The following is a 53166-nucleotide window of genomic DNA, read 5'->3' as shown; positions in this document are numbered from 1 at the left end:
ATAATATAAAAACAATTAAAAATAATTTAGAAATGAAAAATTTTGAGAAATTTAAAAATAAATGAAAAAAAACTACATTTTTGTCATGTCTTATAAAGTCGAACATACTTTCAGAAGTTTAATTTGAACTATACGGATTTTAAGGGTATTTTGGTTATTTCACTAATAATCATTTTTATCAAGAAAATATATTATAATTGGTTGTTTATAATTTTTATCTAAAAGCAGAAATCAAAATCCAAAGGTGAGGAGAGAAATTTTCTGTAATTTTTTTTTTTTTTTTTTTTAAAAAAGAAGTGATATTGATAAAAAACAAGTGATTTAGCCGCAAACTTGAGTTAAGAAAAGGACAGCCCTCCGATTTTTGACCTTTTCGCAATTAGTCAGACACAGATTTGCGATTCAGATTCAAACCCAACTCTCCCCCAACTCTCGAATGGAGCGTGCTTTGCACCTTCTATTACTGTTCACTTATTTCCGTCGCCAATGGCCACGCGCCTCGATTTGTCGGGCTAGTTATGAAGTGAAGGTGGACCCCGCGACAAAGACTAGGTGGCTTTTGAGATTGCCACGTGGCTTCCCTCACAATCATATTTATTTTTTAATGAAATAATTTTGTTTTATTGAAGTAAGTTTAAATTTTAAAATTTGGTAAGTGAAGTGCTAATGATGAGTGAAATGTAGGAACAATGAGAGTTTAGGTGACACGGGCGCACGTGTCATCGTTTTTCTCACCACATTCCCATCTACTTTCTCCACCACCAAACAGACCCAGCTCACTGACACTGACACTAGCTCTCTCCACGTTCTGTGTCTAAAAAAATTCATACTTCAGAGAGGGAAGAGCGAGAGAATCTGGATCACCAAGGAAGGGTTTCTCTCTTTCTCTCTTTCTCTAATGGCGATAGCCACCTTTTCAAACTTCTCCTCACGCGCTCTCTCCTTCCCAACCCCCACGCCCCACCTCTCCCCTCCAATTCTCAGCGTCACCACTCGCCGCATCACCGCTGCTTCCGTCCTCACTCCTCCTCAACGAATCTTCGACTCCCGCCGTTATCGGCTGCCGACCGTGGTTCTCGCCGTAGGTGATGGAGGCTCCGGCGGAGTACCAGGCGGAGGCGGAGGCGGAGGTGGAGGTGGAGGTGGTGGAGGTGAGGACGGAGATGCCGAGGAGAGGAACAGGACGGAGGCGATTCTGGCTTTGGCGGAGATGGGGAGATCTCTGGACAGTCTTCCGAAGGATCTGGCAGCGGCGGTCCAAGCCGGGAGGATACCGGGAGCGATAGTGAGCAGGTACTTTGAGCTGGAGAAGTCTGCGGTGTTCCGGTGGTTGCTTCAGTTCGGAGGATTCAAGGAGCGGTTGCTTGCGGATGATCTATTTTTGGCTAAGGTCGCAATGGAGTGTGGTGTTGGGATCTTCACTAAGGTTTGCGCTTTTTGAATTCAGAATCAGATCATAATCTATGTAAAAGTTATTGTTCTTAGATTCAATTGCTTTTTTGGAGTTTGCATTTCAAGAAGCTTTTCTTCAGAAATTGAAAAAGATAGTCTGTTGTGCAGGAAGTAAAAAAAGTTGGGTGATTGATTGAAATAGAACCTTTGCTTCACTGTTTTTCCATATATCTCTTTTTTTGGGTCAATTTTGTTTCTGGAGAAAATGAGGAATTTTTCATTTTCCGTCACATTTTTTAATAGAAAATGAGGAGTTTGAAAATTATGAATTTTCAGAATATTCTTCGTTTTTTTTTTTTTTTTTTTTTCTGTTTTCATTTTACAATGCGTCCAAACAAGAATTTTTTTCCCCTGTTTTTCCTTGTTTCTGACATCGAAATGGAATCTTAAAAAGATTAATAGAAAGCAAAGCTGGGAGAATTGTTTGAAAAACAGAGGAGAAGAGAATCTTCCTTGAAGGGGATGAGAATAGGGAACAGAGTTTCTGAGAGAATTGCTTAATAAACTTAACTTTCATCCCACAAAAACTTTTCTTCTTAGAAATGCATATCATTTTTTTATTTTTACGTAGAATGCATTGGAACTTAGGGTGATTACTGTCAGGATGCATAAGACTTTGGGCTCTTGAATGCACTTAAACTCTATGGTTATTTTGAATCTCATTTTTGGAAACAAAAATAAGAAACATGTCAATTTTTAGGTAGTTTACTATTGAAAAACCACAAATTTTGAAATATGGAAAACAAAAGGTTTCTCATTGTTTACCATAGTTAAACAACACAAAGTTTGACTACTTTAATGACTCAGAACTTCTTAAGCCATTCACAACCATGAGCAGAGTTTTGTACTGTTTTGAGTATTCATGTAGCACAAAATTTGTTGCTTTCCTTGTATTTTATGATGAATGTGTTACTCATGGATATAATTTTACTTTCTAGACTGCTGCAGAGTTGGAACGGCGAAGAGAAAAGTTTAGTAAGGAGCTGGATTTTGTTTTTGCTGATGTGGTATGGCTGTTTTTTTTATGAAATCTCATTTAAATATTAGATTTGATGTTGATGAAAAAACAATACAATTTGTATTTTTACATAAGTACAATGATTTTCTTGGGCTTAAAACAGAATTTAAGATCACAGTATTTGTAAGCTATACCGTACAAAATACATGTGAATAGAGAATTCCAGCTACATAAATCAACCAAGGAATACTGTAAATTTGGAAAAGTAGAGAGAGAGTGAGTGTGTGTATATATCAGATATAGTATTCCTAAACTTGAGGCTGCTGGCATTTAAGGCCTCTGGATCACTTTTAGCTTACTGGCTAAATGTTAGGATCATATCTTGTCTTGACTAGGGCATGATCTCAGTCTGATCACACTAGTTCATCCTTGCCTTATTCAACTACTATGTTTCTCAATCTCTCACCAATAGTCAAGCCTAGAGAAAACAAATTGTTAGTCTTCATTGTCGTAGTCATATTTCTAGTTTATTGAAGTTACCTTCCATAGATCCTGTTTAGGTTCTTCATATAATAAACCATTATGAATCCAAAGTATATCTCAACGATTAAATGCAAAAGTTTCTACCTATTTGGGTTCATCAATTAAGATACATGCATATGCATCAATCTGTCGTTCGTCCGAATTTTATGCATCAATCTATCCTTGGTCCAAATTTACTAGCAATTAATCACCCATGGTATAAATACAGACTGGAATATTATATATCAAATATAGCATTGTAACACCACTATGATTTAAAGTCTATGCATGGGATCTCCACATTTAGGTTTGTAAATTGACTTCATTTTATCAATTTGCTACATATTCTATGAGATCAAATCTTAATGAATGCAAATGTGTCAATTTCATACAAGGAAGAAGCTGTACCTTTTCAAAAAGTTATCAGAATACTTAGGAGTCATGCTCTGGTCCCTCAGTGTGATTTAATTTGCAACATTTAACTTGAGACAATCCTTCCTCTACTTCGATGAACTACAATGGTCATACTTATTGAATATCTCTAGTGATTTTGTCCATAACTTAAGAAGAAAGGTAAAGGCTTAATGGGAATTCCTGATGAAGCCTCTCACAACTGGAAATTGATGTGCCCCTCCACCTCTTTTCAGACCAATCACTGCTTCATCATACATGTCCCTAGTCACACTAATATATTTGAATGGTGCTTTCTTTTTATTTTTCATTTTTTATTTTTAATGATAAAATATACCACTTCCTTTTTCTAAAATCCACCACATTATCTCTGTTGAAACTTTATGCTTTTTCTAGGAGATCAAACTAATGCTAAATTCCCTCTTCACTAGTTTCCGAATCTTTCTTTTTTGTAAATCTTTCCATTAGTCACTTGAGCAAATGTGATTCTAAAATGCACAAGTGGAAAAAAGGGAATGTCTAGTGGGCTCCAAGTAGTTGGGATGTAAGGTTATATAAGTTGAGAAATATAGAGATTTCTGCACTTTAATTATGCATATGTATCCTTGTCAAATTGTCTGATATATATACATCAAGTAATTTTATTTTAGGCAGAAGTGATGTTTATTGCACTTCTGTTTGTGGTCTTGTTTTTTATCCTGTTTCTGACTTGATACTACTTTCCCTATGAATTAGCATATTCTGCTTGTCTAATCCATTAGTTAATTCCTTTTTCTAATTGAGCCTCTATCTTAGGTAATGGCCATTATAGCAGATTTCATGCTTGTCTGGCTCCCTGCTCCTACAGTTTCTCTTAAACCACCTCTTGCAGTCAGTGCTGGGGCTCTTGCCAAGTTTTTCTACAGATGTCCTGATAATGCATTTCAGGTTATTGCTTTTATATATAAATTTCAATAAAAATATACTGTATCAGTCATTTACTCAAATTCTTAAATCCCATCTGCAGGTGGCTTTGGCTGGTACATCTTATTCATTTTTACAGAGAATAGGTGCAATAGTGGTATGTATTTAAACATATGGCCAAATTGAAGCTGGTATTTTCACATCAAATTAATGAGGATTTCTATCCATTATGCAGCGTAATGGGGCCAAGCTATTTGCAGTTGGAACTGGTGCATCTCTGGTATGTCAATACCTTGTCTGTTTTTGAGCTTCATTCACCTTTAGCCTTCTGTAGACTTAGGTGTTTTCCTTTTGGAAATTGTCCTCCATCACCTGTTGTATGGTCCATTGGAGGAGAATGTCACGCTAGTTTGCACTTTTTACAATTCTTGTGTTTCTGTAACTGGAATAGTCTTGTTGATTCTCTCCTAGGCAGGTCTTTTATTTGACTATTAATTATCTGTTCATGTTTTGGAAGATAATTTTTGCAGCATGCAACATCCATGTACCCTCTGTCTGTGCATATGCATGTGTGTTTTCACACATTCCAATGGCCCAACCCCCAAAGAAATTTCACAATTTAGAGTGCGTTTGGTAGTGTTTCTACTCGAAGTGTTTTCTCTGGAAGTGTTTTTCCAAAAAACACTCCGAGTGATTGTTCTAACACTATAAGTGATTTTCAGATTTTTAAAGTGTTTCCTAAATTTTGCCAAATACCTAACTTTTTTCAAAAACACTTTTTAGGTTAAAAGTACTTCCTAGAATCACTACCAAATGGGCTCTTAATAATCCAAACATTCAGGTTGGAAACTGGTGACATGAGGCATTGTAAGAAGTTGCTGATGCTGTTTGTCTGTATTGATGGATCCAAGGTTTTGGTTATAAACATTAAGTGGGAGTAACTCTGATGGATCTTATAGTTCTCATTCATGGTGTAATTAGTGCAAAAGATTAAGAATCACTTGGGTAGGGCGGGATTCATGAAATACTGATGATGAGTATTGCTTGAGCATTGTAGCAACATTTCAAAAGGTTTAAAAATCAGATTAACTATTGTAGATGCTTGATATTTTTTGTTTTTAAACAGCTAGGATTTTCTGGCCTTGGGTGGGAAATCATAATGCAGTTGTAGACAATCTAATAGTCATTTTAATTGAGACTTATACTAGAAACGCAGTTATTATTTTTTACATTGAATAGTTAATAGACATGAGCAATTTTGTCATTGTTGAATTGAATGATCATTCTGGTTTTTTTGTATTCCATTATTATATTGTTTTTTATGTTAAAATAATCTAGTGAAGGTATGTAGTAATTTAGTGCATCACTTACTAGTAATTTTTTAGCACTAACTAGTCATTCCTGTCGCACATGCTCATGTTTATTATATCGTGAGCCTTGGATGTCTGGTTTTGTGGTATCTGTTTATAATCATCGCTTTATTTGGCCGCTTTAAGATCACAATTTCCATTTCAATATATATTTGGTGTGTGTGTGTGTGAGTGTGAGAGAGAGAGAGAGAGAGAGGGAGAGAGTTGTACTTGCGGTCCTATGTGGCTGTAGTAGTTGTTTTGCCAATTTAAATTCCATGAGTTATATGATGAGCTACCACTTTCAACTCCTATCTGTTGATTGTTTAACAATTTTGCATGTGCATGCTCCTCATGTTTATGGTAAATACAGTTGGTGAATAAAAAACGTATATGGATAGAAATCATCCATTTCACCACCACCTGTTGATATGTTGTTTGGTAACTGCTATATGAACATTTTCCATTTGGTGACATTCAGGTTGGTACTGGTATAACAAATGCATTGATTAACGCACGGAAGGCTTTTGATAAATCTTTTGCTGCCGAAGCAGAGGATGTGCCCATTATTTCAACTAGTGTTGCTTATGGAGTCTATATGGCAGTTTCTAGCAATCTTAGGTAACTTCACTTCATTGATTTTTGTATCTGCATTCAACTTTGATTCCTCTTCAAGTTCTGGAAGTATTGTCTTCTCTCCTGTCTCTGAGACCCTCCATCAATGACAGGATTGTTATATGTAGTGTCTCTGACCTAACTCGAGTTGCTTAGATAAACACATTAATCAAGTCTTAATTCTAATAATTTTTGCATAGAATCACATGATGATTCATCCAAGTGATTATTCACTCTAGTTGGATGAGAAGGTTTAGATACCGGCCCTACCTTTGTCCTTGTCCACATTCTGGACTTCATAGCCTAGACAAGTTCCTATTTGAAGATCACAAAGCCACAAATTACGCTAAACGCAATGTTCCTAACATCAGACTAGAAATTATTGGAGGCATCTCACTGTGCCACTATGGAACATAACCCTTGTGGATGGTTAGTTTTCATGGACTGTTTGTCTCATGCCTGGATATGTGCTTGCACCTTTATCCATTCATTTTCCAAACAGATACCAAGTATTGGCTGGGGTCATTGAGCAAAGGATTCTAGAACCATTGCTGCACCAACACAAGCTTATGCTGAGTGCAGTCTGCTTTGCTGTTCGAACTGGCAACACGTTCTTGGGATCATTAATGTGAGTTATTTTTTCTAAGCTCTCTTCAGAACATCATTATGCTAAGTCCTTGTATAACTTGAATGTTTTAGTTGTTGACAATTCTCAAACTTCATACTTGTTTTTTGAACAGGTGGGTGGACTATGCACGATGGATTGGAATCCAAAAGATTCGAGAATAGAATGTTGGGTGGACTAATTTTACCTTCATGTGGATGCTGATTCTTATGGGGTTTCGGGGAATAATGATAGATCATGCTGATTCTTGAGAAATAAAAGGGGAACCATGGTTGCAAATTCATTGTAATGGTTGTTGTGAAAATGGGAATTGCTCTCAGACCTCAAGAAGGAAAATTGTATATTTGTACGAGGCATATCCTCTGGTTTTACATAATGTATTTGGACGTTTCTTTCAGGCACATCTGAAGATTTTTTTACATAATTTGCTTTGATGCCAGTATTGCTCATGGTTGACACCAAACAGAACCCAGAAAATAGATTTGTGTTTACATTTCATTCAAAGTTTTTCACTGTATTTTCAGGGAGGTGATACAAAGAGCCAACAACTTCCATCTAGTGCTTTATTTATTTGCCATGAATATGGTGGAAACAGTGGAAACAAAGCTAGAAACCCCAAGGGAGTATGATCAGAGGCAAGATAAAGAAGAACCAGTGGAAAGAACTCCGGCCAGATGGATAAACTCCCCTCGGGTATAACTGCATCTCGAGAAATTGTCATTTCAGATGCTGCATTGCTGGATTCCCCATGAAATAGAATTTGTGGCAATCTGAAAAAAAGAAAAAAGAACAGTCTCATCAGCACCACGCAAATGGAAAAAGGAAGATCCATGGACTCGTATACTGGAGATGATCAGGGGGAGAATACGATAAAACTGGAAAATGATGGATGAACAAACAGCAAAACAAAGGGTGAGAATACTTTTTTTGAGGCAATGAACTCACTGTCTAAAAATCTGCAGCATGAATCAGCTTTTCTAAATGATTGAGAAACTAGCCAGCCAGAAGAAATTTGCAGTCAACTAGTAAATCATTGAACTTCTGCATTAGATTTTCTAAAAAGCAAGAGAAAAGATTCCCCAAGCTAATGAAAGGTGAATTAATTGCCTCGATTGTGGTAGTAAACAATTTCTAATTGCAATACAGGAACAGCAATTAATAGTTTAGGGGAAGACAACAAACCTCCCTATGCTTCTTTCCCACTTGGAGGTTAGTTGTAGAAGCTCAATCAGATATGGTCTGTTATGAGAACTACAAAACCATTCAGCATGTATTCCAGAACTTCCTTGCTTAAGCCTCTGGTAGGTAACGAAGCTACAAGAAAAATTGTAAAACATAGAATGATTACCAGAAATTAGTTTCTCCTTACAAAAAGAATTGGGTCTAGTTTTTCTTTACCGAGCTGAATTCTGTCATGCCATAGAATGGTCTACATCTCAAAGAAACAAGTTTCTTAGACTGATGCCTGAATTTTCCATTCAGCAAATATATTCCAGAACTTCCTTGCTCAAGCCTTTGGAATCTAAGAATTACGTGGAAAATTGTGAGAAATTAGAAATATATAATGATTATGGAAGATTAATTCTTCTATACAAAAAGAATTGGGTGCAGTTTTTCTTTACCAGGCTGAATACTGTTGTGCCATGTGAGGACCACATCTCAAAGAAACAGGAGTTTCTTCACATTGATTTCTGAAAACTTGCCATCTTTTAGCTTCAAGATAATTATCCAAGATGACTGAAAGAGACAACACCAGGTAACTCCATGTCAAAGTTGAACTAGCTTAAATACCTGAAAACCCACCAGATCTAGAATCAGAATCATGTAAAACAGTGTGAAGCCAACAAATCTATAAACTAAATTTGAGATATTGCATGGGAGTTTTTATTAGATAAGCACAAAAATTCCCAGTACATACCTGCATGCCATATAACAGGTTCAGCACCCAAGTTGCTAGGTTGCTAGATCATAGCTAGTTATCTGTCATCTTCAGCCTGGATACCATATTTCAGCAGTAATTGCTGCAGCTTAAAGGCTGCTCTTTCAACAGGATTCTCAACACACTTCTTTTCATATCCAAGGACAAGTGCATGATGAGTAATATTGTTTGGCATGATGCCATGTTCGATCATCATACTCACCAAATGGCATGCATCATCAATGTTTCCTAAACTACAAAATCCATGAATAAGACTATTGTACAATATCACATCAGCTTTCAGCCCAGCATCAAGCATCTTATGGAATAGAACATTAGCTTCTGCCATACAACGTGTCCTGCAGTACCCATTAAGAAGAGCACTGCATGTCACGACATCAGGTTCCAAATGGTGTTCACTCATGTAGAAGAACAAAAGAAATGCTTCCTCAAAGTTCCCCTTATTCGAGAACCCACCTATTATATTAGTGAATGTCACAACATCAGGAGAAAAACCCCTTCTCGTGAGCTCATCTAGAATATCTTTTGCTTCATTCACTAATCCTCTCTTGATAAGACCATGAATGAGAATGTTGTAGGTTACCAAATCTGGAGAGACACCAGCTGATCTCATCATACTTAAAAGCTCAAAAGCCTTTTGCAGGTGGCCCTTCTTTCCATAGCCATTCATTAATGTATTGTATGAAACAACATCAGGTACCAAACCCTCTGTTATCATCCTTTGAAACAAATATTCTGCCATTTCCATGTTTCCAGGCTTGCAACAACTATCTATAAGCAAAGTGTATGTAGCAACAGATGGTCTAATTCCCCTCTTCAACATTTTTCCTAAATATTTGAGAGCATTGCTTATGTCCTTAACTTTACAGTATCCTGCCATCATAGTGGTGTAACTAAAACAATCAGGAATCAAGCCCATCTCACACATATCCTGGAAGACTTTAGCAGCCTTTAACATGTTACCATCTGTGCATAATTTGGAAATAAAGCTATTGAATACAAAAATATTGGGGGAAAGATTAAATACCTCCAAAACATCCATTGCTTCCTCTGATTTTCCAACTTTGCAGTAACCATCAACAACTGAACTAACCGAAACTGAATCCAGAAATACACCCATCTGAGTCATTTTGAACAGTATAGAAGTGGCTTCTTTTAAAAGGGACATTTTGCATAGGGAGTCAATCACAATTGTATATGCAACAACATCTGGTTTGATTCCAAGATATTTCATTTCCATAAGCAATTTCCAACCGGTGTCAATGTTACCTTGGCTACAGTATCCACTGATAAATAAGCTAATAATAGAAGCATTTAAACCTAGCCCTTGGCTCTTCATTTCTTTCAAAAAATCCCAAGCCAAATTCAACTGCTCTGATTCCAACAATGCCTTGAGAAGTGAATTACAAACCCCTATCAAGGGAAAGATGTTAAGATGTCTCATTTTACATATTAATTTAAGAGCCACTTGTGTCATGTTTTCCTTGACATAACAGTTGACAAGCATGCCATATACAGTTTCTAGGACCCTTCTTTTGGTATGGGTTTCATGGATTTTCAGAAATATATTATGCCATCCCTCTTCTCCACTGTTATAACTAATGAGATGTAGAAGTAGATCCATTGCTTTATGATTCATGTTTCCAGAGACCAGAATATGTATCATTGTACACACTGATTCAACTGTATGCTTTGATCCCATGCAGTACTCTGACCACCTGAAGAAGTAAAGAGCAAGGGCAGCATCTGTACTCTCTTCAAACAGATCATTCAAAATCTTCATTACGTTAAACTGACTCAGATCAATCCTATAACCATTTTGAGAACCTAAATTCCATCCGCGGTTTGTGAGTATCACCTTTATTATTTCCATTTCATCATCAACTGCTTTCTCATTTTCGGAAATCAGGGAATCCTTGTCTACATATGCAAAGATATCGTTCTCACCAGAAGAAAGCCCATTCCATTCCATATATTCGACTGGAATGCATTTGATATTTGGCAATAGATCATCATCCACACAGCAGGAATTATTGTGGTTAAATACTTCATCTACCATAAGAGTTGGAGAAGATAATGCTAAATTTGCAGATGAAAATTTTTTTGGTATTCTATTTCTCATAACTATCGCCTTTAAGCCAGAAGAGAAAGCATTGATAATTGGAACCAAAGCCTTCATCAACAACCAGGAACTAGCATGAAAAGGCTGCAGTAAACAGGAAAATTACATGTTTAAAATTCCATTTGCCACATTTCCTCATGACAAAAACAGATAATGTTTTAGTAGCCAAAGAAAAGCAGAAAATAAATGAATGGGAAGTTAAGAAGCTAAATCAGTGCAGCAATGTTCTCTACTTGCAAATCACTTACTTTTCCAACTGTTCTAAGAACTATTTATGGAAATGAAAAATCATAACATGATCAAATGGATACTTAACACTTCAAGCATCCAGATGCTATTGAATCACAGACTTTTATAGAACTGGAATTCAAAGAATTCCACATTTTCACAAATTTAGGTTTCCTTAATGCAATTCATTGAATACCATAAATCAGAAAAACATCAAGGGAGCTCTCTGTGCTGTATAATTTTGAAAGCAGTACATGCTTTTCTTCAACAAAAAAATAAAATAGATGTATTGAAAAGCACATAACAATACATATGCCAGCAACAAATAAATAGACTTCAAAAGGGGTCAAGCATTAATGAATTCCATCAGAAGATACCATGGTTCTAATAGGCTCAAGTCTTACTAATTGTTCAATGGCTGGTTATATGCAATAGATGGCTCAAAAAGAAAAATTATAATGTGTGTTTATGCAGTTTCCTACATCTTTTTTTTTTTTTCTCTCCCTATCTAAACTAAACTGAAATTCAAATATTACAGTTTTTTTTTTGGTTGCCTAGAACCACGACAAAATTTTTCCATGGAATTCTCTTCTACCACACATTAATGAGGCTACTGACTATTGCCTTTCTTTCTATATCACAAAACAGATATATCAGCACTTTTGTGTTTTCAGTTAATTCACCTCAAGTTCCTACTGCATTGCCCAACTCATTAAAGGGATTTGTAGTCTATTGCCGCTTTGTAGCGTATAGCAGTGGTGTATTACAAAATGGTGGATATGGGATATAAAAGGAAGCATGTTACATTTAAATTGAACCCTGAACTATTAATGATTTTGTAAAACATTTATGCAGGGAATAAACATGTCAATGAACTGCATAAAATCAATGAGAAGTTTCATCATCACAAGGGAGGCAGTCAGGGGGATGGGCTGCAGGTCATTTGCTGCTGGGGGTTGGTAAAGAAAAGACGAGCTCTAAAGGGGGGTGGGACCAGAGATGCTCCAACGGCACCAACTCTCAGCAAAGCAGACAATTTCTTTTCCAGGGAAAAATTAATTAAGACACTAACCATCAAAAACACTCTGTAAATCACTTGGAATGTCAACAAATAATACCATTACCAACCTCCACTTGGATTAGATTTTAACAGGAACAACAACCCATTAAAAACAATAACTTCATCACAATCCAATTATAAAAATCCATACAATGCCCAATTCCCAATTTTTCTAGCAATCTAGTGCTTCAATCTACAATTGACAATCAAATTTTTTTCGGGGGTTACATAGTTCAAAACATATAAACAAGTAAATCCATATTATCTAGCCAAAAAAAAAAAAAAAAAACTTTTCTGAAATACCTGGTGAAAGATTTCTGAAACTCATGTATCATTTTGAAGAGAACAACACAGAGTGCGCCGCCATTATTAAAAAAAACCGAAGTGGGTCACCCTATGCCCTCTCCACCACCACCACCACCACCGACTCGCCGGAAACGCTGGAAGATTGAAGTCAGCACCACCACTGCCGCCTATGTTCATCGATGTTAGTTGCCACCCAACACCCAAACCGCAATTGAAGAACTTCCCTTGAGGTCTATAAAAAAGGGAAGCTTGCTCCCATTCACAGCATCTCTCTCAGCTGTGGGAGCAGTGGTAGCCTGGCAGGAAGCAATAGAGAAGAAGGCGGCTTGGGGTAGGCAGCTTTTGGGAAGGGTCTGAAGCCAAGGGCTGTTGATGGGCTGTTGGACGCAAATAAGTAAACTAGGGTTCATTGGGCTTGTTGGGCTTAGTGTAATAACTGTGTTCTACTATAGGCTGTTGGTTTTGGGCTTTCTGTATTTCATATCAAATATTTGTAAGTTGTAACCACATCTATAATAATTTTGTGTGAAATATTTTTGAAGCTCAATCTGTAATAGTTTGTTGATGAATTACAGAGAAAGGATGCCTCAGATCTCTGCAATTTTTATTTATTTTTATATAAAAATTAAATAATTTAAAAATATATAAACATATTTTTCATTATAAATTATTTTTCTTAATATTTCTTCTCTATTTCTCAGTACTTTCCAGGTAAAGCATAGTTGATTCAGCTGCTTCTCTTGGCACCATTTTAGAACTGCATGGATTTTCCAGTGTCTTTCTGCCATTTTTTGAGCTCCGTTTGGACTTGCTCTTGGTGTGCAAACTTCCACAAATCAGAGGAACCCAGCTTGCCAAACAGCACTTGAAAGGAACCAGAAAGAACAACCTCAACAACTTGCATGGTTTCTTAGGAGAAAGAGAGTGGGAATCTAAAGGATGCTGTAAAAAGGCGAAGCAGAAAGAATTAATGGTTTGCTGTGTGTGAAAGCTGAGTAAGCAACTTGAGATGAAGTGAAAGTTAGAGACATGGGACTCCAATGGCTGTCAATGGTGGTTTATCTGGCTACTGAAGTTCATGCATTAGCATAATCAATTTCACTTCCACACCTTGTATTGATTATAAAACCAGAAAGTACCATTCATATTTGGAGGGAAGAATATCTGGACATGCATTTCTTAACGATAAAAGGTACCCTTGTTCGGTCACTTGAGATGAATACAATGAACAACATATTCAGGAACCATGATCTCAACTACCCTACTATGAAAATTTATCAACATTAACCTGTGTAAACAAAACTTGCTTGTGTCTTACATTCAGAATTCAATGAATGATCCTCAATACTCCAGCAATGCCTTGAGTCTGAAATCTTGAAACATCATCGGAAAAGTAACGTTTCACTTGTGGAGTGTGGTTGATATGCGCTTCCCAGAAGTTCTACAGGTGATCTGGTCCTCAAGTTTTTTGAACTTCATTCAAGTCCATCAAAACTTCTATTGATGCTCTCTTCCATTTTCATTGTCAGCAATGATCTTCCTCTGGACTAATGGATCATTTGTTGGCCAATTGAACTGGCAGGATGTAAACCATACATGTGAAAACCCTGTCCATATTTCTTTGTAATTAGCTTTCCACCCATTTGATAGAACTCTAGGATAGGCATATCTTATAACAAACTGTTCAGGAGTTCACAGATGATACATACAGATGAAGCACTCAAAATTTCGGGTTTGAGGAGCTTCCAAAAGCATCAGCTACAAGACAAGATTGAAATCTGAACCTTTCTGAGTTTAGGGGAAAACACAACCTTTGTTTAGCTTTAGCGACAGGGATGTATCTACGGGAAGCAAGCCAGCATTCAGTGATTTACATTTTCATTATCCATGAACAGAAACATATATATAGGCAAAATTCTAATCAGATAAACTTCTGTACACTGTCACTTGCTTCACAAAGTGTAAAAAATTTGGGGGGAAGCATAAAATGGCACCAAACAAGCAGAGCATACCAAAATCATACTCCTCCTCTCACCCAATATAAGCCATAGATTGGGGGCTCCAAGGAATAAAGGTACTTCCACTGAGTTTTAAAAACGCAACAAGTCCATTATACACACAACACTCAAAATAAGACTACTTTAGTAGCAAATAGAAGATCATTTTAAGGCTACAAGAAATGAAAGAATTTCATTTTTTTACCATCATATACCAAGATAGACCCTTTTTTTGATTGCCACAATCCGGGGTATGAACATGTTCCCTTAGAGGTAGTTTTAAGGCATGCCAAGATATTTTAGAATGAACATATTGGCAAACTCAGATAAAAAGGAAAGGAAACAACTTAAGAATGAATCACAAATACGCTCAAACAAAGATGAATGGGGGAATAAAAAAATCCTTAACTCCATCCCAAAGAGCAAGCTGTCACAATCCACTTCCATCACACAATATTTAGTTTAGGATATATTGACGAGTTGACAAACCTTACATAATTTTTTATGCTGTTGCTTGGTGAAATAGGGCAGATTCAAGTCTCCATTCATCATCTTCAGTAAAAAATGCTTAAGTTCAGGTCCATCCATCCTTCACAAGCCCCAGAACGTAACCTGCCATGAGTAATGGCTTTCACTTCTTGGCATAAGCCACATGTAGAGATTGATAAAAAATCTTAGTCTAACATGATCACCATGAAAAGCAGGGTACTGTGTATTTATTACTATGAGTATAGCCTCTGAATCTACTCTAAATCAAATGAAACTAGAAAAAGAAATCATCTGAACCATTGAGTGATTGATCTCCAAATCTACCCCAAATTGGTTCTTTGGCCTTCATCAGCCTATCCAATTTCCAGCATTCATCTGTAAATGTTTGAGATGGTACATTGGGTTCAAGGATTTAAAGAGAAATCCTAATATTAGGGGTCTGCAAAACACTAATTAAAGATCCATAACTTCACATAAAAGAGGATTTGACAATTTTTTCAAATGAAACCATGCAACAACTTGAGTTAAAATCTTCCTAGAAGTAATAGATTGAGGGGAAAAAATAGGTTCTCCAATAATATGCTGGAGAATGAGTCAAAAAGTGTATCAAATTAATAGGGAAAATCACCATTCCCCAGGAATTCTATAACCAGCTTCCAAAAGCATTTTGTGTTACAACAAGGGAATGCTCCTCAGAAGTTGAAGTTCAATTCTGAAGCCAATGGTAACTATTTTGACCCCTGAATCTACTTAAAAATTTAAAATAAAATGAAATGAATACATAAATATTGAAATGCCATCAGAATATGCTTTACAAATAAAAAGGTTTTGAATATGTAAGAATTAGCATAGCTCACTGTATTTCAACGTGCGGATTTCCTTTCTCCTGAGTCCACATGAGATGGTAATTTGTGGGCCAGGACTTCTGCAGCTTTGACTTGAATAAGTATGTTATACAATTCGAGCTAGAAAATTATTTACAAAGACAACAAAGATGTAGAAATAGTGATGATTACATTGACTGTGAAGGAGACCAAAATGAAGAATCGATATTTTAGAGCAAAAGCCAATCCTGAATTATTGTAAAAGGAAATGTAGTTAAAATCAGAGATATTCCTAGAAAATGAAGCATTTCAATCGGAGATATTATTTATTACTGACTTGAAAAGCCTGTAAGTTGAATAAAGATCATGTTGACAAATGAAAAATTATAAAAACATGATCCAATACTGTGATGGAGAAACATGAAATCATAGGTTGATAAATCATAGGTCTATAAAGCCTTAAGAACATGGCCTAAGTTAATAGATGCATATCTATGAATATTTAGGGGAAAAAATGGAGAACTTTATTTAGAGATATGTCAGATAAGAATGCTACTTGAGGACAATGCAATTGAAATGCAAGGAGTCAAAAAAGATCATTAATGAAATAAAGTATACTCACTTTAACTGGCTGACCCTGTGGTTAGAGAATTGGATTCCATTTGCATTATTTTCACCTTCATATCCTACATGCATGAAAAGAAATTCCTTTAAGATGAAAATTTTGAAACGAATTCCGAACAAGGAAAAAATTATCTACAATGACTAGGCATGCTTGATTTTAAAAGAAAGGGAATGGATAGCCTATGCATATTGTGTGGATATGCAATCTAATGACACACATGAGATGAGGCCCCTGATAAAGTTGACTCATACAGATGTGAGAGCCTCCAGTAAGTTTTATCTGCAAATCTTTTGCTTAAGTCGACTCCAGTTTCTGCAATTGGAGTGACTACTAAGAAAGGTCAAGAAACTAAAGGCCCCTTCTAGCAGGTATCTATAAAACATAACAAGCATGAAAGTAGAAAACTTTAGAAAAATGATCATCAAAACCAGGAAAATAAAATAAATCAGTTGAAGTATTTAACAACTAAACAAAAGTGAGACAAATTGTCGAAAACTGAAAAAATCAAAATAATTGAGTTATAAAAAGAAAAAAAAGGTTAGTATTCAAATTCAACAAAATGGCACAATTAAAGAAACTTACAAGTGAAGATGAAATTGCCAAATCTACATATTTATCACATCTCCATAACCTAATAAACAGAATAGAAGGTAACTCTCAATAACAGAGATGAAACCATTAACTTGAGTACAGGAATGCATCACAAAATAAATGTGGGACAATAAAACAAATGACACTTACAACGAATAGTGGCACATAAGGAGAGGATATAGTGGAATGGTCTCTGCATTCATTTTGCTGCAATCTCAACTTTTTATTGCTCAAAGATCAATTGGCCATCTATTTTCACATAGGGGATGTGGGCAATCTTAGGCCAATCTTCCCCTTTCTCTTTTAAGCACCTTTGAATCAGGAGTGGGCAACCATTTATAGATAGTTCTGAAAGCGTGTCAGACAGCCCTTCCGTTGGCAAAAACGACTGGAGATTAGGACATCGGGAGATACATAGACTTTTAAGAGAGGTGAGCCTTTGGAGAGATAGGAAGGCCAAGGAGTCCAGATTCTTGAAGCTTGAAATGCAAAGCTCAACTACAGTAGTAGGAAGAAGGAATGGGTGGTGGTGGTGGTGGTGGTGGTGATAATCAGAAATGATGAGAGTTTTAAGGGAGGTCAATCTGGCAAGGCCCCATTCTGATAAGGGTGTCTTGATATTCTCACAATTAATGATCTCGAGTGTTGCAAGAGAAGTGAGGCTTTGCAATTGATGAGGCTGCAACTCCAGATTCTCACATTTATAGATCCGAAGATCTCTGAGGTTGTAGAAGCAATCTGGTATGGTCTTGATATTCTCACAATCAGTCATCTCAAGTGATGTGAGAGAAGTGAGGCTTTGCAATTGACAAGGCTGCAACTCCAGATTCTCACATTTTCTGATCTGAAGATGTTTGAGGTTGTAGAGGCAATCTGGTATAGTTTTGAGATTGGGATATCCCCAGATGGACAAAACTTCAAGTGCATTATTATTGCGGTGAAACATCTCCTCCAAAATTGGCTGCAGCTGTGCACAATCACAAATCCTTATAGATTTAAGGGTAGAGAGAAATCTGCCTCTAGGGAAGGATGTGAGAGATGGACATTTCGAGATATCCAAGAATTGAAGACCACAATTGGTTGTGTGGTTGGAATGGTGATGCATTATTCCCTCTGGTAAAGACTCTAGCTTTTTACACCCTCCTATCGTGAGATTCTTGAGAGTTGATGGTAGCTTTCCTTTTGGAAAACCAATGAGAGACGAACACCACCTTATATCTATGTGTTCAAGGGCACAAACCTCGATGTCTTCTGGAAGAGACTTCAGATTTTTACAAACGGATACATACAGTTCCTTAAGGGTGGTGGGTAACTGCCCTTTTGGAAAGCAAATGAGAGAAGGACACTCCTCTATTTTCAAGTATTCAAGGGCACACACGCTGCTGCAGCAATTACTGCTATCAGGTAGGCTACTTAGACTCTGACAATTAGAAATAGTAAGACGTCTAAGCATGAGCGGGAAACCCTTGTCTGGAAATGACACCAATTTTGAACAATCCTTGATAATCAACTCTGTAAGAGATGCATAGCTTTGTAATCCATGTGGAAGCTTCTCCAAGTTATCACACTTACATATCTCCAAATATTGAATATTGCAAGGCAGCCCTTGCACTTCCTCCTCTCCCAAGGATACAAGTTGGTTACAACCCGATACTCGAAGACTAGCAAGGTTTCCTAATCCCAACCCATTTTCCCACAAACATTCCAGAGCACCAGAATTGTCAATTTCCAGAAGTTGAAGCCTTGGCAAAGACCGCAAAAACTTTTGCTCGAGTCTAGAAAGCCCTGACATTCCATTAATTCTTAAATAAATACCTGAGGTGATGTCAGTTGCACTTCTACTCCCTCTCTTCACTGATATAAAAGGGTCAAATGCAAAAGAGGACCATAGAGGCATCATTTTTGGGCAATAATAAATATTGAGCTCTTTAAGAGAAGGCAGATGTGTTGGAAGTGGAACCATCGTTTCTGGGCAATTGTTAATTTCAAGTCTTACTAGAGAAGTTAGGTGAGTGGGTAATTTCTTACTCAGTCTTGGACAATCTTTTATCTCCAACTGGAGGAGGCGAGAGAATGACTCTCTTGACCATGACCACTCTTTCCATTCCTTCATATTTTCAAAACATAAAGACTCCAAGCATTGGAAAGGCTTAGCATAAAGAGAAACCTGCCCCTCAAACTCCAGCCCCACTCTTCTCACTCCATCCATTCCTTCGATGAACAACCTCTTTAGGAAGGGTAGTTGCCCAACTGAAGGCAGTGATGTGCACCTTATACAACCATAGAGACTTAACTCCGCCAATTTAGAGTAAGAGGGATCACATATCCAGTTGGGGAATTGCCGACCACCGAAGCCTTCAATATTGAGTTTCTTCAAACTAGTATGAGGTTGTAGAGAGAGGAGGACTTCCATTTTGGTGTCTTCATTTCGCAAATCATCGAACTCTTTACTCCAATGCATAATCAACTCTTCAACATTGAGCTTAGTCCTTAGATTGGCATCTATGGCATCTTGAATATTCACCACATTTTTCAATTGTGAAATACGAATCTTCCCTCGGAGATGTGATAAATGCTTCAACTCCTTTATTCCCAAAAATCCACTTTTGCCCACAATAAAATCAGACAATGTTTGCAGGTTCTTTAATTTGCCTATTTGTTGTGGCATCTCTTGCAATGAACATCCAACAACACTGAGATGTCGAAGATTAATTAAGTTTCCAATGTTGGGAGGTAACCTCGTAAGATGCATACAAAAGGATAACATCAATGTTTGTAAATTATAGAGATTGCCCACTGAGTCAGGCAAAGATCTTATTTTGGTGTAGGACAGATTCAAATAGCGTAGATGTTTCAATTCACAAATAGAATCTGGTAGCTCAAAAATATTGTATTGACTCAGAGAGAGAACTCTTAGTCGTTGAAATTTTGGCACTAGATGATTACACACCAAACTAGTTACATAAGATTTTGTAGACGCCCAATGAATATTTAAAGCAACAAATGTCCGTAAATGCTTTACCTCTTGAAAAGCTTCAAATTTTTTTAGCACATCCCCATCTCTACGAACAAATGATGAATGACGAGTCTCTTTGGAAATTGTGGATTGCCGGTTACACTCCAACTCATCTTCCAAACAAAAACATATTTCTCCAGCAACACCTTGAGCTAGGTCATGAATAAGATCATGCATCACAAAATGTGATTCATGATTACTCGATGATTGAAAGAATGATCTTGACAATAACTCGCAAAAATAGTCATCGCCTAAATCTTCCATTGTATGTCTACCACCTTTTGGTTGTTGAATCAAACCTTCGGCCATCCACAGAAGGACCAAATTTTTGGAGTCGAACTCATAGTCCTTGGGGAACATTGCACAGTAAGCAAAACACCTCTTCAAATGTGAAGGGAGATAGTGATAACTCAATCGCAACGCAGGGAGAATCTCAGGTTCTGTGCCTGACCATCCCCATATTTTACTACTTAATATTTTTTCCCATTCATCTTCCCTTCGTTTAGAGCGTAAAAGGCCACCAAGCGTTGTTGCCGCCAGTGGCAATCCGCCACACTTGTTGACAATTTTCCTACCAATAGACACCAGGTTTGGATGTTCATCGATATTTCTATGTTCAAACGCATGCTTCTCAAACACTGACCAGCAGGCATCTTCTGATAAAGTTTTTAGTTCATAAACATTCTTCTCAGCTCCCATCATCAATGCAACTCCTTTATTGCGTGTTGTGACCATGACTTTGCTTCCTTTTGCCCCTACACTAAAAGGGGCGCGCAAGCTGTTCCAATTACCAGAATCTTCGTTCCACACATCGTCTAGAATGAGTAAAAACTTTTTCCCTGTCAATGCGTCTGCTAATTTCTTTTGAACTTGTTGGAAGTCCAACGAGCCACTTGCATCAGAACTTTCCACCGAATTGAGAATTGCTTTTGTTATATTCTCCACATCGAACACATCAGATACACAAACCCACGCTTTTAGATCAAAATTTTTGGCCATTTCATCATTGTAAACCAGCCGTGCAAGCGTTGTCTTGCCCAGCCAGCCCATGCCAACAATGGAAATGACGCCAACATTGGTTTCATTGGGCTCAACCTTGTGCAGCAAATCAAGAAGCACTTTTTTATCTTCATCCCTGCCATAAACCCCAGGTTCGTATGCTATAGGTGTAGTGGGTGGTGGCCTTTGCCAAGCAGAAGTAGCTCCTCCTGCCGCCTTTTCCAGTCCAAGTCCAGCTTTTCTAGCTGAAATATGTTGTAATCTGCTGGTGATCTCTCTAATCTTGGACCCCAACTTAACATCACGCACAACATGAGTTGGACTGAAACTAGTAGAGAAGGTAGGAATGAACTTGCGTTTCTTGCTTGTGCTGGCTTCATCAGCTTCAGCCCCCATCAGCTTTGTCCTCATCAATTCGTAAGCAAACTCGTCCAAGATGTCATCCATATCATACGCCAAAACCCTCAGATCGAACAGCCATGATTTGACAGCCTCCTGTGTGATCTGCTTCTCCTCCGCGTCGTTGACCTCTTGCCGGATGCTCTGCAACTCCTTCTCCCATTTCTCGAGCTCGGTGTGGACATCCTCCTGCCGTGCGAACTTAATCAGATCAGAGGAACCCAACTTGTCAAACAACGAGCCAAAGGCAGCGGAAAGAAGAGCCTCTCCAACAACTTCCATGGTGTTCAGCAAAGGCAAACAAAGAGCTGAGAGTAGAGAAGGGAAGATGGAAACAAGTGAAAGTGGTTGTGTGGTGCGAAGACTTCAGCAATCAGAGAGTCAAAGGGGTCAACGCGTAGGATTCCAATGGCCGTCATGGCCACGGCTGAAGAAAAAGCAGAGCATGGCATCCATGACAGCCTTTCACAATTATTGCAGCTCCGCACTAAGGTGCCGTTTGGATGGTTTTAAACATAAATATGTATTTTAAAAAAAAATTTATAAATATTAAACACATTTAACTTTTATTTTAAAATTTTGTTTTAAAGTATTTAAAATAAAAAGCTAAATAACCCTTTTAATATATTTTCTATTTAAAAAAAATTGGAGTAACAAACTTTTCAGATTTTAAATTTTTGAAGAGTATTATAATTTTTATGGAGAAAATTTGTTAATCAAGAAATAATTAATTCTTGAAATGACCCTCTTATATATTAATAACACAAATTAACAACTTTTTTTACCCTAAGAACTTATTTAAGATTAATAAAAAAAGAAAATTTTAAAATTAAAAATACAATTAAAGTTAAAAATATAAAATTAAAATATTAACATTCACTTAATCAAAACACTTTGATAGAAAATATAAATATCAAGAGTTGAAAATCTAATAAAAGTAAATCTTTTCGTTTTTAATTTTTAAGGTGTGTTTGTATTTAATTTTTATGCATTTTAGTTTTAAATGTATTTTTAATTTTTAAAATTTCTTATTTTATTATTCATATCAACTAACAAAATTTTTATTCAATTTTATTAAATAAAATGAGAAGATGAGAGAATTTATATAATACATGATATAAAATCGTTATTAACTAAAAAATTGTAAAGATTTTATTTATCACTTGAGTATCCTAGAAATCTTTTTTATAATAATTTGTATCTTATATTATATAATAAAAATTTTATAATATATTTATTTGTAAAACACTTTTATTAAATTAAAATAATAACTAATTTTGGATAATTTTATCTAATATCATCAAGTAAAAGGGTATTTCAAGAAATAACTATTTGAGTTATGAAAAAATGTACATATTTTAAAATATTTTTAAATTAATGAAAATAAAACTGGTTTATAAAAGTTGAAATTGTTTTTTCTATATTTTTCAAATTAAGAAATCAAAACCCATTTTCTCTCAAATTTCATCTCTTATTAAGAATGTGTTTCACATCAAAGTGTTTTTAATACTTGAATGATGAAAATTTTGAAGTGTTATAAATGCTAAAATAACATTTACTTGAATGACTATCAAAGGCATTCTAAATACATACATATAACTAATCTATAAAATTGCTTTTCAATAAAGCTAAGAATTATTATTTTTGGAAGCATCAATTTTGTTGTTTTACACCTGTACGACTATCATACTACTCTTAAGTGCTAACATCACCTCCATGGCTCCAACACTACCATCTGCGCCACTTCCACAATGCTCGCATCGATTCTTAATTTGTATTTATACAATTCAACTTGGAATACCAGAATATCGGCCACGCCAACACAAAGTTATAGAGCACAAGATTCTCAAAACCAGACGCTGGTTGTTGCAGGGCGGTCAGTATTATGATATTTGGGTCTCCAACAAGAGTTCTAAGGACTTGACGATAGAAAATTCCTCGCTACTAAAAAAACAAAATGAATTTCCGATTAAAAGTAAATGATTAGTTGACAATAAAAGGTAGCTTTGTGATAAATAAAATGAACAACAAATCCAATGATATAGGCAAAACTTGCTTGTGTTTTACTTTAAGAATTCAATGAATGACCCTCAATACTCCAGCAATGTCTCAAGTCAACATCATCAGACAAATAATATTTCACCTGTTTTGAGTGTGGTTTGATATGCCCTTTTCTCAGGTTCTACAGGTAATCTGGTCCTCAAAGTTTTTGAACTTCAAATTTTCTATAAATTCTCTCTTCCATATTCATTCTCAGCAACCACCTTCCACTGGACTATTGGATCACTACTTGTCTGATAGAACAGCAGGTTGTAACCCATATACATATGAAAGCCCTGTTTTTATACTTCTTCATGATTGGCATTCCACCCATCTGATAGAACTCTAGGATAGGCATACAATATACAATGACCTGTTTGGGAATTGGGATTTCACCGGGGACATATATAGATGAAGCACTCCAGCTTTTGGGTTGTGACTAGCTTCCAAAACCATGATCCACAAGACAACTGAAATGTGAACCTTTTTAACCATCAAGTAAGAATCCTAGATGCTACTGAGAAATGATTGACACTAAAATGTACATGCATAGGACAGATATTACTTCTTGACATTATGCGGTATTACATTGTGATCCTTCCAAATTTACCAGAAAACATGTATCTGTGTGCAGCAAGCCAGCACTCAGTGATTTACATTACTTCAACCGTGAACTGAATATATATATATATATATGACAAGACACAAAAGATTAGATTAAACAAAAGAGGAAGGAGACATTCTAATCAGATAAATTTCTTTACACTGTCAGTTTCAGCTTCAAAAAAGTGTAAAAAACAGAGGGAAGCATAAAATGGCTCCAAGCAGGCAGAACATTTTGAAATCATTACCCCTCCTCTCATCCACTATAAACCTCATCTTTAAGAAAACTTAGGGTTTGATTGAGGGATCCATGGAATGAAGGTCCTTCATCTTTGTTCTAAAAACTGAAACAAGCCCATTTTACTCACAATGTTCAAAATGAGGCAACTTTAGTTGCAAATACAAGATTATTTTAGGGATATAAGATCTGACATGGTTTCATTTAAAAAAATTTTTACAATCATATGCCAAGATGACCTAGTTTTTTTAATCATCCACAACCCAGGGTATGAACATGTTCCCTAGAAGGGTCTAACATATTGGTAAACTCAGGTAAAAGGGGAAGAGAATCATTCAAGAATGAATCACAAATACACTCAAACAAATATGAATGAGGGAATTAAAAAAAATCCTCAACTCCAATCCAGCACATCAGTTTTGTTGGCAGAAAAAAAGAACAAGTAGTAATCTACTTTCATCACAAAATATTTCGTTTAGGAAGGTAGACCAACACCACAGATTTTTTATGCCATTGCTTGAAAAATGTTACCTTCTCAGGTTGTCAAAAATGGAAGTAGATTCCAGTCTTGATTCATCATCTTCAGTCAAAAATGCTCAAGTTCAGGTCTATCCATCCTTCACAGAAACCCCAAAAAGGAACCTGCCCTGATTAATGACTTTTACTTCTCAGCATAAGCCACCCGTAGAAGTCAATGAAAAAATCTTAGTCTAACATGGTTGCTATGGAAAGCAGGGTACCATTTATTTATTTATTTCTGTAAATGCTCAGCTTCCTGAAGGCTAGCAACAGTGACTGAAGGAGGGAATGTTCCTGGATTATGTTTTGTTTCACTAAAGGATCACTTAAGCTTTAGGTCAGAAGAATTTGCTACCATAAGGATACCTCTTAATCTACCCTAAATTGGAAGAAACTAGAAAAAGAAATCATCTGAACCTTTCAGTGATTGATCTCCAAACCAACACCGAAGTGGTTCCTTGGCCTTCATCACCCTATCATATTTCCAGCATATATCTGTAAAGAAAAAGAAATGTTTAGGATATTGGTACACTGGGTTCAAGGATTTAAAGAGAAAATCATGTATGCCAACATAAACCACCATATTCCTAATATTAGGGGTCTGCAGAACACTAAAGATCCATAATTTCACATAGAAAAGGATTTGAAATTTTTTTCAAATGAAATTGCACAATACTTTTAGTTAAAATCTTTCTAAAAACAAAATATTGAGGAAAAAGAAAAAAGATAAAGGTTCTCCAATGATATGCAAGAGATCAAGTCTGAAAGTGTACCAAATTGACAGGAGAAATCACCGTTCACCAGGAATGCTACAACCAGCTTCCCAAATGCTACAACAAGGAAATGCTTCTGACCCCTGCATCAGAAGCCAGGTCAGGTTACTAGCGCTTCAATGGATTTTGTGAGAGATCAAGGACAACCAGTTTAGACAGCACTAAGAGCTCCAATGGGATTTGGCCGGAGAATCTGGAAGACAAGTGGTTTAGACTTCTTAGACTCAAAAGCTGGACAACTCCAGATAGGATCTTAAAGTAACTGAAATCATTATCAGAGAGATCAAGCCTGTGAAGATGCACAAGGTGGAAGAGGGCGCTCCTGGAGTTGGTAGAACCATAGAGGCAGGTGCTGCCAAGGTTAAGGCCGATCACATGGCCAGTGTCCCTGTCACACTCTACAACATCCCATGAGCAGCAATCACTACCTTCACATTCACATTTCCAAGCTGCAACTTTTGGAGAAGCAGAAGGATCATCAGAAGCATGCTGATCAATCAGAAAGCTCTGCTTGAACTGAAGCAAGACAGAGCTCAGCTTATTATCACATAATGGCTGCATAGAAGAGGAAGAGTTGGTCACCATCAGATGAAAACACGAGAGTGAAATCAGTGAGTGCATCAGCACGAAGAGATACAAAGATGAGACGTAATCTCGAATTACCTACTGTAGAATTCTTGGATAAGAAAGAACTTGTGAGTGGTGAGGTTTCATAGCCAGAATTCATCTTTTGCATGGAGTTGGCTTAATTTGATTCAAGCTCTCCCTCCCACGTCTTCCACAAATCGAAGAACATGCCAAGAAAAGGACAAAGAATTAGATGCATCTTAACAACCATGAAGTTTCTATTGATAGTAAAGAACTATTTATGCTTTCATTATTCTGCAATGAAGTACCCCTCTTTCAACACCAAACACCATTGTAGAGTTTTAAGTGCCAAACGTCAAGACACATGCAAAAGAATTTTTACCCCTGAATCTACTTGAAATAAAATGAAATGCAAAGATAGTTATTACGGAAGTCATAAAATCTTCCTCATGTATATGTAATGAGAAAAAGGAAATGCCATCAGAACATATGATACAAATGAAGGGGGATTTAGTTATGTAAGAATGATCATAGCTCATTGAATCCCAAGTTGCATATTTTCTTTCTTTGGAATCCACATAAGATTGTAAATTGTGATCCAGCAAGATTTCTGCAACTTTGATTTATTTAAGTGTGGTTTACAATTCAACCAGAAAATTATCTACAGATTTAACAAAGACGTACAAATTTGATGCTTACATTAACTGAGGAGAAGACCAAGAAGAAGAAAAATTATTTTTGAGAAAAGGCCAATCCTGAATTATTGTAAGAAGGAATGTAATTAACAAGAAAAACAAGTTACAAAGAGAAATATCCAATTCCAAATAAAGATGCAGTGCAATCAAGAGGACAAAGAAAAAAGTGATATCTAAGCATTTGTATTCTTTGTCACTCACTTGAAAAACCTGTAAGTTGAACAAAGATCATATTGATAAATGGAAAATTATAAAGACATGGAAGAATCCCGTGATGGAAAAATGTGAAATCATAGGTTTAAAAGCATTAAGAACACGGCCTATGTTGATAAATGTACATCTATGAATACGTAAGAAAAAAAAAAGGCAGAACTTTATATAGAGATGTATGGGAAAAGAAAGCTTCTTGAGGACAATGCAATTGAAATGCACAAAGTAAAAAAAGATCATGAATGAAATAGAGTATACTCACTTTAACTGGCTGACCCTGTGATTAGAGAATTGGATTCCATTTGCATTATTTTCTCCTTCACACCCTACATGCACGAAATGGAATTCCTTTAAAATGAACATTTTGAAAATAATTCTTAAGAAGAAAAAAGTTACGTATAATGAATGGGCATACTTGATTCCAATAGAAAGGGAATTGATAGCCTATGCGTGTTGCATAGATATGCAATCCAACGACAGGCATGTCATGAGGCTCCAGATAAAGTTCTGACTCAAACAACTACAAAAGCTTTCAAGTAAGTTTTATCTGCAATTTTTTTGCAAACATTGACTCCAGTTTCTGCAACAAAAAATCATAATGTGATTAAGGGTGATGGATCACTCATATCTATGATAGGGTGATTAAGGCAGAGCATATAGTCTTGTTACCATTAGTGTCTTCATGAATTGGTCCCTTATCTGGAGCATATAGATTTGTAGAACTTCACATGTGTATCTGCTTAAGCAAACTTCACATGTGCATCTTCTTAAGCAAGGTGTCCAGCTTACATTTTTGGATAGCAGAGTAGAGCAGGGGATCCCAAGCCCTCCAATTGTAAATACAGATTAAATCTGTTCTTCTTCTTCTTCTTCTTCTTCTTCTTCTTCTTCTTCTGTCAATGAGATACTGATTTTTTAGCCTTCATTACCATCAAGCATGAGACTTTATAGCATGGATGGCAAACCAGTGATTGGTGAAGGAGAGTTTTTTCCGTTGGATGAGTTTCAACTGTGCAAGACATGTGAGACAATTCAATTAAACAAATAAATTTGGAACAATAATTAAACAAATGACACAATGAATTATGGCAGATTGAAGAAAAATACCAAGCACACATATATATAGTGGTGGTCTCTGCATTCATTTTGCTGCCATCTCAACTTCTTATTGCTCAAGTATCAATTTGTCATCTATTTTCACACAGGGGATGTGGGCAATCTTTGGCCAATCTTCCCCTTTCTCTTTTGAGCACCTTTGAATTAGGAGTGGGCAGTCTCTTATATACAGTTCTGAAAGCATGTCAGGCAGCCCTTCCCTTGGCATAAAAGACTGGAGCTTAGGACATCGGAAGACATCTAGCTTTCTAAGAGAGGTGAGCGTTTGGAGAGACAGGAAGGCCAAGGATTCCAGATTCTGGAAACGTGAAATGCAAAGCTCAACTAGAGTAGTAGGAAGAAGAAACAAGTGGTGGTGGTGATTAGAAAAGGAGGTGGCTTCTGGAAATATGCCACCAATGGTAAGAGTTCTAAGAGAGGTCAATCTGGCAAGGCCCCATTCTGATAAGGGCACTTTGATATTCTCACAATTAGTGATCTGAAGTGATGCAAGAGAAGTGAGGTTTCGCAATAGATGAGGCTGCAAGTCCAGATTCTCACATTTTTCAATCCGAAGATCTTTGAGATTGTAGAGGCAATCTGGTATGGTTTTGAGATTAGGGTGTCTCGAGATGGACAACTTTTCAAGTTCATTATTATTACAGTGAAACATCTCCTCCGAAATTGGCTGCAACTGTGCACAATTATCGATCGTAATAGATTTAAGGGTAGAGGGAAACTTGCCAGTAGGAAAGGATGCGAGAGATGAACATTGTGAGATATCCAAGATTTGAAGACCACAATTGGCTGTGTTGTTGGAATGGTGATGCATTATTCCCTCTGGTAGAGACTCTAGCTTTTCACACCCCCGTATATAAAGCTTCTTGAGAGTGGGGGGTAGCTTACCTTTTGGAAAACCAATGAGAGATGGACACCTCTCTATAATTAACTGTTCAAGGGCACACACATGGATGTCTTCTGGAAGAGACACTAGATTTTCACAATTGGATATGAATAGTCGCCTAAGGGTGGTGGGTAACCGCCCTTTTGGGAAGCAAATAAGAGATGGACACTCCTCTATCTCCAAGTATTCAAGGTGACACACGTTGTTGCTGCTGTTTCTCATCATCATCCTATCAGGTAGACTACTTAGACTTTCACAATTACAAATAGAAAGACCTCTAAGCATGAGCGGGAAACCCTTCTCTGGAAATGACACCAGTTTTGGGCAATCCTCAATGATCAACTCTGCAAGAGATGTATAGATTTGTAATCCACGTGGAAGCTTCTCCAACTTATCACACTTAGATATTTCCAAACGCTGAAGATTGTAAGGCAGCCCTTGCTCTTCCTCCTCTCCCAAGGATACAAGTTGGTTACAACCCAATATTCGAAGAAGAGAGAGGTTCCCTAATCCCAACCCATCCAGCCACAAACATTGCAACTGACCAGAATTGTCAATTTCTAGAAGTTCAAGCCTCGGCAGGGACTGCATAAACTCCGGCTGAAGTCTGGAAAGTCCTGATATTCCACTAACTTCCAAATAAATATGTGAGGTGATGTCAATTGCGCTTCTACTCGCTCCCCTCTGTGGCATAATGAGAAATTCATGGTTGTCAAATTGTGGTGTCATTTCTGGGCAATAATAAATATTGAGCTCTTCAAGAGAAGGCAAGTCTGTTGGAAGTGGAACCATCATTTCTGGGCAATTCTCAATATTGAGCTTTACTAGAGAAGTTAGGTGTGTGGGTAATTTCTTAATCAATCTTGGACAATTTTTTATCTCCAACTGACGGAGGCGAGAAAATGACTTTGTTGACCAACACCACTCTTCCCATCCCTTCATATCCTCAAACCACAAAGACTCTAAGCATTGGAAAGGCGTAGCATGAAGAGAAACTTGACCCTCAAACTCCAGTCCCACACTTTTCACTCCATCCATTTTTTTGATGACTAACTTCTTGAGGAGGGGTAGTTGCCCAACGGAAGGTAGTGATATGCATCTTATACAACCAATAAGACTTAACGCAACCAATTTAGTGTAAGAGGGATCACACATCCAGTTTGGGAATTTTCGACCACCATAATATTCAATCCTGAGTTCCTTCAGATTGGTATGAGGTTGTAGAGAGAGGAGGACTTCCATTTCAGTGTCTTCATTATGTGAATCAACCAATTCTTTACTCCAAATCATACTCAAGTTTTCAACATTGAGCTTAGTGTTTAGATTGGCATCTCTAGCATCTTGAACATCCACAACATTTTCCAATTTTGAAATGCATATCTTCCCCCGCAGATTTGACAAATCCTTCAACTCCTTTATTCCCAAAAATCCTCGTTTGGCCACAATAAAATCTGACAAGGTTTGCAATTTCTTTAATTTGCCTATTTGCTGTGGCATCTCTTGCAATGAACATCCAACAACATCGAGATGTCTAAGGCTAATTAAATTTCCAATGTTGGAAGGCAACCTTGTAAGATGCTTGCAATTGGATAGTATCAATGTTTGTAAATTATAGAGATTGGTCACTGAATCTGGCAATAATTTGATTTGGGTGAAAGACAAATTCAAATAACGTAGATGTTTTAATCCACCAATAGAATCTGGTAGCTCAAATATCACATATTCACTCAAAGAGAGGACTCTTAACTGTTGAAATTTTGGCACCAAATGATCACACACCAAACTAGTTACAAAAGATTCTGTAAACGTACCATGAATTGGTAAAGCCACAAATGTTCGTAAATGTTCTAACTCTTGAAAGGCTTCAAATTTCTTTAACACATCGAATTTTCCACGAATGAATGATAAATGACGAGTCTCTTTGGAAATTGTGGATTGTCGATTACTTTCCAAGTTATCTTCCAAACAAAAGCATATTTCACCAGAAGCAACTCGAGCTAGATCACAGATAAGATCATGCATCACAAAACGGAATTCATCGATACCTGATGATTGAAAAAATGACCTTGACAATAATTCACAAAAATTGTCGTCTCCTAGATCTTCCATTGTGCGGTTGTCAGCGATTGGTTGCTGAATTAAACCTTCAGCCATCCACAGGAGGACCAAAGTTTTTGAGTCAAACTCATAGTCGTTGCGGAACATGGCACAGTATGCAAAACACCTCTTCAAATATGACGGGAGATAGTGATAGCTCAACCGCAACGCAGGAAGAATCTCACATTCCGTGCTTGAAAAATCCCAAATTTTGCTATTCGATACTCTTTCCCATTCTTCTTCCCTCTGTTTAGAGCGTAAGAGACCACCAAGGGCTTTTGCTGCTAGGGGCAATCCCCCACACTTGCCAACAATTTTCCTCCCAATGGACACCAAGTTTGGATGATCTTCCATATTTATATGTTCAAATGCGTGCTTCTCAAACACAGACCAACAAGCGTCTTCTGACAAGGGGTTTAGTTCATGAAGATTCTCGGCAGCTCCCATCATCAAAGCAACATTTTTATTGCGTGTTGTAACTATGACTTTGCTTCCTTTTGCCCCTACACTCAAAGGGGCACGCAATCGATCCCAATTATCAGAATCTTCGTTCCACACATCGTCTAGAATGAGTAAAAACTTTTTCCCTGTCAACTCGTCTGTCAATTTCTTTTGAACTTGTTGGAAGTCCAACGAGCCGCTTGCATCAGAACTTTCCACCGAATTGAGAATTGCTTTTGTTATATTCTCCACATCAAACACGTCAGACACACAAACCCACGCTTTTAGGTCAAAATTTTTGGCCATTTCATCGTTGTAAACCAGTCGTGCAAGTGTTGTCTTGCCCAGACCGCCCATGCCAACAATGGAAATGACGCCAACACTGTTTTCCTTGGGCCCAACCTTGCGCAGCAAATCAAGAATCGCTTTTTTATCTTCATCCCTGCCATAAACGCCAGGTTCGTATGCTATAGGTGTAGTGGGTGGTGGCCTTTGCCAAGCGGAAGTAGCTCCTCCTGCCGCCTTTTCCAGGCCAAGTCCAGCTTTTCTAGCTGAAATGTCTTGCAATCTGCTTGTGATCCCTCTAATCTTAGACCCCATCTTGACATTACGCACAACATGAGTTGGACTGAAACTAGTGCAGCACGTAGGAATGAACTTGCGTACCATGCTTGTGCTGGCTTCATCAACTTCCGCCCCCATCAGCTTTCTTCTCATCAATTCGTAAGCAAACTCGTCCAAGACATCCTCCATATCATACGCCAAAACCCTCAGATCAAACAGCCATAATTTGACAGCCTCATCTGTGATCTGCTTCTCCTCCGCGTCGTTGAGCTCTTGCCGGATGCTCTGCAACTCCTTCTCCCATTTCTTGAGTTCGGTGTGGACATCCTCCTGCCGGGCGAACTTAATAAGATCAGAGGAAGCCAACTTGTCAAACAGCAAGCCGAGGGCAGTGGAAAGAAGAGCCTCTCCAACAACTTCCATGGTGTTCTGGAAGGGCAAATCAAATCGTGTAGGCTTCAGCAATCAAACAGGGAGTTTTGGGGCAAAAAATAACCCTTTTATAAAATGAAATGTCACTTATAACCCCCACCTACCCCTTCATTGCCACGGAGCCATGTCATAAAAGTTTTTATTTTTTATTTTTTAATTTAAGTTGAAACCTTAATCGAAAACTTTATTTTTAAATTAAATCGAAATTTACAATGAGAGTTCATTTTTAAGCTAAGCCTCGATTGTGTTTTAATTAATTCTTATTTTTCTTTAAATTTTAATTAAAAATATTAAATTACAGATTATTATTGAAATTAAAAAAATATATTTTAATAATAAAAAATTATATATTTAAATTTAAAAATTTTATATTATTTTATAAATTGATAAATATAATAATAAATAAATATTATATATAAATAAAATATAAAATTATATAATTTATTAATTTAAGTTATTTAATTTCTAGAATTAAAAAAACCCTCTTTTTTTTTCTATAAAAGGAACCTATACTTTTTTCTATTAAAGGTAGGATTCCAATTGCGGTCATGGCCCACGACTGAAGAAAAAGCAGAGCAACCCTATTTTTTTCCATAAACGGTAGGATTTTGCCGTCATGGGCCCTGAGGAAAAAGCAGAGCATGGCAGCCGTGGCAGCCTTTCACAATTATCGGAGCTCCGCACTAAGGTGCCGTTTTGATGGTTTTAAACATAAATATTTTTTAAAAGTATTTAAAATAAAAGGCTACGTAACCCTTTTAGTATATTTTCTATTTTAAAAAAATTATAAATATCTATATAAAAGTAGAAACACCTTATAAAAAACATATACATAAATTTCTCTTATATTTTTTTAAATTACTTTAAAAAAATATTAAAATATGAAAAAAGAAAAAGAAAAAAATATGCATTAAATTTTTAAACAGTTTTTAAGGCAATTAATTTTTTAATTTAATTTTCTAAAAATTCTTGTATATATTATATAAAAACTTTTATTCTTTTTAATTTAAAATAAAAAAAATAAGAGATGCATCTAAACAACTCTAAATTATTCCTATATTTTTTTTTAGTTTTATATCAAAATTTTAAAATAAATCTAAAAACAAATTTAAGCGCAACCAAACAATATGAGATTTTCTTTCAAATCCTTCTTTTTAACTTAAAAGAGTTATACTCAAGCTTGCCTTTTTCCCTTAAGTTGATTGGGGTCTAATAAAAGGAATGTAAATTAAATTCGTCCACTTTTTTTTGAAATTTTTTTTGAAAAATAAGTCTTTTTCATAAATGAGCTTTATATTTATATTTATATTTTATTTTATTTTATTATTATTATTATTATTATTATTATTATTATTATGCTGGTCCAACGATATGCAAGAGAACAAGTCTGAAAGTGTACCAAGTTGACAGAGCAAAACACCATTCACCAGGAATGCTACAACCAGCTTCCCAAAAGCATTTTGTATTACAAGGAGGAAATGCTTCTCACCCCTGAATCTGAAGCAAGGTCAGGTTACTGGTGCTTCAATGGATTTTGTGAGAGATCAAGGACAATCAGTTTGGACAGTGCAAAGAAATCCAATGGGATTTGGCCGGAGAATCCAGGAGAGGTGTCATTTAGACTTCTTAAGACTCAAAAGCTGGACAACTCCTGATGGGATCATAGAGTAATTGAAATCATTATTAGAGAGATCATGCCCTTGAAGATGCACAAGGTGGAAGAAGGCGCTGCTGAAGTTGATAGAACCATAGGGACAGCTGCTGCCAAGGTTAAGGCGGATCACATGGCCAGTGTCCTTGTCACACTCTTAAGACATCCCATGAGCAGCAGTCACTACCATCTCCTTCAGATTTCCAAGCTGCAACTTTCGGATAAGCAGAAGGATCATCAGAAGCATGCTGACCAATCAGAAAGCTCTGCTTGAACTCAAGCAAGACAGAGAGGTCTGATTATTATCACATAATGGCGTGTAGAAGAGGAAGAGTTGGTCACCATCAGATGAAAACACGAGTGAAATCAGTGAGTGCACCAGCATGAAGAAATAGAAAGATGAGACATAATCTCGAATTACCTGCTGTAGAATTCTTGGATAAGAAAGAACTTGCGAGTGGTGAGGTTTCTTAGCAAGAATTCGTCTTTTGCAAGGAGTTGGCTTAATTTGATTCAAGCTCTCCTCCCACATCTTCCACAAATTGAACAACATGTCAAGAAAAGGACAAGGAATTAGATGGATCTTAACAACCATGAAGCCTTTTTTGATGGTAAAGAACTATTTACACTTTCATTATTCTGCAATGAAGTACCCCTTTTTCAACACCAAACACCATTGTAGAGTTTTAAGCGCCAAATGTCAAGACAAATGCAAAAGAATTTTCACCCCTGAATCTCCTTGAAATAAAAAGAAATGCAAACATAGTTATTGAAAACTTATAATGGAAGTCAAAAAATCTTCCTCATGTATATGTAATGAGAAAAAGGAAGACATATATAACAAAGAGATAGAAATTTGATGCTTACATTAACTGAAGAGGAGACTAAGAAGAAGAACAATTATTTTTGAGAAAAGGTCAATCCTGAATTATTGTAAGAAGGAATGCAATTAAAAATGTAACGAAAAATAAGTTACAAACAGAAGAATCCAATTCCAAATAGAGAAGCATGGCAATCAAGAGGACAAAGAAAAAAGTGATATCTAACCATTTGTAGTCTTTATTACTCACTTGAAAAACCTTTGAGTTGAACAAAGATGATGATTAATGGAAAATTATAAAGATATGGTCCAATCCTGTGATGGGAAAATGTGAAATCATAGGTTTAAAAGCATTAAGAACATGGCCTAAGTTGATAAATGCATATCTATGAACACGTAAGGAAAAAAAATGCGGAACTTTATATAGAGATATATGAGAAAAGAATGCTTCTTGAGGACAACGCAATTGAAATGCATAAAGTCAAAAAAGATATGAATGAAATAGAGTATACTCAATTTGATTGGCTGAACCTCTGGTTAGAGAATTGGATTCCATTTGCATTATTTTCTCCTTCACATCCAATGTGCACAAAAAGGAATTGTGGCACACTGAAGAAAAAATACCAAGCATATATATATATATATATATATATATATATATATATATATAGTGGAATGGTCTCTGCGTACATTTTGCTGCAATCTCAACTCCTTATTGCTAAAGGATCAATCTGTCATCTATTTTCACATAGGGGATGTGGGCAATCTTGGGCCAATCTTCCCGTTTCTCTTTTGAGCACCTTTGAATTAGGAGTGGTCAATATGTTATAAATAGTTCTGAAAGCATGTTAAACAGCCCTGGAGATTAGGACAACTGGAGATGCATAGCCTTTTAAGAGAGGTGAGCCTTTGGAGAGACAGGAAAGCCAAGGATTACAGATTCTTGAAGCTTGAAATGAAAAGCTCAGCTAGAGTAGTAGGAAGAAGCAATGAGTGGTGGTGGTGATAATCAGAAATGGTGAGAGTTTTAAGAGAGGTCGACCTGGCAAGGCCCCATTCTGATAAGGGCATCTTGATATTCTCACAATTAGTGATCTTGAGTGAAGTAAGATAAGTGAGGCCTTGCAATTGATGAGGCTGCAGCTCCAGATTCTCACATTTTCCGATCTGAAGATCTTTGAGGTTGTAGAGGCAATCTGGTATGATTCTGAGATTGGGATACCCCAAGATGTTCAAATCTTCAAGAGCATTATTATTGTGGTGAAACATCTCCTCTGAAATTCGCTGCAGCTGTGCACAATCACCAACCCTAATAGATTTAAGGGACAGACAAATCTGCCTCTAGGGAAGGATGCGATAGATGAACATTGCAAGATATGCTAGATTTGAAGACCACAATTGGTTGTGTTGTTGGAATGGTGATGCACTGGTAGAGAGACTACTGCTTGAGTCCCTACTGCTTTGCCCAACTCATTAAAGGGATTTGTAGTCTATTGCCGCATTGTAGAGTATAGCAGTGGCGTATTACAAAGTGGTGGATATGGGGTATTAAAGGAAGCATGTTACGTTGAAATTGAACCTTGAACTATTGATGATTTTGTAAAATATTTTTGCAGGGAAAAGACATGGCAATGAACTGCATAAAATCAATGAGAAGTTTCATCATCACAGGGGAGGCAGTCAGGGTGCTGGGCTGCAGGACATTTGCTGCTGGGGGTGGTAAAGAAAAGAAGGGCTCTAAAGCGGGTGAGACCAGAGATGCTCCAAAGGCATCAACTCTCAGCAAAGCAGACAATTTCTTTTCCAAGGAAAAATCAATTAAGACACCAACCATCAAAAACACTCTGTAAATCACTGGGAATGTCAACAAATAATACCATTAGCCAACTCCACTTGGATTAGATTTTAACAGGAACAGCACCCTATGCCCTCTCCACCACCACCACCGCCTCGCCGGAAACGCTGGAAGATTGAAGTCAGCACCACCACTGCCGCCTATGTTCACCAATGTTAGTTGCCATCCAACTCCCAAACCGCAATTGAAGAACTTCCCTTGAGGTCTATAAAAAAGGGAAGCTTGCTCCCATTCATAGCATCTCTCTCAGCTATGTGGGAGCAGTGGTAGCCTGGCAGGAAGCAAGAGAGAAGAAGGCGGCTTGGGACAGGCAGCGTTTGGGAAGGGTCTGAAGCTAAGGGTAGTTGGTGTGCTGTTGATGGTAAATAAATAAACCAGGGTTCATTGGGCTTGTTGGGCTTAGTGTTATGGGCCTAATCTGTGTTGTACTATAGGCTGTTAGTTTTGGGCCTTCTGTATTTCATATCAAATATTTGTAAGTTGTAACCACATCTATAATAATTTTGTGTGAGATATTTTTGAAGCTAAATATGTAATAGTTTGTTGATGAATTACAGAGAAAGGATGTCGCAGATCTCTGCAATTGGTTCTTCTTCTGTATAAAAATTCTATAATTTAAAAATATATAAACATATTTTTCAATATAAATAAACTATTTTTCTTAATATTTTTTTTCTTTTTTCTTGGCACCATTTTAGAACTGCAAGGATTTTCCGCAAGGATTCTCTTGATAAAGTTTGACTCTATGTCCTTAAGACGAATTTGTCCCGTTTAGGTGCTTATGGTTTATTGACAATAGTCTCCAAGAATATAACAATCACTTTCTTATGATAATAACACTTCAAATCACAAGAAACAATGAATCATTTGGTTATTTTACTCTCTTAAATACCAAATATTTGGTAGAAAGAGAAATAACTAGACTTGAAGCTAAGGACTTGAATGACAAGAAAGGAGAAAAAGTAGAGAGAATGGATGAATGAATGAATAAGAAATGTCATGGGTCCCTTTTATAAATATGTTGGTGACTTATTAGAAGAGATGTGTCTTTAAAATACTAGACATATCATTTAAAGGATTGTGTCTTAAAGACACCAAACACATCATTTGGAAGAGGTTGTGTCTTTTAAATACAAGACACATCCTTCAAAACAAGTTGTGTCTAATCCTAATTTTCATTCACCTTGATAAAACAAAGACTATGAATAATTAAGGAAAATACCCAAAAGGGGGGGTGAATTAGGTTTTTCAAAATCTTTTTCCACGCAATAATATATGCACAAAATAAATAAAGGAAAGAGATAAAGTTAGAGAATTTAAACTTGGGTTTATAGTCGTTCGGCACTCCCTTGCCTACGTCCACTCTCCTCAATCTCCTAACCAAGTGAGAGTTCCACTAACTTGAAGCTTCAATCAAGCTTTCAATCTTCTTACACTTGGATTCCGGCTCCAATGGGCTCTTACACAATCTCTTCAAGATTTGAACCACTTGAAGGCTTTCACACTCAGTTTACACAAAGATGAAACTCTCAACCTAGCTTAAGAATGACTCAAGTACAAGAGAAAGCTAGGATGATTTACAAGAGTGCACTAAGAGTATGCAAGTGATGGTTTGATGCACTAAAAAAGAAATGAGAGCTTTTTGATCGAGAACAGGTAGGTAGGCTTTGAATGCAATTGTTCTCTTATCAATAAATGAAGAGGAGCTCTCAATTTATAGGTTTCTAAGCTCAGGAGTCAAAAACAACAAAAGGAAACCTCGTCCGGTCGAGCTAGGGGTCGATCGGTTCACTAGCCGTTGGAGCATTTAATGCATGACAGGTTATCGTTGCCTCAACTGGACCTCGATCGGTCCTCGACCGGACCTCGACCGGACCTCGACCGGACCTCGACCGGTAAAGGAATCACTTCGACCGGGAAGAGATGGCTATTGGGAGAGAGAGAAGGTTTTTAACCTTCCTCGACCGGTCCTCGACTGGACGACCTCAGCCGGTTGACCGGTTCCTCAACCGATTGACTGGTTGGCCTTAGCCTCGATTGGTTGAGCCTTTTTGGCCCCGAAAAACCTATTTTTTTATTCCTTTCTTTTCTAACACTTAGGCAAGGTCTATAGGTGAGTTAATATGTCAATTTTGAATCAATTTGCCTAAGGTATATTTGATAAAACTCGGGTTTTAAAGAAAATCAACTTTTAAATAATAAACCGAGTTTTCTAATATGCATGAAAAGGTATGAACATCCTAAGTGCACTCATGCTATCATCTTACATTCATTTCCTATGATCTCAAGTCTTCCAAGCGTCTCGATCTTGTATCCATTTGGTCCTTTGATGAATTTTCGAGTTTATACCTGAGATTCTTAAACATTAAACCAATTAGTTACTTAACCATGGTTTGTTATCATCAAAACCCGATTAGGAGAACCCTTGGACTAACACACCTATATAAATTCCAACACTCCCCCACATGAATGGAAATTGTCTTAAAAAATGAAAATGACAAGCTAATCATTCAAGAGAGTACAACTTGGAAAGTAATTGTGTCAGGATAGGTAGCTTGTGACTTTGAACCTTCCTTAGTGAAATATTATCGAATTTACGAGCTAATCAATGAACATGATGTCTTGAATTGTTTAACCGTTGGTGTAAATCAAGACAATATTATCCACACAATTCCCTTCCGAATCACCATTGATTCTCATGGTTGTGTTCATTTTGGTCCTACAAAGATCTTGGTTTCATGAGTGCTATAGAGAATTTCATCCTTAAAAAATATCATGGGAACGACTCCCTTCCACACTCACATAAGTAATTCTTATTAAGAGCGTCTTGTCATACCCCACTTGTTTTCCAAGTTATAAGACTCATTAAAGGCAAAGCTTAACCTTGTTCACGGGCATAAAACACTATTTCATAATAGGAATAGATAAGAGAGATTATCTTTTTAATATTTCTCTTAGTCATTCATAACTTAGTTGTCCCTTTGAGCCTAGATCTTGGGATCTCTAGTCAACTAGGTTGGGTTACCATTATGAAGACTTTTTGGTTATAGACTTTAATTTCATTCCACTTGATAAGTAGTTAACTTGATCTTTGGCAAACCTTTAGTAAGCGGATTCGCAAGGTTATCCTTTGATTTGATATAATCAATGGAAATCACTCCATTTGAAAATAATTGTCTTATTGTATTATGTCTTCGACGTATATGTCGAGACTTACCATTATACATGTTATTCTGTGTTCTTCCAATAGTCAATTGATTATCACAAGCCAACATCCTTTGTCTTGTATTTTTTTTTCTCTAAGGACTCCCGAAGTTCCTTAGTAGTTCTTATTGGACTATACATATTGTACAATGTGTTGTCCAAACTATTGAGGATGTAATTCTTGCATAGGAAGTTAGAATAATTCCAAGCTTCCATTTGTTTATCAGTTTCACCCTTCTTTAATATAGGGGCATCCTCATATAGGACCCAATCAAGATTCACAGTTGTAAGGTAGGAATGGCAATTTCACATGTCAATCGAGTCACCCGCCCCTATTGGAACGGGTATGGGATAAATTAATCGGGTATGAGAAAGTTTTGTGAAACCCGAATCGGGTTCGGGGCGGGTATGGGTTTGTAGTTACCCGCCTCGCCCCGAAATTTTAATTACCAACATACATAGAGACTCTGGATTTGAATCTGATTCTAATATGATCTAGTGGGTAAGAAGAGAAATGGGGTTTAGGGAAGATGAAGAGTCAGTGGTGGGGTTGCCTAACAAATCCATTTTTAGATACAATTCCCCACTAGTTCAGGTCTGTTTGATTGGCTTGGTATACTTCTGATGTCCAAGCATGTTCAATGCCCTTTCCGGGATGGGGGGAGGTGGGCAGGTGGATGCCACCGCCGCCAATAATTCTAACATCGCCCTTTACACCACCTTCGCCATCTTCGGCATCTTGGGTGGTGGCATCTACAACATCCTCGGCCCCTACTTCACCCTCTTCACTGGTTGCTCAACCTACGTCTTCTACGCCGGCTCTTTCCTTTACTACAACCACTACCAGCACCAGGGCTTCGCCATTGTCATTGGCGCCATCCTCGGAATCAGAGCAGGATTGCTCTGGGTGGGGTAGGGAGCTATCATGACGTTGTACCCCCTGCCGGGGAGAAAGGGTTCATACATATCGCTGTTCTAGAGCATCTTCAATATGAGGGGCGTCATTGGCGGGCTCATCCCCTTCATTCTGACTTACAAATGGAGCGAGGTTGCATTCGTGAACAAAGATACTTACATTGGGTTCATGTGCTTCATGTGCTTCATGTCCGTCGACACCGTCCTCAAGCTGGCGATCTTGCACCCGAGCCACGTGGTTCGGGATGACGACAGCCACTGTACCAACATCAAGTACTCCAATGTGTCAACGGAGGCCGTCGAGATTCTGAAGTTGTTCCGAAATTGGAAGATGTTGCTGATGGTCCCGATGGCATGGGCCAGCACCCGACGCCGCCCCGCCCCGAAAACACATTTGGTACGGGGATGGGATTATCAACTCTTTTGTAAATGGTAATGGGAGACATTAACCCGTCCCACCCCGGGTATGGGATAGGGATGGGAAAGGGATTTATATAATTGGGACAGGAATGGGGTAGGGGTGGCCCCGCCCAAATCCGCCCCGTTGCCAATCCTATTGTAAGGTAGAACAACATTTTTTGGTCCCACCTCTTGAAGTCTGTCCCAGTGAACTTCTCAGGTTTCTCACCATGTGCAATAGTAGGAGGTATGATAGAAGATGCAGAAACCATCTTCACTAAAAGATCAATTGTAATAAAATTAGAAATAAAAGCAACTTCGTCTTAAGATTGTTGTCCAAATCATTGAATATATGGATAATAAGTGTGTATAATAAATATACAAATAAAATGAAGTAGAAAATTGAAACTCACAAATAAGGTTGATTGAGACTAAAGTTTGACTCTATGTCCTTAAGATGAATTTGTTCCGCTCAAGTACTTATGGTTTGTTGACAGTCGTCTCTCAGGATACAATGATCACTTTATTGTGATAGTAACACTTCAAATTACAAGAAACTAAAAATCACTTAGTGATTTGTACTCTCTTGAACACCAAATATTTAATAAAAACGAAAAATGACTAGACTTAAAGTTAAGGAGGACTTGAATGACAAGAAATGAGAAAGTGTGAAGAGAATAGATGAATGAATGAATAAGAAATATCATCCCTATTTATAGATTTGTTGGTGACTTATTAGAAGAGATGTATCTTTAAAATACTAGACACATCCTTTGAAGGGTTGTCTTAAAACACCAAACACATCCTTTGTACGAGGTTGTGTCTTTTAAATACAAGACACATCCTTTAAAACAAGTTGTGTCTAATCCTAATTTCCATTCACCCATATAAATTCCAACATTTTCTGCCATTTCTTGAGCTGGGTTTGGACTTGCTCCAGGCATGCAAACTTCCGCAAATCAGAGGAAACCAGCTTGCCAAACAGCACTTGAGGGGAAACAGAAAGGGCAACCTCAACAATTTGCCTGGTTTCTTAAGAGAGAAAGAGTGGGAATCTAAAGGATGCTGTAAAGAGGGGAAGCAGAAAGAATTAATGGTTTGCTGTGTGTGAAAGCTTGGTTAGCAACTACAGATGAAGGGAATGTTAGAGACATGGGATTCCAAAGAAGTTCATGCATAAACATAATCAATTGCACTTCCACACCTTGTATTGATTGTAGCAGAATTATAAAACCAGAATTTCTTAAGAATAAAAGGTAGCCTTGTTCAGTCATTTCTGATAACTACAATGAACAACAAATCCACAAACCATGATCTCAACCATACCATACTAACCAAAACTTCATCAACATTAATACATATAAACAAAATTTTCTCCTGTATTACATTCAGAATTCAATACTCCAGCAATGTCTTAAGTCTGGAATCTGCAACGATGCTCTCTCATTAATGGTCCTCAGAGGTCCATTTGGCTGCTGGGAGTTGTACAGGTAATCTGGTCCTCGAGTTGTTTTAACTTTGTTCAGGTCCATCAAAACTTCTATTGATGCTCTCATCAATATTCATTGTCAGCAAGGACCTTCCTCTGGACTATTGGATGTTGGCCAACTGAATTGATATGATATAACCACATATGAGAAAGCCCTGTCCATATTTCTTTGTAATTGGCTTTCCACCCATCTGATAGAACTCAAGGATATACAGATGAAGCACTCCAGCTTTCGGGTTGTGAGGAGCTTCCAAAAGCATGATCTACAAGACAGAACTGAAATGTGAACCTTTTTAAATATCAAGCAAGAATCCCAGAAACGATTAACACTAAAATGTACATGCAGAGGACAGACATTAATTACTTTTTGACATTATGAGGTATTACTACATCATGAGCTTCCAAGTTTAAGAGAAAACGCAACCTTCATTTTTAGCTTTAGTGACATGGATGTATCTGTGGGGAAGCAAGCCAGCATTCAGTGATTTAAATTTCATCATGCATGAACATATATATATATATATGTGAAGGCAAAATTCCAATTAGATAAACTTTGGTACACTGTCACTTGCTTCACAAAGTGTAAAAAGATTGCGGGGAAGCATAAAATGGCACCCAACAAGCAGAGCATACTAAAATCATATTCCCCCTCTCACCCAATATAAGCCATATCTTTAAGAAAATTTAGGGTATGTTTGGTTCCCGGAAAATGCGAGAGAAAGAAAATTGGGAGGAAAAATGGAATGAAAGAAAAAGCTAAGGAAAGGAAAATAAAATTTTTCACTTGTTTGGTAATCCATGGAAAATTCAAAGGAAAAAAAAAATTCATTTTCTTTTATTTGGTTAACCATGAAAAAAAATAAAGGAAAAATGAAAGGAAAATAAAATCATAAATTCATGTTAGATGGTTATCAATTTGTTGAATAATAAAAAAATTTCAGGAAAATAAAAATTGAACTCTTGGAATAAATTGGTAGAAAGATATCAGTCTCATTCAAAGATTAATCCATTTGCTTTTGCAAACGATACCAGTTCCTCTGATTGTCTTCTTGATGCAACATGACCAGTTGGATTATTTGGAGATATATTTAATACAAAACTAAAAGAAAAAAGTCACTCTATGAAATGCTTGCCTGAGACTTCACTTCTCCATTTTCAAGGTTGAAGATATATTTAAGAAGTCCTTTTCCAGTAAATAGGTTAAATGTTACAATCAACGCAATCTCTTCAGGGATGATATACCATCGCCTCCGAAACCAGTAAGTACCATCCACTTCTTTCCACATATTGCACATCTCCAACATAAAAAAAATGATCCATAGTCCACACAATTACTACTACAATAAAAGAATAAGAATTCATATCATTTTCTCTTTTTTCTTGTCCCTCAGAAGCACCAGAAAAGAAAAGAAAAGAAAACAGAATTTCAAGTCCCATGTTTTTGGTCATTTTGCTCCTTAGAAATTAAAAACTCAAATCAATCAATCCAAATAGTTATGTCAAACTCACTTTATAATGAACGACATAGCATTCAAGTTTCAAATTGATTCGCTTCCTTTTCCCACATTTTATCAGTAATCAAACAGACAATTTAGTAAAAGGAGATAAAGGACTATACTTTTCAATATGAGCCGCCCATAAATCACTGGAAAGAAGCTTCTCCATTGCAGTTCTCTTTTGTTTCTTCCCTTTGGGTGGCTTTGGAAGCACAACCTCCTTACCCAATTTCCGGGCCTCGCAAAAATGGCAAATCCAATCCCCTTTTGGAACCTCCTTCAGCGCGGTGGTTTCAAACACTTCAAATGAAACCCACCCAGACAATAATCACACTCAATCATCACAGCCCTTCCCGACTTGAAACATACCCTACACTCCTCCACTTGCAATTCTTCATCATCCGAGCTCGCATTTTCCCTTCTTTTCACATACACATCATCGCCCACCGCAAATTCACCCCCATCATACACAACCTTCTTGTAATAAACCCGCTTCTTCGGCCTTAAACTCGCATTCCTCGAAACCCTAGCCCTAGTCACCACATTTCCCTAATCAGGTCTCTTCCTCTTCCGCGCCTCTGACACATCAAGAGTGACCCGAAGCTTCGATCTTTCACCCTTTTTCACATATTTTGGAGCGCTTTTCAGGTTCAAAAAATTGCAGGGACGACCAGCGAGATGAATGACGAAGATCTGATGGATTTGGGCTTGAGACTTGGAGAGAGGATCGACAAGGAGTTACAGTTTTCGGCACTGGAAGGTGGTCGGAGTGATACTGGTGGCCGTTGAAAGGGTCAACGACGGTGAAATGTCATAGCCACCGATGAAGAGGAAGTTAGAGGTGCAGCCTGGGCGAAGAAGAGCCCGATAAAATTTTCCCCCCTTTTCCCTTCTCTTTTCTCTTATTTTCCTCATTATTTTTTAAGGAAAATAATGGGGAAAATATTACCATATTTTCTTTAATATTTTCCTTTGTATTTTTTTTCCATCATATTTTCCACATCATCCAAACTACAGAAAATCATTTTCCCTTGCATTTTTTTCCTTTCCTTAGCATTTTCTGGGAACCAAACATAGCCTTAGGGTTTGATTGGAAGCTCCAAGGAATAAAGGTACTTCCACTGAGTTTTAAAAATGAAATGAGTCCAGTTTACTCACAACACTCAAAATAAGACTGCATTAGTAGCAAATAGAAGATCATTTTAGGGCTACAAGAACTAAAATTCTTTCATTTTTTTACCACCATATACCATAATACCAAGATGACCTTTTTTTTAATGCTCACAATCCAGGGTATTAACATGTTTCCTTACGGGTAGTTTTTAGGCATGCCAAAATATTTAAGAATGAACATATTGGCGAACTCAGATAAAAAGGAAAGGAAACAGCTTAAGAATGAATCACAAATACGCTAAAACAAAGATGAATGAGGGAATAAAAAAATCCTTAACTCCATCCCAAGGAGTAAGCTGTCACAATCCACTTCCATCACACAATATTTAGTTTAGGATAGATTGACGAGTTAGCAAACCTTGCATAATTTTTTACGTTGTTGCTTGGCGAAATAGGGCAGATTCAAGTCTCCATTCATCATCTTCAGTAAAAAATGCTCAAATTCAGGTCCATCCGTCCTTCACAAAAGCCCCAAAACCGAACCTGCAATGGGTAATGACCTTCACTTCTTGGCATAAGCCACATGTAGAAGTTGATAAAAAATCTTAGTCTAACATGATCACTATGAACAACAGGGTACTGCATATTTATTACCATAAGTATAGCCTCTGCATCCACTCTAAATCAAATGAAATTAGAAAAAGAAATAATCTGAACCATTCAGTGATTGATCTCCAAATCTACCCCAAACTGATTCTTTGGCCTTCATCAGCCTATCCTATTTCCAACATTCATCTGTAAAACAAAAAGAAATGTTTGAGATGGTACACTGGGTTCAAGGATTCAAAGAGAAATTTGTGTATTCCAACACAAACCATCATATTCCTAATATTAGTGGTCTGCAAAACACTAATTAAAGATCCATAATTTCACTAAAAAGAGGATTTGACTTGAGCTAAAATCTTCCTAAAAGTAAAAGATTGAGGGAAAAAATAGGTTCTCCAATAATATGCTGGAGAATGAGTCAAAAAGCGTACCAAATTAATAGGGAAAATCACCATTCCCCAGGAATTCTATAACCAGCTTCCAAAAGCATTTCGTGTTACAACAAGGGACTGCTCCTCAGATATTGAAGTACAATTCTGAAGTCAATGGTAGCTATTTTGAGCCCTAAATCTCCTTGAAAATTTAAAATCAAATGAAATGCAAACATGATTATTGAAAAGCCATCGGAATAAATTGTACAAATAAAAAGGTTTTGAATATGTAAGAATTTGCATAGCTCACTCTCATTGTATCTCAACTTGCAGATTTCCTTTCTCCCGATTCCACATGAGATGGTAATTTTTGGGCCATGACTTCTGCAACTTTGACTTGTATAAGTATGCTATACAATTCAAGCCAGAATTATTTACAAAGATAACAATGATGTAGAAATAGTGATGCTTACAATGACTGTGAAGGAGACCAAAATGAAGAATCAATATTTTTTAGCAAAAGCCAATCCTGCATTATTGTAAAAAGGAATGTAGTTAAAAGCTCATAAGTAAAATAAGTTATAATGAGAGATATTCCTAGAAAATGAAGCATTTCAATCAGAGATGTTCTTTATTACTGACTTGAAAAGCCTGTAAGTTGAACAAAGATCATGTTGATGAATGGAAAATTATAAAAACATGGTCCAATCCTGTGATGGAGAAAATGAAACCATAGGTTGATAAATCATAGGTCTATAAAGCATTAAGAACATGGCCTAATTTAATAGATGCATATCTATGAATATTTAGGGAAAACAATGGGGAACTTTATTTAGAGATACGTCAGATAAGAATGCTACTTGAGGACAATGCAATTGAAATATATGAAATAAAAAAAGATCATGAATGAAATATAGCATACTCACTCTAACTGGCTGGCCCTGTTGTTAGAGAATTGGATTCCATTTGCATTATTTTCACCTTACATCCTACATGCATGAAAAGGAATTCCTTTAAGATGAAAATTTTGAAACTACTTCTTAAGAAGAAAAAAGTTATGCATAATGAATGGGCAAGCTTGATTTTAACAGAAAGGGAATGGATAGCCTATGGGTATTGTGTAGATATACAATCTAATGACACAAATCACATGAGGCCAAAGATAGAGTTCGGACTCATACAGCTGGGAAAGCCTTCAGTAAGTTTTATCTGCAGATCTTTTGCTTAAATCGACTCCAGTTCCTGCAATTGGATCGACTACTGAGAAAGGTCAAGAAGCTAAAGGCCCCTTCTAGCAGGTACCTATAAAACATAACAAGCATGGAAGTAGAAAACTTTAGAAAAATGATCATTAAAACCAGGAAAAAAAATAAAATCAGTTGAAGTATTAAACAATGAACAAAAGTGAGACAAATTGTCCAAAATTAAAAAAATCAGAATAATTGAGAAATAGAAAAAACAAGGTTAGTATTCAAATTCAACAAAATGGCACAATTAGAGAAACTTACATGGAAGTGAAGATGAAATTGCCAAATCCCCATATTTATCACATCTCCTTAACCTAATAAACAGAAAAGAAAGACAAAAAGAAAGAAAGCAAGAAATAGAAGATAACTCTCAATAACAGAGATGAAACCATCAACTTAAGTACAAGAATGTGTCATAAAATAAATGTGGAATAATAAAACAAATGACACTTACAAGGGATTGTGGCACATAAGGAGAGGATATGGTGGAATGGCCTCTACATTCATTTTGCTGCAATCTCAACTTTTATTGCTCAAAGATCAATCGACTACCTAATTTGCACATAGGGGATGTGGGCGATGTTGCGCCAATCTTGCCCATTCTCTTTTGAGCACCTTTGACTTAGGAGTGGGCAATCTTCTATAAATAGGGCTGAAAGCGTTTCAGACAGCCCTTCCCTTGGCAAAAACGACTGCAGCTTACGACATCCGGAGATATCTAGCGTTTCAAGAGAAGTAAGCCTTTGGAGAGACAGGAAGGCCAAGGATTCCAGATTCTCGAATCTTGAAATGCAAAGATTAAGTAGAGTAGTAGGAAGAAGCAGTGGGTGGTGGTGGTGGTGGTGATAATCAGAAATGGTGAGAGTTTTAAGAGGTCAATCTGGCAAGGCCCCATTCTGATAAGGGCGTCTTCATATTCTCATAATCATGGATATGGAGTGATGTAAGAGAAGTGAGGCTTTGCAATTGATGAGGCTGCAACTCCAGATTCTCACATTTTGTGATCTGAAGATATTTGAGGTTGTAGAGGCAATCTGGTATAGTTTTGAGATTGGGATATCCCCAGATGGACAAAACTTCAAGTGCATTATTATTGCGATGAAACATCTCCTCTGAAATTGGTTGCAGCTGTGCACAATCATAAATATTAATAGATTTAAGGGTAGGGAGAAATCTGCCTCTAGGGAAGGATGTGAGAGATGAACATTCCGATATATGCAAGAATTGAAGACCACAATTGGTTGTGTTGTTGGAATGGTGATGCATTATTCCCTCTGGTAAAGACTCTAGCTTTTCACACCCATATATTGTGAGCTTCTTCAGGGTTGGTGGTAGTTTTCCCTTTGGAAGACCAATGAAAGACGAACACCCCCATATCTCTACGTATTCAAGGGCAGAAAACTCGATGTCTTCTGGAAGAGACTTTAGATTTTTACAATAGGATATATGGAGTTCCTTAAGGGTGGTGGGTAACTGCCCTATTGGAAAGCAAATGAGAGAAGGACACTTGTAAATATTCAAGTATTCAAGGACACACACCATGTTGCTGCAATTACTGCTATCAGGTAGGCTACTTAGACTTTTACAATTAGCAATAGTAAGACGTCTAAGCATGAGCGGGAAACCCTTATCTGGAAATGACACCAATTTTGCACAGTCCACTATAATCAACTCTCTGAGAGATGCATAGCTATATAATCCATGTGGAAGCTTCTCCAAGTTATCACATTTACGTATCTCCAAATACTGAAGATTACAAGGCAGCCCTTGCGCTTCCTCTTCTCCCAAGGATACAAGTTGGTTACAATCCAATACTCGAAGCTTAGCGAGATTTTCTAATCCCAACCCATTTTCCCACAAACAGTCCAACACACCAGAATCGTCGATCTCCAGTAGTTGAAGCCTTGGCAAGGACCGCAAAAATTTTTGCTCAAGTTTGAAAAGCCCTGACATTCCATTAATTGTGAAATAAACACGTGAGGTGATGTCAATTGCACTTCTACTCCCTCCTCGCAATCGTCCAAAAGGCTGTAATCTTTTAGAGGGCTTCATTTCTAGGCAATAACAAATATTGAGCTCTTTAAGAGAAGGTAGATGTGTTGGAAGTGGAACCATCGTTTCTGGGCAATTGTTAATTTCAAGTCTTACTAGAGAAGTTAGGTGAGTGGGTAATTTCTTACTCAATCTTGGACAATCTTTTATCTGCAACTGGACGAGGCGAGAAAATGACTCTCTTGACCATGACCACTTTTTCCATTTCTTCATTTCTCGAAAACTTAAATACTCCAAGCATTGGAAAGGCTTAGCGTAAGGAGAAACCTGCCCCTCAAACTCCAGCCCCACACTTTTCACTCGATCCATTCTTTCGATGACTAACTTCTTGAGGAAAGGTAGTTGCCCAACTGAAGGTAGATCAGTGCACCTCATACAACCCCAAATACTTAACTCCACCAATTTAGAGTAAGAGGGATCACATATCCAGTTGGGGAATTGCCGACCACCATAAGCTTCAATATCGAGTTTCTTCAAACTGGTATGAGGTTGTAGAGAGAGAAGGACTTCCATTTCGGTGTCTTCATTTCGCAAATTATCGAACCAACTACTCCAAGACATAATCAACTCTTCAACATTGAGCTTAGTCCTTAGATTGGCATCTATGGCATCTTGAATATTCACCACATTCTCCAATCGTGAGATAAAAATCTTCCCTCGGAGATGTGACAAATGCTTCAACTCCTTTATTCCCAAATATCTGCTTTTACCCACAATAAAATTAGACAAAGTTTGCAAGTTCTTTAATTTACCTATCTGTTGTGGCATCTCGTCTAGGTTTAAACATCTTTCAACATTGAGATGTCGAAGGTTAATTAAGTTCCCAATGTTGGGAGGTAACCTTCTAAAATTCGAACACCCGAATAATATAATTGTTTGTAAATTATAGAGCTTGCTCACTGAGTCAGGCAATGATTTGATTCGAGTGAAAGACAAATTCAAATAGCGTAGATGTTTCAATTCACCAATAGAATCTGGTAGTTCAGGTATCAAATATCCACTCAAACAGAGGACTCTTAGTCGTTGAAGTTTTGGCACCAAATGATCATAAACCGTTCTAGTCACAAAAAATTTTGGACCACTTCTACCAAGAAATGGTAAAGCCACAAATGTTCGTAAATGCTCTGCCTCTTGAAAAGCTTCAAATTTTTTGATCGCATCATATCTTCCACGAACGAATGATGAATGACGAGTCTGTTTAGAAATTATGGATAGCGGGTTACTGCCTAGGTTATATTCCAAACAAAAACATATTTCACCAGATACAACTTGAGCTAGATCATGTATAAGATCATGCATCACAAAACGTGATTCATCATTAGTCGATGGTTGAAAAAATGATCTTGACAATAATTCATCAAAATAGTTGGCCCCAAGATCTTCCATTGTTTGTCCGTTACCTTTTGGTTGCTGAATTAAACCTTCAGCCATCCATAGAAGGACCAAACCTTGTGACTCAAACTTCCAGTTCTTGGGGAACATTGCACAATATGCAAAACACCTCTTCAAATATGAAGGAAGATGGTAATAGCTCAACCACAACGCAGGAAGAATATCACTTTCCGTGCTTAACAAATCCCATATTTTGCTACTCCATACTGTTTCCCATTCGGCTTCGCTTTGCTTAGAGCGTAGGAGACTACCAAGCGCTTTTGCTGCTAGTGGCAATCCACCACATTTGCCAACAATTTTCCTACCAATGGACACCAGGTTCGGATGATCATTGATATCTCTATGTTCAAATGCATGCTTCTCAAACACAGACCAACAAGCATCTTCAGATAAAGGGTTTAGTTTATGAACATTCTTGGCAGCTCCCATCATCAATGCGACATTTTTATTGCGTGTTGTAACTATGACTTTGCTTCCTTTGGACCCTACACTAAAAGGAGCCCGCAAAAGATCCCAATGACCACAATTTTCGTTCCACACGTCGTCTAGAACGAGTAAAAAAGTTTTCCCTGCTAACGTGTCTGTCAATTTCTTTTGAACTTGTTGGAAGTCCAAAGACCCACTTGCATCAGACTCTAACACCGAATTGAGAATTGCTTTTGTTATATTCTCCACATCAAACACATCAGTCACACAAACCCACGCTTTTAGTTCAAAATTTTTGGCCAAATCATACTTGTAAACCTGCCGTGCGAGAGTCGTCTTGCCCACCCCGCCCAAGCCAACAATGGAAATAACGCTAACATTGTTTTCATTGGGCTCAACCTTGCGCAGCAAATCAAGAACCAGTGTTTTATCTTCATCCCTGCCATAAACGCGAGGTTCGTATGCTATAGGTGTAGTGGGTGGTGGCCTTTGCCAAGCGGAAGTAGCTGCTGCTACTGTCACCTTTTCTAGGCCAAGTCCAGCTTTTCTAGCTGAAATATCTTGTAACCTGCTGGTGATTTCTCTAATCTTGGACCCCATCTTGACACTAAACACAACATGAGCTGGATTGAAACTAGTAGAGAAATTAGTAAAGAACTTACGTTTCTTGCTTGTGCTGGCTTCTTCAGCTTCCGCCCCCATCGGCTTTCTTCTCATCAATTCGTAATCAAACTCGTCCAAGATGTCCTCCATATCATACGCCAAAACCCTCAGATCGAACACCCATGATTTGACAGTATCCACTGTGATCTGCTTCTCCTCCGCGTCGTTGAGCTCTTGCCAGATGCTCTGCAACTCCTTCTCCCATTTCTTGAGCTCAGTGTCGACATTCTCTTCGCTTGCAAACTTAATGAAATCATAGGAGCCCAACTTGTCAGACAGCCAGCCAAGGACATCCGAAAGAAGAGCGTTTCCAACAACTTCCATGGTGTTTTTTTTTTCGCAAAGGAAAACAAAAGAGTCAGAGTTGAGAAGGGATGATGGAAACAAGTGAAACTGGTCCCCTGTCTCTGTAAGGTGAAGGCTTGATCACTGAGACAGAAAAAATGAGTTCTATCTTGAATCCACCATGTCACAATTATGATAGTTGTAGATTGATTTTTTTTTTCTTTTAAATTGTTACACGACTGCAATTTATGATATTTTTTTTTTCTTTTTTTTTAAAAAAATGGTTTAAGAACAATCTTTCATAAAAGCATTTTTTTTTAAAAAAAATTATCAAATTTATTTATTTTTTAAAGTAGAGCTACAACTTACAAGTTTTTTCTTTGATTTTTATTTTAAATTTAAACAAAAAATTATTTATTATTAAATAAAATTGAAGATTATATGAAGGAATAAATATAAAGTCAAAATTTAGGTTATCAACTTAATTGAAATAAGTTTTTACTTTTGGCTTTAATTAAAAGTGAAAATCAAAATCAAAACTCTATTTTCCATG

At 37.1% G+C, this 53166-nt stretch overlaps 5 protein-coding genes, 1 long non-coding RNA gene and 1 pseudogene across 25 annotated transcripts; 2 read left to right on the top strand and 5 right to left on the bottom strand.

Annotated features, from left to right (window-relative positions):
• The first annotated feature begins 649 nt into the window (after positions 1 to 649).
• On the top strand, positions 650 to 7236 carry LOC100255131 (protein RETICULATA-RELATED 4, chloroplastic). The gene is made up of 8 exons (XM_002274436.5): positions 650 to 1426; positions 2391 to 2459; positions 4139 to 4270; positions 4350 to 4403; positions 4482 to 4526; positions 6077 to 6216; positions 6713 to 6838; positions 6951 to 7236. Exons 1-8 carry the CDS (start codon positions 899 to 901, stop codon positions 6997 to 6999), a joined length of 1143 nt encoding a protein of 380 aa, XP_002274472.1. The 5' UTR covers positions 650 to 898; the 3' UTR covers positions 7000 to 7236.
• A 64-nt stretch (positions 7237 to 7300) lies between these two features.
• LOC100260220 (pentatricopeptide repeat-containing protein At2g19280) lies at positions 7301 to 12857 on the bottom strand. 3 transcript variants are annotated; one of them, XM_010661180.3, is made up of 7 exons: positions 12488 to 12851; positions 8754 to 10980; positions 8458 to 8626; positions 8234 to 8357; positions 8018 to 8149; positions 7781 to 7857; positions 7301 to 7605 (listed from the first exon to the last, which is right to left on the bottom strand). In XM_010661180.3, the coding sequence occupies exon 2, from the start codon at positions 10951 to 10953 to the stop codon at positions 8812 to 8814; it is 2142 nt and encodes a 713-aa protein (XP_010659482.1). In that variant the 5' UTR covers positions 10954 to 10980; positions 12488 to 12851; the 3' UTR covers positions 7301 to 7605; positions 7781 to 7857; positions 8018 to 8149; positions 8234 to 8357; positions 8458 to 8626; positions 8754 to 8811. The 3 variants fall into 3 exon arrangements, with proteins under 3 accessions (XP_010659482.1, XP_002272339.2, XP_010659481.1); XM_002272303.4 differs by having other exon boundaries at positions 7781 to 8149; positions 12488 to 12857; XM_010661179.3 differs by lacking the exon at positions 7781 to 7857.
• A 780-nt stretch (positions 12858 to 13637) lies between these two features.
• LOC100265437 (putative disease resistance RPP13-like protein 1) lies at positions 13638 to 21922 on the bottom strand. 13 transcript variants are annotated; one of them, XM_059742113.1, is made up of 8 exons: positions 17167 to 21922; positions 17008 to 17056; positions 16423 to 16486; positions 15993 to 16048; positions 15834 to 15913; positions 14977 to 15099; positions 14200 to 14331; positions 13638 to 14097 (listed from the first exon to the last, which is right to left on the bottom strand). In XM_059742113.1, exon 1 carries the CDS (start codon positions 21710 to 21712, stop codon positions 17240 to 17242), a length of 4473 nt encoding a protein of 1490 aa, XP_059598096.1. In that variant the 5' UTR covers positions 21713 to 21922; the 3' UTR covers positions 13638 to 14097; positions 14200 to 14331; positions 14977 to 15099; positions 15834 to 15913; positions 15993 to 16048; positions 16423 to 16486; positions 17008 to 17056; positions 17167 to 17239. The 13 variants fall into 13 exon arrangements, with proteins under 13 accessions (XP_059598096.1, XP_059598097.1, XP_059598091.1 ...); XM_059742114.1 differs by having other exon boundaries at positions 15834 to 15901; XM_059742108.1 differs by having other exon boundaries at positions 15834 to 16048.
• A 2704-nt stretch (positions 21923 to 24626) lies between these two features.
• Positions 24627 to 32657, bottom strand: LOC100248253 (putative disease resistance RPP13-like protein 1). Of its 2 annotated transcripts, none has more exons than XM_019224338.2 (7): positions 28204 to 32657; positions 27766 to 28105; positions 27512 to 27676; positions 27359 to 27422; positions 26267 to 26378; positions 25604 to 26158; positions 24627 to 25325 (listed from the first exon to the last, which is right to left on the bottom strand). In XM_019224338.2, exon 1 carries the CDS (start codon positions 32618 to 32620, stop codon positions 28262 to 28264), a length of 4359 nt encoding a protein of 1452 aa, XP_019079883.1. In that variant the 5' UTR covers positions 32621 to 32657; the 3' UTR covers positions 24627 to 25325; positions 25604 to 26158; positions 26267 to 26378; positions 27359 to 27422; positions 27512 to 27676; positions 27766 to 28105; positions 28204 to 28261. The 2 variants fall into 2 exon arrangements, with proteins under 2 accessions (XP_019079883.1, XP_019079884.1); XM_019224339.2 differs by having other exon boundaries at positions 26271 to 26378.
• A 1344-nt stretch (positions 32658 to 34001) lies between these two features.
• Positions 34002 to 37390, bottom strand: LOC109123730 (uncharacterized). 5 transcript variants are annotated; one of them, XR_009467460.1, is made up of 4 exons: positions 36978 to 37348; positions 34934 to 35018; positions 34702 to 34812; positions 34002 to 34575 (listed from the first exon to the last, which is right to left on the bottom strand). It is a non-coding gene; the product is annotated as an uncharacterized LOC109123730 (long non-coding RNA). The 5 variants fall into 5 exon arrangements; XR_002031517.2 differs by having other exon boundaries at positions 34702 to 35018; positions 35148 to 37368; XR_002031518.2 differs by having other exon boundaries at positions 34934 to 37352.
• A 3283-nt stretch (positions 37391 to 40673) lies between these two features.
• Positions 40674 to 45247, top strand: LOC100263669 (UNC93-like protein 1; annotated as a pseudogene).
• On the bottom strand, positions 42651 to 52747 carry LOC100241406 (putative disease resistance RPP13-like protein 1). Its single transcript, XM_059742206.1, has 11 exons — positions 48250 to 52747; positions 48057 to 48109; positions 47730 to 47850; positions 47475 to 47537; positions 47022 to 47077; positions 46859 to 46932; positions 46609 to 46750; positions 46226 to 46366; positions 45990 to 46114; positions 43327 to 43418; positions 42651 to 43238 (listed from the first exon to the last, which is right to left on the bottom strand). The coding sequence occupies exon 1, from the start codon at positions 52650 to 52652 to the stop codon at positions 48663 to 48665; it is 3990 nt and encodes a 1329-aa protein (XP_059598189.1). The 5' UTR covers positions 52653 to 52747; the 3' UTR covers positions 42651 to 43238; positions 43327 to 43418; positions 45990 to 46114; positions 46226 to 46366; positions 46609 to 46750; positions 46859 to 46932; positions 47022 to 47077; positions 47475 to 47537; positions 47730 to 47850; positions 48057 to 48109; positions 48250 to 48662.
• Positions 52748 to 53166: the final 419 nt, after the last annotated feature.

Source organism: Vitis vinifera, chromosome 13 (genome assembly GCF_030704535.1).
Source record: "Vitis vinifera cultivar Pinot Noir 40024 chromosome 13, ASM3070453v1".
NCBI lineage: Eukaryota > Viridiplantae > Streptophyta > Magnoliopsida > Vitales > Vitaceae > Vitis > Vitis vinifera.
The sequence above is the reverse complement of the archived record's forward strand: the minus strand, read 5'-3'. Positions and strand labels throughout refer to the sequence as shown.

Coding starts and splice junctions, on each gene's coding strand:
- LOC100255131 (XM_002274436.5), top strand. CDS start 899: ATGGCGATAGCCACCTTTTCAAACTTCTCCTCACGCGCTCTCTCCTTC. Junction 4,404..4,481: donor AGAGAATAGGTGCAATAGTG/GTATGTATTTAA, acceptor TCCATTATGCAG/CGTAATGGGGCCAAGCTATT. Junction 4,527..6,076: donor TTGGAACTGGTGCATCTCTG/GTATGTCAATAC, acceptor GGTGACATTCAG/GTTGGTACTGGTATAACAAA.
- LOC100260220 (XM_002272303.4), bottom strand. CDS start 10,953: ATGAAGGCTTTGGTTCCAATTATCAATGCTTTCTCTTCTGGCTTAAAG.
- LOC100265437 (XM_059742108.1), bottom strand. CDS start 21,712: ATGGAAGTTGTTGGAGAGGCTCTTCTTTCCGCTGCCTTTGGCTCGTTG.
- LOC100248253 (XM_019224338.2), bottom strand. CDS start 32,620: ATGGAAGTTGTTGGAGAGGCTCTTCTTTCCACTGCCCTCGGCTTGCTG.
- LOC100241406 (XM_059742206.1), bottom strand. CDS start 52,652: ATGGAAGTTGTTGGAAACGCTCTTCTTTCGGATGTCCTTGGCTGGCTG.